Consider the following 72,089-nt stretch of genomic DNA (forward strand, 5'->3'; position numbering starts at 1 on the left):
GGTGGGGTGGTCAACTTCACATGCATGTCCCCCCTCCAGAAGCCAACGTTCGATATAGACTTGAGTCTATAGATATCCTTGCCACTCACGATGGGAAGGTTCAACAGGAAACCTATTTCCTTGGCTTCGGGGTTGACATGTATAGGAATGGCACTGCCTAGACTGTATGCAAGATGTACCTGTAATGGCTGCACCATCTCAGAAGTGGTTGTCCTAAGTACTTCTTCTACTAAGGACAGTGGAACCAAGTAAGTTGGAATCTGTCCCATGGCTAGGCTAGTTATCGTGGCACTAAGCTCCCTAAGCAAATCCTGCATCAGCATTCTGACCTGTTGCACGTAAACATAATCCCACTGTAACACGTCGACAATCCTGCCCACAGTGTGGAGGGTGTTATTTAACACTGCTGCATGAAGGTTTACTGCTAATATTGTGCCCTGTAAGGTTTTCCCTAGGCTTTCCAGCCGCTGCTGCTGTTGATACAGCCTGTCCTGAATTTCTGGCATTTCCTTAAGTAACCCAGACACCTGCCTTCTCAGGGTGGTCAGGGTGACAGTGTTAGCAGCAAACAGACCAGCTGAAAATAGCGAACCCACGGCGGAGGCCGCAGCAATCAGACCCCCCAAGAAACTTTTGGGGCGGCTGAGGCCTGTCATCTCCTTCTGGCTGACTGTTGCCTTCCTCAGCTGGCGGAGCATCTGTATAGTGTCTAGCTGGGCATGCCATACAGCATCCTTAGCCCACTGCCTGCCATGATGGGACACCCTACTGTTCATGTTGATGTGCTTCCGAAACACATCACCTGGGTCCAGCCGCACATACACTCGCTGAGTATATGTTCTGCAATTTGTTAACAACAATCCGGGAGCGTCCTGCAGGACAATGCCGGTAGGAGGACCAGGTTCCACAACTTCAAGGGGCTGTGTCGAGGCGATCCACAGCACTGTCAGGACCAGCCGTGGCAGTTTTAGGATTTCCATTCTGGAACACAGATGAGGCACATGGTACAGTTCCACTATAATTTTGAATTTATTTTCCTAGGAGGACCTACACTACAGTACCTAACTACCTGCAGCTACAAAGGGGCACCCCCCTCTTGATCGGGTTTAGACTTTTAACCCTATTCTGTGTCCTCCGGCGCCATTTGAGGTGGGCGATACAACCGGAGGTGGTTGCGATGCACCCACTTATAGACCAGAGATTGCCTTCCTTTTTCAATCCGAATTCGATAAGCTACCGGTGATACCTTATCGACAATCTCATGGGGTCCTGTCCAACTGGGTAAGAACTTCCGGGCCACCCCTGTGGGTTTGGCAAATTGGAAGTACAGGACCTTGTCTCCTACTTGGAGTTCCTGGTTAACTGCCTTTCGGTCATAGTATGCTTTTTCACCCTCTGCACTCCTTCCCAGATTGTTCTGGGCAAAAGCAAAGGTTGCCTGCAGATGTGCTCGCAGGTCTGACACATACTGATGGGCCGTAGCAGCCCCCGTCGTGCTCAGGTCCTCCACCCCATAAAGACAGTGTAGGGGAAGAATCATCTTCCGACCTGTCATCATCTCAAAAGGTGGGACCCCCGTAGAGCAATGGGGCGTGGCTCGGATGGCCATCAGAACCAGGGGCAGCTTAATGTCCCAGTCCCTACTGCTGGTGGAGACAAACTTTTTGAGCATACTAACCACCGTTCGGTTTGCCCTTTCTGCCTGGCCCGAGGATTGAGGGTGGTAGGAGATATGCAACTGGGCCTTGACCCCAAGCATATTCCACAGGGCTGCCATTACTGTAGCTGTGAAATGGGTTCCCCGATCTGAGTCCACGGTCAGGGGGAGTCCCCATCGACTGAACACATGGTTCACCAACAGCACTGCAGTTGTCTCTGCCGTGTCGTTGGGTGCTGGGAGGCACTCAATCCATTTTGTGAATGCACACGTAACTGTGAGGAAATATTTGTTCCCTCTGGATGACCTCACCAGCGGCCCCACCCAATCCATTTGTAGATTGGACCAGGGGAATGTCATGCCCTTTTTCTGGAGTGGTGCACGGGGCAAGGGCCGTGATGGTTGGAACTGGCTACACGTCAGACACCCCTTTACATACGCGGCGATGTCTTGGCCCATGTGAGGCCAGAATGCCACCTGCTGGATAGTGTCGTACGTGGCCTTGATTCCCCGGTGACCCCCACAGGGCTCGTCATGAGCGTGTTGGATCATGACCCCCCGATGGCAGCGGGGAACTACCCACTTTGGGACACCTTGTGCAACTGGTACACAAACCAACAACCCCTTTATAATTTTTAGGTTGTCTTTCAACTCTGCCAGCTCCTTCAGCTCCGAAGACTGGCTCAGCACCTGCTCCGAAAGAGGTTGACGCACTGGGTCAGCGATATGCTGATACATTTGCCCAATTGCTGGGTCCTGTTTCTGCATTTCCGCAAGATCGGTGTTAAAACCCTGTGACCCAAGCACTACAGATTGAGGGTCAGCTCCGACATCCTGTCCAGCCCTGCTTCGGGTGACCGCCTTGACCTCAGCCACGGTTTCTGGGGGTAGCCATTCCTGCTGGAACTGCCAGGGTTCACCCTCCAAGGCGCCAGATTTGGCCAGCCGGTCGGCCTCATCATTCCCGTCTTTGTCGGGTCCCTTCACCTGGGAGTGTCCCTTCACCTTCCTCCAGTAAACCATCATTCCAGCCTCGGTCGTGAGCTTGTCACTGGCCAGGAACAACTCTTTGTTCTTTACTTCCTTGCCCCGGGCATTTTTCATGCCGTTACCCTTCCAATACACGAAGCTATGTCGGGCGTAGTTCGAGTCACTACAGATGACAAATTGTTTAAGGCCATTTGTCAGGGCCTGCTGGAGGGTGATCAGCACCCCAGCTACTTCCGCATACTGACTAGTCTTTGGTCCTAGCTTATAGCGGGTCGGCCCACAGGGAGTATTGTCTTGCCAGACTACTCCTACTCCTGCTAGCACCTGCTGTTCGTGGCGAAAAGAGCAACCGTCAACATAGGCCATGGGTAAGCCCTGGCCCACGTTTTCATCGTAGTACCGGTGATTGTTCGGTAGCTCAGCAGCGGGAATTGTTTCTGGAGCTTCCATGTCAGTGTCACAGCCGTGACACACTTGGCCCAAAGCCAGGCCCTGTCCCAGGTACATTTTCTTGCTCTGTGCATAACGTACCTCTATCTCATAGCCTTGTAGGGCCATCATCCATGCCACAATCCTGCTATTTGACACCCTGCCCGCTTTCAGTCTCTGGCTATGCAGGAATGTCACAGGTTGGTGGCAGGTTTCGATGATGATCTTTTGTCCCCCTACATAACTACGGAAGTGTTCTACCGACCAGACCGTAGACAACAGGGCCTTCTCGCAGTCCAAGAACTTTAGCTCCACTGGGCTCAGGGCTCGACTGGCATACGCCACCACCCTTCGCTCTTGGTCATATTCCTGACTCAGAGCAGCCCCAAGGCAGTACTCTGAGAACCCTGCTTCAAGGTAGAAGACCTTATTTTTGTCAGGGTAGGCCAAGCACGGCGCACTACCGAGTCTACGCTTCAGCTCCATCACAGCCTGTTCTGGGGAAGGCCCCCACTCAAAGGGCACGTCTTTCTGCAACAGCTTGTGGAGGGGCCTTGCTATTTCAGCGTAATCCTCAATGAACTGCCGGGAATAATTACATACTCCCAGAAAGCTGCGCAGTTCAGACAGGTTAGTGGGCGACTTCATATTCTGGATAGCTTGGACTCTGCTGGACTGTGGCTGTATGCCTTGGGCTCCAACCAATAGTCCCACGTACTCCACTTGGGTCCTACACCACTGTCCCTTAGCCAGAGACAGTTTGGCCCCTGCACGGGAGAGCTGGGTCAACACATGCCTGATCTCGGCCATGTGTTCTTCCCAGGTCTGACTCCGCATCAGAATATCGTCCACATAGACCAGGTTGCCCCTGGCGGCTGCATCACTCATGGCTTTGTGCAGAAATATGTTGAACTCCGCTGGGGAGTTGGAATACCCAAAGGGGCATCGATTCCAGGTGAACTGCCTGTTTCCAAAGGAAAAGGCCAGTTTGTACTGGTCTGTCGGTTCTACCTTAAGGGTCCAGAACCCATTGGCCACATCCACTGTGGTGAAATATTTCGCTGTTGTCACCTTGGCTAACTCCTGATCTAGGTAGATCATTGGCCATCGTGACAAAGGAACCTGTTTATTCAGCTGCCGGTAGTCAATGGTCAGACGCCACTTACCATTGGGTTTCAGCACCGGCCACAGTGGGGAGTTATAAGTGGAGTTACACTCCCTTATGATCTGACGCTCTAGTAGAGCATCCAACGTCTGCTTTATGGACTCGTATGCCGTGAGGGGAATGCGATACTGCCTGACATAGGTTGGGCGGGTGCCAGGGGCCGTAGGAATGCGCACTGTGTGCAAATTCGTCACCCCGCAGTCATAGGCCTCCCGTGCAAACACTTCCTGGAAATCCTGGAAGATCTGACGCAGCTGCTGACGCTGGCTTTCCGTTTCCAGGGCATCTGCCTTACCAACCTGTTCCTGTACCTGCTCTAGGAACCCCGCTTTTGACGGCATGGTGGTATCCCGGGTCGCACTCTCGGCTGAGTGGTCCGTCGGGACCCCTGCGTGTACTGTATACACAAGCATCTCATCCTTATCGCTAAGGTCCACTCTGCACTCTTCCTGGTTGCAGAATCCCTCTATTGGCATAATTGCAATCATCCGCCGGGGGTAGGGGTAGTACACCTGCTCGGTTCCCCCCTCCCTGGCCAAGGGACCAGGGAGCTGCCCCAGTACTGGGATGGCCAGTTCGAAATCATAGAAACCATTGTCAATTACCAGTCCCATGTCAGTGCGAGCAGGGATTTTGACATCTTGTTTTGCTATGTTTTGCACCAACAGGCAGGTGGCTCGGCCATTCCTTTCCAGTCTGGGGGTACCACAGACTGCTAGGTTCAGTCTGATAAACTGAGCTGATGGTTGGAAGAAAACCATCTCAGCATCCATTCTCTGTCCCTTCTTTAGGGCAAGGCGTACCGGAAACCCTGCTGTTGACGCAGGAACGATCAGGTCCGATTCGTTTACTACCTGGCAGGCCTGAGGAATCGTCTGACCTGACCGAATGTTCTCGGGGTCGCCGCTTAGAGAGTGGGCATCTGAGTTCACCCGTGTCCACAGCACACTGTTTACTGTGTCCAGCTGGGCGCCCAGTCGAACCAACAGGTCTGCACCAATACAGACCGAATGGGTCAGCTGAGGTGCTACCTGGAAGTAGTGAGCAAACTTCCTTTTTCCGATGGAGATGGAAGCTGCACAGCTTCCTTTGCTCCAAATGGACCTATGAGGTGGGGGTGCCCACCACAGAACCTGTGATTGCGTCACCAGGGTCACCTGACGGCTTCGCGACAGGTCCTCGAACAGACCTTCACTGATTATGGACTTCTCAGAGCTAAGGCTGAGAATTACATCATCAACCTGCACTTCTGCCACCTGGACCCCTCCCACCACCATGGGGTGGTAGTCCTGGTCCCCCTGAGGTACCAGGGCGCACAGAAAGGACTCCCATTCATTACCGGACAGGGAGATCCATTCTTCTTCAGGGATGAAAAAGGGGTGTGCTTTACCTGGCGGGTCAAGCAGCTGCTCGGAGCACTGCTCCTGTAGTTGGGAGACCGTGGGAGTGCTGGCCTGGGCAGGACTTCCCTGTAGTTTTGGAAAGCAAGAAGAGACATTTATTTCTTGTCCAGAGGAACCAGGAGGATCCTCCAACTCAGCTATGGTGTTCAGTGGGCACTGTGTGATCACAGCATAACCACTGAACCCCCCTTTTTGCTGTACGACAGGCTTAGGGTGCTTGACCTGAGCCCACAATTTTCCACGCTGGCAGTCCACCAGAGGCTCCAGCCTGTCAAGCAGGTCTTGGCCAATGAGTAGTGGCTCTGTTTTAAACCTAGAGATGTAAACAGGATGCACCACGTTCACTGGCCCGAACCTAAGTGCCACCCACACTCGGTGTGTGATCCTGGCATGATCCTGGGTATAGCTGGAAATATCTATCTTACACGGTTCTACCTTAAGTCTGATGCCTTTTCCTTTCGCTACTCGTTTGAGCTCGCTGAGTAGATCGGCTGACATCAAACTAATTTCAGCCCCAGTGTCAATCAGTGCTTCTCTATCTAAGACGTTTTCAAGAGAAACCTTGATATAAATACGCCCTGCTTTGCCTTTCTGGCTGAGATTCCCTAAGAATTGTTGGAAGCCTGCCTTTCTTTGACTTCAGGGGCGGGGTCAGCGCCCAACTCAGAGTCACAGCCTTCTTCCAGGCAGGAACCCTCCCACCCAATCAGATAGACTGAGGGAGGGGTTTGGGATGGATCCCCGCCTCCTCCAGTGAGAAGGGGCGTGGTCCCCCTAAGCTCATTCACGCTTCCGGCATTCGGTGCGGAAGGTTTACCCTGTCCTGATCTCTCAAGCAGGGCTTGTTCAAGCCTGGCCAGGCGGGTTGCAGTCGACTCCCTTCGTCCAGCCTTCTGATAGGCTCTGCTGTGCCCTTGCCTTCCCCGTAGCGCTCACGGCGGCTCTGACGCTTAGTGCGGTCCTGCCTGCCTATTTTGCGCCGGGGCTTAGCGGGCTCAGGAACCTCAGCTCCCTCGAGCTGAGGCGAGTCGTCAACCCTGCTGGCTTTAGTGGCGAACACGGCCGTTTTAGCAGGTTTTCGCTCTGAGGAAGCAGAGACTTCAGCTCCCCAGGCTTTTTGAGCCAACCTTCTAATGTCAGCCATTTTCATCGCTTTTGCATCAGTGTGCATCACAATCATTTTCCTGATTGAGGGATGCAGATTAGCAATGAATAAACCTTTGAAATTCACGTTCTCTTCGCAACCCTCTTCATTCCGCCCTGCAAAATAAGTGCGCCTAAGCCTCTCATAATAGTCGCGAGGGGCTTCAGCTTTTTCATGCTTAATATGGTGCGCAGCGGCCACGGCAGCTATGGGATCGATAAAAGCCGAAAATTCTCCGATCATTGCCTGACACAGCTCCTCAAAGCTATTACAGACCTCCGGTCCTTGTCTAGACATCCACTCGTGGACCGCTCGGCTGGTAGTTTTCCTTACTAACATAGCCTTTTCCTGTTCGGACGCTCCGGGCATAAACTGCAAAGTATGTCTCAGCTCATCGATGTAGGTTTCCACATTATTCCCTGACACTGACGGGTCAAACCTTTCTACATCTTTGGCTAACTGCCTCAGGGAGTGGAGGTTAATTTTTACGGTTTCTCCGCGGGCAGGGGGACGGCCGTGATCAGGAGCAGGGGGTCTATGCCTGAATTGCATCGCCCTTGCGTCTCGCGCGGGACTCGGCGATCTCCCCCATGCCGATCCGACCACGGACCCTGGCCGGGAGAAACCTCCCCCCGGCGCGCTGGGTGAGCGCTCCGGGCTGCTAGATGGGCTGGCATGCAAGTGGAATCTAGCCTGTTTTGCTTCCAGTACGGCAGCATCTAACTCCTTTTGCCTTTCCTGGCTGAGCTCATTTAAACGCTCAATTTCTTTTTCTTTTTCTTTCAAGCTCGCTTCCAGGTCTCTCCTAGCTACCTCAGCCACAGTTTCTCTAGCAGACATTAATTTACCTAAAACTTCCCTGAGTCTGTCTTCACTTTCCTCATTTTTCACTCTCTTTTCTCTGATTATATCCAACAACTCAACTCGCTCCGCCTTATATTTTTCTAGCTTTCCCTGAAGCTTTTGAAACTTTGTCAGCTCAGACAAAGACAGTTCCAGCTGTTTAGCTAGATTTAAGGCGAAACTCGATAGGACCTGAACTGCGTTCACGGACCCTCCTGTGTTAAGCTGGTTCGCTACCTTAGCTACTAAATCTACTTGCAGCTTCTCAATATCATCAAAGTTCAACTTTTCGATACCGCTCCAGTAACCAGGATTGTCGTCGCTAGAAATAGTACTTATAAGCGACTCCACTTCAGACATTTTAGCAGCCATTGTCATTACGTCAGAGAAACTTTGAGAGTATTACTTTTTTTTTCTTTTACCAAAATACAGTATGGAATCTAAACACCCGGGCAGATGGATTTCCAATCAGCACACGTTACACTAAACGCTAGAAAACAGGGGGATTTCTTTACGCAGTTATCAGCACACCCAGTATTCGCGTATAGAAGCCGCGGTACTGTGCTGAACTTGAACTCACAGCAGTATCAGTTATTCTGTGCGATTGATTCTCATTTCATTCTAAACCAGCCCGCCCAGGGACGCCAGTAAATGTAGTGGTTTGATGGGTTTACTGAGACAATTATCAATTGTAGCAGTAACCACGAGGTTGTTCGTTGGGGCTTTTAGAAAATCAATCGTCAGAACAACTAACAACGCACACACACGGGTTCAATACACGAGATACATTTATTAATATGAACTGTGCACCAAACATATACTAGTCTGCCTGGATACGAGTGGCAGACCTTACTGTGAGGGTTATCAATATACAAGGTATATAATCTCGAAGAGATGCAAACACAAAGAGATACACAACAGAGAATATATGTCAATATATATCGTTCGGTTACCAAATCGCTAATCAGTGTTATTACCCACTGTTACTCTAAACTCGGAAGTAAATACATTACTCATGAATTAAATTGATAACAACTTGTGTTGAGGTACAATTAAATTCTCGAGACGCAATGTAGAACATGGGGTTTACTTATCCACTGTGTTTGGATTTGGAATTTCCCGGCACGAACACCAAACCAGCTGACAGGCTCTGTTGCAGCCTCTGTTCCAGCGGTTGTCCAATGGGCGTTGTGTCGGCGTCCTCTGGCTACCGGCCAACCAGTCGAGGTGCAGCTCGGAGTAGGACGGGCGGAGGAATCTGACTGCGGCGCGCAGGGCAGTCGTTGCTCCGAGGGGATCTACCAGCAGTCCGGCTGGCTAGTAGAAAGTCTCTATGCACAGAGTGTGACCGCGAGTCCTCACAAGTCACTCTTTTGCCTGGGAAGAAACTGGTTTGTTCCCGGTCCAGCGCTGCTTCTGAATAAGCTATTCAGGTTGTCGACGAGGGTCCAACTGTAGGCTGCCGTTGATCAAGCAGAGCATTCACGTTGGTAGAATTCTGAGTACGTACGGGATCCTCGGCCTCGCGCTTAGAACAAAGTCCAAGTCCTTTTGCAGACAACAGCAGTTGTCACGTGATTGTCTCTGAGGATGTGCGAAAATGGCCAAGGAGAGCCCAGAACTGAGCTTGCGCTCCCTTTTTGATCAAGACCCAGATGTGTGCTGATTGGTTGAGAGTTTGGCGGGCATTGGAGACCCACGTGGTATTACCAGTCACTGATTGGTTGGTCAAGGTGAGATATAAGTCACTTACTCTTGACACTTAGAAATGCAGTCCAGATGTCCATTCGGCACTCCCTAGACTGATAGGCGCCAGTGGATGACCATTGATCATGATAGCCAGGCTTAGCTAATTGCATCCCCGTCTGGGAGCTTGCTTCTTATCAAAAGAAAAACATCTTAAATCAGCTTGCATGAATTCTTTCTCTGTGGTTGCACCACAGAGATGGAGGGTGAGATGGGGCCTCCTTTAGGAGCATACCAACACTTAATTCTGTCTTATTAACAAGCATTGCCGCTACACCGTGTATAGTCACAAGAACGCACACGCCTGTGTTAAATCTTGTAAAACTTGTTTAGATCCCCAGTGTTGCGAAATTGATGCCGAAATTCAGAATTGCCCGGTCTGTAAGGTATTTTGACGTAGCTCTCAGTGTTTGATGAGACACTTTCAGAATGTGGCGTCGGGTGTTAGTAAGTGTGAGAGCCGGTCCTTTTGTAAGAAATGTGGGATTTATAACCTCGCAAGTCACAAATGTAAAGAGAAACTGTGCTTGCGGTGTAACAAAATAATCGACACCCCTAACACACACTTGTGCTACATACAGCCTTTGGACAAACCCAAAATTTCAAGCAGGTACATCTTTTTCAACTTTGAATGCATGTAAGAAACTGGGACACACATTCCAAATTACGTCCACGCCCTTCATATTAACAATAAATGAAGCTGGGAATTTTATGGTGAAACTTGTTTAAAGGATTTTGTGTGCAAATTTATCGATGGGCGTTTCAAAAACTATACTTTCATATCACACAATGGCAAGGGATATGACAATTACCTAGTAATCTGACAGTTGCTAGATGAAAAGATGGACGTCGAACTAATTAATCAGGGTGGTAAAATAATGTACATGACCGTAAAAGCTCTGAACATCAGATTTATCGATTCGCTTAGCAAATTACCATCAGCCATGGCATTCTCCGGGCCTAAGGGGTATTTTCCACACTTGATGAACACTTCAGAAAATCAAAAATATGTAGGACCGTTGCCACATCCAGAACTTTACGGCGTTAACTACATGCTGCCGAGTGAGAAAGCCGAGTTTTTGGTTTGGTATGAAGAATACAAGGGAACTGTGTTTAACTTACAGACTGAGCTGAAACGCTACTGCCAGCTGGATATAGCAATTCTAAGAGAAGGCTGTGTCAGGTATCGGAACGAGGTCATGAACATGACCAGACAGGCGCGTGTGACTGAGCTGAGGGCTGCTTGCATTGTGTGCATTGACCCCTTTCAGTTTGTGACTATTGCTAGTGTGTACATGGCAATGTTCAGACTTATGTTTTTACAGGAAGAGACGATCGCGTTGCTACCCCATGACAATAACCACAACCTGCAAAAACAATTTTCTACACCCAGCATTCAGTGGCTTACAGATGCAGCCATTCAAAGTGCGCGGCACAAACATGTACCACAGGCATTTGTCTACGTCATCACACGTCATAACGCGTCATACCGCGTCATACCGCGGTACGTGATTGGTTGACCGACAGGGGCACTAGTAGATTGAAAGATTTAAATGTCTTTACCGCAAGTAAAATAATAGTATCTGGAATTTCCGCAAGGGGGAGCTAATAAAGCTCAACCTCTCATGTTTGAGCTGTCGGCATCAAAGTCTTTACCGAAGATATTACTAATAGTATTTATAATGAATGACCTTGGACAAACTGTAAACTCAAAGTATAGCCCTGGTCCACATTTACACAGGTAGGGTCAGCCGCTGGTCATCGTGCTGACCCTCAGACTCTCCCCGGCTACAACTCCCAGCCTGCCCAGTGGTACTATGAGCGCCTAGGGGCGCTTCCTCCTCACCACCAGGCGATGGCGTTACACTGCCCCCACCTGAAGTGTCTGGCGTCCCGCCGATGTCGAACATCCCCCTCAGGCTGTACTCGTACTCGGCTAAAGGCTATGGAACCCTGCATGAGTGGCCGCTGCACCGCGGTGGCGGCTGGCGACCCACAGACACCCCACTATCGGCCGGCTCCGGCCCCGGCTGCTCCTCTGGAGCCTCCCCACACAGCTCCTCCTCCCGGGCCCGGTAGGGGCCCAGGCGATCTCGGTGCAGGACCACCACTCTCCCCCGTGTTCGCAACCGGACACGGTAGCAGACCTCGCCCACCACCCCGAGGACCTCAGCGGGCCCCTCCCACGACGGCGTCAGCTTAGGGCTAAGGCCTTTGTGGCGGTGCGGGCTGTACACCCAAACTGAGTACCCGGGCTGGAAGGCAGGCCCCCGGCAGCGCAGGTCGTACTGCCGCTTCTGCCGGACCCCAGCCTGAGTCAGGTGGGTCCGTGCAAAGCTGTGCACCCGCCGCATCCGCTGCCTTAGGTCCCACTCGTAGTCTGATCCAGCCGGCGGTGTCGACCCGTCTCCGGGCGGCGGGCCAAAGACCAGGTCCACCGGGGTTCGCATTTCCCGGCCCAGCGTGAGCGAGGTCGGGGTGCACCCGGTGGATTCCTGGACCGTGGTCTGATACGCCCAGAGCGCAAGGGGGAGGTGATGGTCCCAGTCCCGTTGGTGCCGGGATACCAGGGTGGCCAGCTGGGTGGCGAGCGTCCGATTAAACCGCTCCACCAACCCGTCACTCTGGGGATGCAGCGGGGTGGTCCGCGTCTTAGTGATCCCCAGGCGCTGGCACACTCTGGCAAAGACCTGGGACTCGAAGTTACACCCCTGGTCACTGTGTAACTGCTCCGGTACCCCCAGCCTGGCAAACATCCCCTCCAGTAGTGCATCGGCCACCATGGGGGCACTCTGGTCACCTCTGGCCACTTCGTAAAATAGTCCATGGCCACCAGGACGTAGCGGTTCCTGGCTTCGGTGCGCAGAAACGGGCCCAAAACGTCCACCTCCACCCGCTCCATAGGAGCCCCCACCTGGTGTTGTTGGAGGGGGGCCCGAGAGCACTCGGGGGGGCCCTTCTGGGCCACACACACCGCACATGTTCAGCAATACCGCTCCACGTCCTGGTGGCAAAGACCCCAATAAAAATGGCCTCGGAGACGCTGCAGGGTTTTTTTACAGCCAAAGTGCCCCACGCCCGGCTGGCCGTGCACCGCTCGGAGCACAGCCCCGCGGAGCGACTGTGGCACTACCAGCTGCCACCATAACTCGCCACTAGAGGGTACCCACCACCCCCGGCGCAGCACCCCGTCCTTTACCTCAAAGGCCTCCCACAGGGAGCAGAGGGCCTTGACGGACTTTGGGTGCGGGGCGAGCTCCTCTCGCGTAGGCCACGCTCCTGCTGCCCTCCAACAGAGCACTGGCCCCACATCAGGATCAGCTGCCTGTCGCTGCGCCAGGTCTGACAGGCCCACCCCCAGCGGCTCCTACAGGGCCGTGGGCGCGGCGCTTGCCTCTGCCACGGTGCGGACAGCCCCCTCGCGCTGCTCCCGCCAGGCGCAGTAGCAGCAGTCCGCGGCCTCACAGGGGCGCCGCGAGAGAGCGTCGGCATTGAGATGGCAAGACCCCGCACGGTGCACGACAGTGAAGTCATACTTCTGCAGGATCTCTATCCATCGTGCCATCTGCCCCTCCGGCTCCTTAAAGTGGAGCAGCCAGGTGAGGGACGCATGGTCGGTCCTCAACCGGAACCGGGTCCCGAACAGGTATGGCCTGAAGTGGTGGACCACCTCCATTCAGCCCTAGTCAAAGCCCGACTATAGTAGACAACTACGCGCTCCCCATCTGGCCCTTCCTGCGCCAACACCGCACCCACCCCCGAGTTACTCGCGTCGGTATCTAGGACATACTGTAACCGCGGGTCGGGGTAGGCCAGCACGGGGGCCCCCACCAGAGCTTCACATAACCGGCCGAACGCTGTCTCACAGCCCGAGTCCCAGTCGAAACGGCGGCCCTTGTCGGTGAGGCGGTGCAGCGGGGCAGCGATGCTGGCAAAGTCCCGGACGAACCTCCGGTAATACGAGGCCAACCCCAGAAAGCTGCGCAGCTCTGCGACGTTGCGGGGAGTCGGCCAGCCCCTCACTGACAGGATGTGCAGTCTCTCTAAATAAAATTATTTTTCAAGCAATGTAATGCAAGATGCTTTCTAACACCAGGCAATGTGTTTTTTGTTTTTAAATCTAACATTGATAGATTAAAAAATCATTCCTAATAGCAATTATTTACCTGCATAAACTTATAGAGGTTGTATTTTCACACAGTGAAGGGGTCTTTTTTAGTTATACATTAGTTGTGCAAGCTCTGGTGAGTGTATCTTTTTTGATGAGTTTCAAAGGACAAACACAGCTGTATGAGCTCCACCAGTCAGGACAGGAGGCTCTACTGTACACAGAGAGGGGCGGGAGGGGGGAACAAGCCGATACCCTGGCTGATACCCTGGCCTGTGTCTCCAGACACAGCTGGATGAGCTCCACCAGTCAGGACAGGCAAATAAGATACACTCTACAGACATTCACAACAGTGACATATCATAAAACATTTGCACATATTGTTAAATTATTACTTGTTTTTCAGGAAGTTAAAAAACACTTGAATTACTTATCCAGTCTCTCGAAATAAAATTATTTTTCAAACAATGTAATGCAAGATGCTTTCTAACGTCAGGCAATGTGTTTTTTTTTATCTAACATTGACAGCCACATCTTAAATCTTGTCAGTCAGCTCTTTTTACTCTATTTGAATTGTGGTGATTCAAATAACTTAAGAGAACAAGTGGTCTCTAAGTCACCGAGCTCACAGAGCTTCAACAACAGATGACAACTTCCTTAGTCCTTCCTTAGTCTTCCTAAAATTGTTAGACGGGGTGAGGGGCACTCGGGAATTTGAGTTATGCGAGTTAGATTATGAATGAATAAAAACATTTGAATAAAAACACGTTTGCGTTTGTTTGGGAGCCATATTATGTATTTTTCATATATAAGATATAATGATGTGATCCTGCTTACAAATTGCACGACTTTAAAAGCTATAAAAACAGGTTTCAATTAGTGTCTTTTTCACATTATCATTCTTTTAATGTTGCTGGGGTCCAGTCGAACACCCTCTTTTTCATAATATTCTGCGATATATCTTTGTTGTTTCGTGACATCAGTACACCACTCTGGAAACCCTGAAGCTTCCTGTTTCCCTTTTAGATGCAGCTTGATGTAGTCGGAAAAAAGATTGTGTGAGGACTTTTTGAAATGCCAAATTTCGTAAATTTTACCCACCCTATACCCCAGATCTAAGGCTGTCTGTAATTCCGGAGTACACCAGACACCAGTCAAAGCGCGATCTTTGTCACTGTGCTCGCAGAGAGTGGTCTGTTTCAGCACACTTACGACACAGTGTGAAAAACATTTTTTGTCAATTTTGGTTGGAAGAACTGGAAAGTACAAAAGTCTGGGTGGGTAAACTTTCACCTTTGCTAAACCGAAATACTGTTTTAAATCTCCAAAGTTGTTATAAATTATTCTGGGGTGACCCAGTGGGTATTTTTTAGTTTTGTTCACAAATGGATACAGACTGGTGAAATCATAGTAATGAATTTTTTCACCGGGCTGCACTGTGTAAAGCGAATCGCATCGCTGCTTTGGCTCTGGTAACTGTGCAACTGCGAGAAATTTCCTCAAGTCTCCATTTTCATCAAGCATGTCTCTGAACTCGTGCTCCCACAAAACACGTACGTTAAAACCTCTCATTTTGAGAAAATTAATTTTCACCATCGTCGCTCTGTACAACCAACCAAAAATAGTGTTTGTCAGTGGATTAAAATCATTTTCACAATAACAAACATACAGCTGTGAAAAAAGCAACCGTTGAATTCAAATGCTGTCTGCACTCCGTCAATTACTACATAACCATCCAGAAAATATGGCCCGACCTTGAGCTCACCAGGTGTGGTTAATGCATGTTGGATTTTAACATGCTCTGTGTGTTCGATGTACATACAGATGCAGCCATTCAAAACAAGCGGGCGATACCACATTATTTTGCGGTGCGCTTCTCGCGGTATAACGCAAGTTACGAGTTATATTCTCGTATAGCACCACATGATACCGCAAGTAAAATAATAGTATCCGGAATTTCTGCAAGGTGGAGCTAATAAAGCTCAACCTCTCATGTTTGAGCTGTTGCCATCAAAGTCTTTACCGAAGATATTACTAATAGTATTTATAATGAATGACCTTGGACAAGCTGTAAACTCAAAGTATTGCTCTGGTCCACATTCATTTTTTCATTGACCATCTTTGTAAAAGTAATACCACAGCATTTCGTTGATCCAATCATGCATTTGTTTCCAATCATGCAAAGTACAGTAATTTTTGAGAATCTCCGATTCACCATGCCTTTCACATGCTCATAAAAGATATTGATTTAGGAACATAAACATATTACTGTATGCAAAACTGTACTGTATACAGTATGTATATGTATATTTAATATCTTTACTGTGCCGGTTTAAGTATTGAATATTTATATGGAATTTTACCACTGAAGGGAAATCTTAGTAGCTGAGCCTAAAAAGAATAGGAGCATAATGCGTGTGAAGGCCATAAACGATATTAATTTTGTAACATAAACATACAGTATTATAGTATATGGCTGGTCTCGGTACTTTAAAGAAAAAATACACACCAGTATTCCATTTCTCCCTTAACATTTTAAGCATCGAAGTCTTTAACTAACATGTGAAATAACGTGTATAAAAAGTGGTAGTTTTAAGCTTTTCTGCGAATACGCTCGATACCGGAGTCAACAAGCATACTTTTAGAATTTGATTAATAGGGAATAAAATATGGAATCGTGTATCTAAAGAAATTAATAACGATATAATTATATTCATATATACCTGTGGTCTAGGTGCCCGACTTGTAAACCACAGGTTGGGTGTTCAAATCCAGTCGGCGCCACGACTTTTCTTTTAACAAACATTTCTTTAAAAAAATAAAATAGCAATATTATGGACAATTAATTGACTTTTTATATTTCTAAATATCACAACATGTTCGAATTTAAGTCATTTTTAATAACAATGAACAGTTGTAAATTGTAAATACGACGTTTACATTGGCGTTATTAATTTTTCATTTGAGTGTATGGAGGGCTGTCAGCTGTCACTGAGAGCAGACCCCCCCTCTTAGGCTGTGCAACCTGATTTTTTAGATTTTTACAGAGACATGGAGGCTGTACAGTATGCGTTACAATATAAACATTTACTGTCAAACTTAAAATCAACAATTGATTTAAAGACGATCTGTCAAAGTGCAATGAAATTCAATATTGTTGTTGTTTGTTAGTGTTGTTTTTATCCCGTAAACCGCTTTGAGAAGCCACCTTTAAAGGCACTATATAAAGGCGCTGAATCTTATGGAATGTGTTTTCTTTCTTCTTTTTTTCAGCATGGAATAAACCTATTACTTGATTCTTATGGACGCCCGGTCCCGCCAGGGATTAAAAAAAAAACATGCAATCACGTATCTAAAGAAATAACTATGTTCATGCACAAACAGTAGTATGTTACATTACTAATTTGGGTGTCTCCTCTTGCCAGAAAGTGCTAAATTGCATTTTGAGTGCAGCTTTTGACTTTTTTTAAATTACAACCCATAAATAAAGCTGATACTGCTTAGACTTTTAATTATTTCAAATTATATTGCAGCAGCACAATGTGCTTTTTCACGAAACCTCCTAGAGTAATGAAATGTCTTGCGTTGTACAGCTTTTCAGCTAAATATATTTATCACTTACGCCTGACATAATGTGTCTGATGCATTAGCAAGTTAAAAAAAATTGCGTCGAAAAGCCGGGCGTAACAATTGTTTCCTTTTTCTCATCACTCACTGTTTGGATACTCGTCTCACCTGCCCTGTTCTTTGTTTTCCTGTTATTTGCTGTGTATGCCTGCTGTGATCCACTCCTGCCCTCACACCTAAAGAAAACTATTTTACATTTCTTTGTGTGGTTCATAGTGCAATTAACCCTTGCTAGTACCTTTGCAGCCTTTTGAAAGCGAGATGATCTCTGGTTCTTTGACAAAACAAGACAGCTTTCAAAAATTGCCCTGAACAGTTTGTGGGGCAAGTACGGTCAAAGACCCAATTTACCACAGACCACCATTGTGAGAAACCCCGATGAATTGTTCAGGTACTTATTTGCGCCTTATCATGAGGTGTCAGCCTGCGAGTTAATCGATGAAAACACAGCCTGTGTTACGTGGAAACACACTAAAGACCACTATACAGGCCATTCAAACACTAACATTTTCATAGCTAGCTTCACAACTGCCTATGCCCGCTTGGAGTTATACCAGCTGCTAAATGCTTTGCAAGACCGCTGTCTGTAGCACAACAAAGACTCCGTTATCTTTGTGAGCCTGGAGGGTGAGTGGAATCCGGAACTGGGTGACTACTTGGGTGAGCTGACCAACGAAATCAGTGCTGGCCAACACATCACCGAGTTTGTATCAACAGGACCCAAGTCGTACGGGTACAAACTGTCTGGAGCGAAAGCCTGTTTAAAGGTGAAAAGTATTACGCTCAATGTGAACAATTGCGAAAAAGTTAACTTTGAGAGTCTGCGGGACTTGGTTTTTGACTATGACGTTAACCCTTATGAAGAGTGCCGGGAATTTAAACACATTTCTATTCAACAGCCGATGATCGTGCGTGTTAAAAAGGATTGGCGCATTGAGACCCGGACCTTAAAGAAAACCCAGAAAGTGGTGTACGACAAGCGGGTGCTGCTAGAAAATTTTACATCATTGCCATACGGATATTAACATGATGGATGTCAGGTTAAAGCACCCTTTTTCATGCATTTTGTCTGACCCTCGAATTGCGGTAAAAGTTATTTTATAAAACAACTCTTGGAGAATGGTGATACTGTTATGACTTGTAAACCCGAAAACGTTGTCTGGTGTTACAGCTGCTGGCAACCTCTATACGCGGAGTTGCTTGTGAAATTTCCATACATTCAGTTTATAGAAGGTCTACCGACGTCGTTTTCCGACGATCAGCTACTGCCACCTGATAGAGTAAATTTGATTACAGTTGATGATTTGATGGAGTCTGCGTGTGATAATAATGAGATAGAAAAAGCTTTTACCAAATACGTACACCACAGAAAACTTAGCATTATGTATATTGTCCAAAATGTGTTTTGTTAAGGCCGAAAAAGTAGAACCATAGCGTTAAATCCAAAGTACATGGTGCTGTTTAAAAACCCTAGAGATAAATTACAGATTACAACCCTATCCCGGCAGATGTTCCCCGGTAAAGCCAAATTTTTTTTGGAAGCGTTCGATGACTCTACGAAAAAACCTTTCGATTACTTATTGGTGGATTTAAATGCCGACACACCAGATGACTATCGCTTGCGAACAGGTCTTTTCCCCCCAGATGTACCCACGGCTTATGTATTTAAAAAATCTAAAAGTCGGTGATCTCGCAACCATAGACTCGGTCGAAAAAACATGTTCGGTCCATCGACATGTCTTCACGCGTTTGGAGAAACACGACTCTCTTACATTTTCTGATAAAAGCCTGCCCCAATCAGCGGAAAGCTATTCTCTGCAGGGCTTCAAATGATCTTGTACAAGCCATAGCTGAAATCGCCTTGAATACCTTGAAAGGGAACATACTGTTATCGGCTAAGCAGTTTGGGACCCTGAAGAGAAAGTGTAAGCTTATAAAGACTTTGAGTTGAAAGGGTCTTTCTCGTAAAAGAAAGAGACTCTTGGCGAACCAGTCCGGCGGTTTTATCGGGACACTGTTGAGTATTGCAGTACCATTGATTATGGGGCTTCTACAACGCCGATAATGGAGCACGCTGAAATAATGTACCTTGTACCTCAGAAACAGCTCGATCGACTTCGAGAGCGGTCTGGCAACGAAAGCGATGTAAGAAAAATAACAACCCGGTTGGATTGGACGATGAAATGAGAGACATTCTTCAGAACTTGCATCTGGCCGAATATGAAAAAGTGAAATTGTACATCCAGGTATTACAACGATATTTGAAATTAGTACGTCAGGAGGCTTCTGAAAAGGGGACTTTAACTGTTGTACTACCCGAAAATGCTCCCACTGATTGATCAACGCTAACTATGGGTATATTTTAGACATCGTGTCTCAGCGGTTCCGGAGAAATGCCGAGATATTGTGAAACACTATAGCACGCAATGAACCGTTAATAGCCTGAAATGAAAAAAGAGAATTTGTGTACAAGGGAGCACTTGTTGAGGGCTCTCACATGATTGATCTTGTCAATGCTCTCACACAGCAGCAACCAGTTGCGGCAGGTAAGAAGCCAAAAGGTTGGGATGTGTTCATGGAGGCTATGGCCGAAATCAATGGACCGGGCACATTGCTAGCCAACGCTGGCAATAGAGAGCTACTTGAAAAACTCAAGTCTGCCCCGCTGGCGTGTGCAGCGTCTGTCAAAACTTTAAAACCCCCTGTAGAGATGTCGACGGCCAACCCGGCCTCTAAGATAACTGCCGAAACGTCTAGGAGACGATCATTAATACCGAGACCCACATGGTTGTCTTTGTAACATTTTTTCTGTCATCTGAGGGTATGTGTGTTTGTGATAAATGACTTGACTTGTATATTAGAAAAGTGTGAGCCTTATAGTTACGGTAAAAATGTTTGTAATAAATGATTTGGATGCAATGTGTATTAAAAAAAAGCTTGAGCAATATAACCTTATATAGCTGAATGTATAATAAAAATATTGTATTGATTTTAATTTATATTTGGTGTTTTTTTATTATTATCTATTATTTTTTATTTTTATTATTTAAAAAAAAAATAATAACCACACAGACAATGAAATGGTTCGAATTCATTTTTATTTTAGACGGATGATTAACATTTATGACATGTTTTAAATTGTCATAAGCACACACATAATTGAACATTTGTATTTTCAAATGGCTTAAAAGGGTACAGGGGTCTCCGTCTTACACGTCGTCGGTTTTTCAGAAACATTTCAACCATGCAATCATTCTGGATTGCATTCGTAGAATAAAGTTCTAAAATGTTTCTAAAAGATAAGCCTTTACATCTATGGTATAGAAAAAAGACCCAATGTAGTCCGCAGGTCACAGCAAAAGAATCTTGCAACTGTCTGATGTTGTAAAATATGGAATTAGCATTTCTGTTTAAGAAATCAATAATGTTCTTGGGAAAGAAAAAGGCTTTGGGTGAAAATCTGTAGGAGTCGAAAAATTGTGCTCCGTCGTCATCGGGTAGGTAAATAGCGAGCCAGTGTTCGCCGGGGAGGTCAGGTTGGTGAGTATTAAGTATTAAACTTAAAGGCCTCCGCTCCAGTCTATCGATTGGCAGTGCATCGCTGAGGAACACACCTAGACCTCTGGTGTAGCGGTCTTGGGTTAGAATGTCATCCAGCTGTTTGGTGTTCATCTTTATGTGTAGGTTGTGTGGCCTCCCGCGTTTTTTAGCTGAAGTCGTAAATGACTTGACGTCTCATATCAAGCTCTATCATGTTGTCGAACAACGCGTACACAACCATGTTAACTGTAGTGGGTAGTGGTTGTGCGAAGTGTATTTCAGCTTTGATAAGTGAATAATGACTTGTGCACTCTTCCTTGGGGCTGAGGTTGAAAGCGAACAAAGTGTAACCGCGCGCATACTCCTCGCGGTCCACCAGAAGAGGTTTGTCTTTCAGATGCTTCCCGGCTGTTTCCACCAGATTAAAATATTCACGGACGCAATGTCCATTCTGGAAGTCTGGTTGAAGCGGTTTAGTGGGGATTTGTTCATCGTCCACGTAGAGAGCCAAAATGTTAACATTGTAGTGTTTAAAATTGAAGGGGTTTTGTGTAAAACTGCCACTGAATGCTGCGTTGTCCACAAGCCCCAAAATTACCACTTTAGGTAACTGCCCGAGAAAGAGGTTTTTTTGGTTACACACACGGCTCCCTGCAGGCAGACTGAAGACTTTCCTCTGTAGGCGGTCTATTGGGTATTTAGCGTTGGCCGTCAGGAGTGCTTCGGCGTATCCCAGTCTGACCCCTGGTGACACTCTGTCTTTTTTCACAAACAAAGATGCCGAGAGTACGCTCAGTTTGTGTTCTCCGACGTTGTTCATTAAGCAGAAAGCATCTCTGTTGCGCGTGAGTTTTATTTTCAGGTCACCGCCATTCAGTAGTAGTTTGTCCTGAAAAACAGGTCTGCATGAATGTGACCCAGGAGCTCCAGTTTTTGGCTTTGCGTCGTGTATGATGCTCTTTTTCGGAACCCCAGATTGGGTCCCTCCAAAATTGTGGACTCGTGTTGCCCGGCTGTGTCTTTGTAAAAGAGCCCGGTTGAATACCGCGTCTTCAGCGTCTCTTCGCTGTAGTTCAGGACAGACTCTATAAAGGCTCTGTAAGGATAACAGTTGTTGCTCTGGCTGATCAACCAGTCTCCCACGGTGATGTCAACCTGGCTGAAGATGGCAGCGATGGGGTAATTCACCAGACTCACACAGGCTGCCGCATCATTGTCCCTGCCGACTGCTTGCGTTATTTTACAGGTCAAATAGAGCAGCGTGTTGTTTAAATCTGAAGTAAGACACAAGATGTAAAAAGGGTTAACTTAAGTCAGTTCTGCCTGAAAATTAGACTTCTAAGCAACAGGGGTTTATGGCAGAAAAGTGGGTTAACTGATAAGGATTCCAGATGCGAGCTAGGAACCCCCTGGGGGCGTAATCTTAAACTGACCATTTGGCCAAGGTCTCTTAACTGGCCAAATACCATGACCCCCCTTTTTACCATAACACCGAATGACGTCCGAAGCAGCAAGGAAGGACTATATAACCTAAAAGTTTGTACCAGCACACTGAACAATACTTCTGTTTTGTTGTTTCTTGTGGGAAACAAGACTTCGGCTTTATTGTTCCTTGCATGCAATAAACTCATCTGTTTAACTTCATCTCGGGATCCAGAACCTTATTCTTTCTGTTACAACAAATCTAAATAATCTTCTCTGTTGCCTGCGATGTAGAATTCCAGAGGTGCTTTTTCTGTTAGGGCTGTGAGGGGTGGAACTTCTATATAAAAGCTTTTCTCGATGCTTGTTTGGGTAGGCGCTAGTTGAAATATGTCCAGCTCCAACTTTGCATATTCTGCAGACCCGCCGTAAACAAAAGCCATATTTAAAATATGTCTCATTTCGTTTCTCGTTGATTGTGTCAGAGCCCTCTTCTTGGTCGACCTGAAGCTTTTATGAGATGACTGTCTTCTCTTAGCCGTTCTTTTATCAGGTTTCGGCGGCCCCAGATGATGAAATGATGATGCCTGTCTTTTTCTCTTGACATCTCTGCAGATGTATGCTAGACCCGAACCTTCCTGCTGATGTGCTGCCGCTTTAGACATGACCGTGCTTGTAACGTTGCTAACCACGTCTTTGGCGATGTTTTTAGCTGCCGATGCCATGTGCGGCTTAGCTATTTTAAACCCTCGTTTCAGAAAAGGCACAGCTTTTCTAAATAGTGCTCTGAAAATACCCCCTATACCCGCGCCGTACTGAACTGGTAGCCCAGAAAATCCTGGTAATCCATAACCAGCCTGTTGTTTATAGTAGTGTGTATACAAAGAAGGATCCCCGTAGCTCTTGATGACCATCATCCTTTTAGATGTTTGTCGCTTTCACAGGTCTGAAATGCAGCTTGACGATGACCTTACCAAATGCAAATGACACGTGCTCGTTTTGATCAGTCTTTATTTCAATAGTGATGGTATTAAAATGGTCGATGCTCACCGGCACATAATGGGGCTTGTCATACAATACTGTGACGAATTCACCATACACGCCTCTGAAGGGCACACAATGCAAAAGCGGTGCGTAGACGTCGCCTATTAACTGGTGTTCTATGATATCTGTGTATATATACATGGTGTTAAATCCGCCAGTCATATCGACGGGGTATGGTGATTTTACACTTCTGACACCCAATTTGAAACTCAATACCCTCGCCAGATGGTTATGCACATGTATAACAAACCGGTTATCACCAGCAATCCTTACCGACCGGCTAATGGGGTTGTATTTAAGACTTACATTAGTTAACTTGGATTTTTCCACAGCCCGTTTCATTTCATGCATGAGCTGCTCGATGTTGCTGTAGTACCCTCTAGGTAAGGTACATGTCCATATAGTCGTGAGCTCTTCGCTGACGAACAGAAAATCTTCGTCTTGATCAAACGTGTTTAGTGTATGCAGATAGTGCAGCTCGACCAGGCCCACTTCCCAGCTCCCGTCCAGGTCAATCGCCTTTGCTAGACACTCTGTGAAGCACGCGCTGGTGTTCTTTGGAAACATCTTTGAGGATGAATTACTGGCCAGCGTAACATAGAAGCCATTGGGGTTCATTTTTCACCACCTCTATATGTCACAGACCTCGGTAGTGTAGCGGCAATGCTTGTTAATAAGACAGAATTAAGTGTTGCTGTGCTTTCCCAAATGAGGCCTCATCTCTCCCTTCATCTCTGTGGTGCAGCCACAGAGAAGCTATTCATGCAGGCTGATTTAAAGATGTTTTCTTTTGATAAGGGACAGCTCCCAAAGGGGGATGCACTTAGCTAAGCCCGGCTATCATGATCAATGGTCATCCATTGGCGCCTATCTGTCTAGGGAGTGCCAGATGGACATCTGGACTGCATTCCTAGGTGTCAGGAGTAAGTGACTCATATCTCACCTTGATCAACCAATCAGGGACTGGTAGGGCCGAGTAACCCACGTGGGACTCTGATGCCCATGGAACTTTCAGCCAATGAACGAGCTGAAGTTCCTCCAGGTAAAAACAGGCAACACAGAGGGCCTGAGAGAATTCTGTGAATTCTGTGAACTTTTTCGAAGGGAATTCAAAGGAGAATTCCAGGGCAGGACGGCCCAGGAGCAGAAGGCTCCCAAGGGCAGGACATTCTCGCGGCGCGCCTCCTGACCATCCTGAGACTCAGCCCGGACAACCACGGAACGGCCAGTGTGTCCGAGTGCCAAAACTTTGCTTTGTCTAAGAGTCTAGAGCGGAGGTTGCCAGAGAGTAACCAGAGGATCCACCCGAGGTTAGCACCAGCAGCAAGCCTTGTGAACAGGTCGGAACTGTGGACAGCTGAATCACTATTCAGAACTAGCGCTTCATCAGGAACAAACCGGTCCTCTTCCTGACTTGCTGGGACCCACAGTAACTTTTCTCCTGAGCACAAACTCTGCTAGTTAAAGCCAACACTAACTAGCCGGTCAGTGAGCTTCTGCAGCGCACCGTCGCAAGCAGCACAGCACAGCCTGGCACGGAGCCAGAGAGCCCGCAGGAGATCTGAATCCCCAGAGATTAGATGATTATTCAACTTCAATGCATTACAACTCGAGAATTCAATTGTTATCCCAACCAGTTGATATCAATTTAATTCCTAAGAGTTATGTACTTGTTTTGAGTATCTAATGTAGAAGTTACAACCAAGTTCATTTACAAAACGGTCTAAATGAATGATATACCGAACATATGTCCTCTTGATATGTGTAACTCTTTGTAACTGACTGAATATATACCTTTTGTATTCTGATAACCCTCTCGATAAGATCTGTTAGGTTTATATGCATATTCTATGTATTAATAAATGTATCCTCGTGTATTAGTACCTGTGTGTGTGCGTTGTTTGAGTTATATCGCATGGTTGGATTCTAAAGCTATCAAAAGAATCAATTTTGTGATTTACGGCTACAATTAATAATTGTCCCCGTAAATGCCCAAACCCTACAGAACTGGTGCCTTCAGAGAGCACACTACAGTAGCCTTTACCCAACTATTGAATTTATCGCTCCAGCTGTGCCACTTTACCAAAAGCTGTTTGTTTTTATCACGCCCCCTGGCTGCTAAAATCTTTTGGATGGGGTAGATGTTCTCAACATTGGGATTTATCTCCTGTAGCTCTTCAGTGTAGAAGGAGCCCTTAATGTCATCGCCTGTGTAGTCCTGCAGTTTGTAATAGGGTCTCAGAGTCGGGGTCCGCTCTTTGACAATGAAAATTTCATCTGTAAAGGTCTGTTCATACCCCTTCTCAAACACTCCCTTTATTTTGGACACCCGCACAAGATCACCAACATTAAATGAAAACTTTGACGGTTTTCTCTTAAAGTGTTAGCCATAGACAGTTCTCCACACCTCAAGGGAGTTGTCGGTCGTAACAGACGCTGGGGTTCGTTTAATAGTCGTGTGGTAACTATGGTTATAAGAGTAAATAAGATCAGATAGGATGTTGATATATCGAAAGGTGTTTTTGTGTGTCAGGTACCGCCACATTTTTGTTTTAATAGTTCTGTTAAACCTCTCTACCACGCTAGCCTTCACATCGCTGGCCGTAACGAAATGTTCAATATTCTCACGTTTGAGAAAATTTTGGAAGGTCCTGTTAAGAAATTCTTTTCCCTCGTCCGTTTGTAACTTTTTAGGAGTACGACCCTCTTGAAGTATATTTCAGAAAGCGCTTGTCACGGCCCCTCCAGACTTGGTTTTCAGTGGCTCGGCCCACGCGTATTTAGACAACATGTCTATGCATGTTAAGATGTAGCAGAAACCATCGTGGAACTCATTGTACTCTCTCATGTCCACCAAGTCAGCCTGCCACTGCCAGTCCATTTCGGGTACCAGCGTCCTGTTTCTCTTAAAGCGCACACATGCCGGCTTGTGCAACGTATAAGCCGACTGTCCGGACAACCACTCTGACACCTGACCGTGGTTGATGCCGCTCACACCCCGGGATCTCGTGGCCCTCACCAGACTCCCCACGCTGCCGTAACTCCCCGATTCCCTAGGGTTATAACAGAGCATGCTCAACCCCGTGGCAGACATGATCACCTTCCAACCTTAATACACGCTTTCATACACTTATTTATAAATCGAGGGATGCGGTGGCGGGGCTTTTGGACCCTGAGGCTCAGGACCGCTCGGTGGGGGAAGGTGGGACATCCGACCCTTAACGACACACCATTGGCTCGGGATGGGCCGGACATCCGACCATAACAACGCACCATTGGATGACAAGGGGGCGGGACATCCGCCCACTGCGAACACCCATTGGCTGAAAAAGGGACTCCCTTTTTCAGCCTGTCAAAGTGGAACCTGTCAAAAAGTTTGAGGAAAGGTGTCACTTTATACTAATCCCCCTCCACTGCTACTGTGGCCATCTCCTCGGCCCCGGGCCTGTCCAGCGTCCTACCTCCAGCCCAGTCAGCAGCCGTCTTGCGTCCTCACACCCGGTGTTCAATTTATCCCAGGGCCCATTCCTCCCATCTCTGCTGCTGCTGCGGCCATCTCCCTGGCCCTGGGTCTGTCTGGCGTCCTACCTCCGGCCCAGCCAGCAACCATCCCGTCTCGTGTCCCCATACCCGGCGTTCAATTTAGCCCCGGGTCCCCCCCTCTGCTGCTACTGCGGCCATCTCCTCGGTGCCGTGTCTGACCACCGTCCTATTTCCGGCCCAGTCAGCAGTTGTCCCACGTCTCACATTCTATTCATGTTCTGTCCTACCCAACCCTGATGTTTCGTGTCCTTGTCTTGTTGTCCTGATCCCCCAGTGTTCCATTTTATAAAAACAAAACACATCCCAGGCTGCCACACAACTGCATTTCTCCCAGGATCAGACAGGACCACTCACGGAGTCGGGTCTTCATCTTGGAAGCGTGCATTTTCAAAATCCGCGTCTCATTTCTCCTATCCCCGGCCTCCAATTTGGCCCCGGACCTATTCACTTCGTTTCTGCTGCTACTGCGGCCATCACCTTGGCCCCTGGTCTGTCTGGTGTCCTACCTCTGGCCCAATCTGTATCTGTCACGAGTCTAGTCTGTTCACCCCCGCCACTACCGGCACCGACGTCCATACAGGTAAGTCCCAAGTCTTGCATCTCAGTCCCGACTTCACGTTTTTTCCCTTGCCCGCCCACCACTGGTACCACCCCACCAACAGGTAAGTTCTTCATCCCATGCCCCCATTTCATCCCTGTCCCCTACCCCACCCCCATATGTCCAATCCGTTCCTCCTTCATTTGCTTCCCCATCCCTGGCACTCAGTTCGGGCTCCAAGTTCAATATCTCCTGCCAGTCGCCCTACGTTTCGCATTTCTGTCTCATTTCGCATTTACTCCTCTTCCCCTATTCAGCCTCAGTCTCATCCCCTCTGTCCTCTGTTGCCTCTGTTGCTACCAAAGCCAGCCCCCTCGATGTCCGCACAGGTAAGTCCCTCACCTCATTCCCCCATCTCATGCGCGTTTTATCCCCGGCATCCGATCCGACCCCAGGCCCATTTCTCTTCCTCTCATCCTCTCTGTCTGTCGCCACCACTTCTCGGCCCTGGGTCCGCCCAGCCTCCTACCTCCAATTCAGCACCCGGATCATTTCTTTTACTCCCCACCGCTACTTCTCCGATCCATTACCGCTCTCACTTCACGTAAATTCCACGAGCTACAGTACCACAGCTGGAGTCTGGAGCTATCCAAATAATGCCTAGCTGCCGGAGGGGGGGCATCCATTGGGCCGGGACCCCCACAGGTTTATTTACTCCCAACGGGAGTTTCTGTTTTCCTCTCCACAGCGCCCACATGGATCTGTCATAAGGCCATCAAATACTCGCCATCCAGCTCCAGAGTCCAGCAGCCAGCTCCTTATACTCAATTTATCGTCTGATAGGGAGGTGTCACTTGCCATAAGGTTTACAAGCCTCTACCCTTCCTTCGAGCTGTCCACTCCATCTGTCCAGGAAACCCTCATCAAAGTCAATGGCTATAAAAGGCCAAGTTGCTACTGTCTACCTCCATTTCTCCTCCCTATCGCCAGCGAATCAAGCGCAGGAGTCTCCAATTTCCACTGCTGCTTTTGGGGTACACAATCACAAACACGGGCCTGTACCCATCCAGATAACACCGGCACCACTAACCCATTCCAATAATAGCAGCGATTTTCCTTTCCCACCCACAAAGGGCCTACACGGCTCCTCATCACTTGGACCCCACGTCCGTTCGAATTCCCTTCCGTCAATGCCTCAACACATACCCATAATAAGCGACTCACCTAGGCCAGAAGGGACTTCCCAACAGTAAACCTATACAGAACGCAGACAGGCACTCCGACTGCCCTACCGCTGCATGATCCACGCGACACAGATCACGCCTTCTTTCCTTCTTCAAGCTCTTCCTAATTCTGCATTGGTGGCTTGGGGTTCCGCTTGGTTCTTTTGGGAGTCCTGGCCTCCTCATCCTATGGCCAAGAGGTCGGCCCTCACCCAAGCAGGTTAAGCCATATATTCACTCACAATAATTCGTTATGCTTCGATTTTGGGGCGTTGTCATTCCTCGTGAACACTATTAATCTAATTCTAAAAAGTATGTTTTTGTTTATTGCGATAATGAGCGTATTCGCAGAAAATATTAAAATGTTATAATTTTTTACAAAGTATATAAACTTAATATTGTCAGAAGGAGCACGTAAAAACATTTCCAAAATAACCACAGTATGTAAGTGAATGCAATACTTTGATGCTTACAATATTTAGGAAGAAAGTGGAATACTGGTGTATATTTTTTCTTTAAACTACCAATACCAGCCATATACAGTTTACATAATATGTTTATGTTCCTAAATTAATATCGTTTATGATCTTCATATGCCTTATGCTCCTCTTCTTTTTATGCTCAGCTACTAAAATTTCCCTTTAGTTGTAAAATTCCATATAAATATTCAATACTAAGCGGATTAAAACATGCACAGTAAAATGATTAAATAATTAAATCTTTTCACTAACAACCAATGCACCACGAGTGGCTGTCAGTCATTTTGGCCAGCCAATTACATACCATGGTACAACTCAGCTGAATCTGTATACCAAGTAGAATCCTTTCATTTGTGAAGTGTTTTTAAAGTAGAATATTCAATAATTCTTAATACAAAAAAAGCTGCATACACACTGTACAAATTAATCTAGGAATAGTATCCTATGTGAACTAGAAACACATCGTACATGATGTGTGACACATACATTTATTGTGTATTTCCAGTTTAAAAAGATTAATACTTTTATGCTCTGTATGGGAAGGGTGGCAGAGGTTGTCTGTTCTAGTAGTGAGTGGTGTCTGGTAGGACTCCTGCAGGGACAGAGAAGGGACCTGGTAGGGGTTAGTATATACAAGACTGTGTTATGATTGATGTGGTTGTTACAGTAGTTCAACTCTAAGAGTAGTAGGAGTTACCTGTTAGCTGCATGTGTTTGTGATGAAGGCTGGCCACATGCATTAGAACTCTGTTGTGAGTTTTGAGTGAAAAGATCATGTACAGGAAGGCCCACAATGAGCTCATCAGTGGGGAGGGGCCTGTGTTTGTTGAAGTATGTTTAAAGATTGTTATCTTTTGAGACAAGACATCCTGAGATGGATATAGTCAAATATAAGTAAAAAGAAACATAGTCAACAAGATATAATACAAACTTTTAGCAAAATGTTTCGTTAATTCTCTCACTACGTATTCTTAGAAAAGGTTAAAATGTTATAACTTTTTATGAAGTACAGTATATAAACTTTATAATGTTAGAACAAGAATGTTAAAACCATAATCCACTGTAAGTTACCAAGTTAAAAACTTTGATGCATAAAATACTGTAACGCATACGGCCGTCAGTGGTGTGTAAGAGCCGGCTTACCAGAGCGGTGACGTCACCGCCCTTCCCTGTTATAGCAGGACTACAGCCACTGGGCTGTAGAGAGATCTCTCTTTAGCTCAACAAGCTGGGTCCCTGTTGAGTGACGCCGGAGGCCAGGGTTCGCGTCCCCCACAGTGCGGAGCCGACCTGTGTAGGCAGAAGGCAAGGGCGCCCACCTGAACCCCGTTGCGTTACAATACTTATGAAGAAAGTAGAATACTGTTGTGTACTTTTGTCCAACTGAGCAATCTTGCTTTTATAAAATATACCTATTTTTAAATAAGTTTCATGTTTAACATGCTGTTATACACAGTTTAAAATTATTAAAAGTCTAAACAGTATACAGCTTAAATTCTTTAATTGGAAAAAGATTGTCCCTCAGCTTTGTCCGGGATTCAAAACGAGGTGTTTTCTGGTGACAGCCAAATGCTTTACAAGCCATGTTAAGCTTTTACTGCTCCACCTGCCGGTTTTACAAAGTATTGCACGCTATTTAAAAAAACCTGCAGTACCTTGTTGACTGTGCACTGCGAATTACTGCAGCATCCCTCACTCATTTTGAATGACTGGATCTGTACCTTTAAGGACTCATGTACTTCAATTTGTAATAATTAATAAGTAGTAATTTCAATTACTTACAGCTCAGGTTTTTTTCCACTCCCACTCCCCCTTATTTGTGACAATATTAATTGAAAATAACATTTATACTAGTATCATTATACATTATCCACATAACTGTACAGGAGTTTTAAGATTTTGTTATAATTCAAAATTTTCCTTGTTATTTTTATGTCATAAATTGAACACTGTATCAATGCATTTCATTCATAAGATAGAGATGTGTCAGTAGTTTAGTATCTACCATAGTTCTAGTCCTAATGTAAATGAAAGTTAAACATTTACTAATTTGATATCACTATATATATCTATATATATTTGATATCACGAGTTAGCTGCCATATCACCCTGCAACTCACAACTGGCAACCACTGAAGCTAATCAGGTGTGAGCCTGGTGAGTACTTGGAATGGGAGATCTCCCGGGAAAAACGAAGGTTTCTGCTGGAAGAGGTTTAAGTTACCCCCAGCAGGGGGTGCTCACCATGCAGTCTATGTGGGTCCTAATGCCCCAGTATAGTGAAGGAGGCACTATGCTGTAAAAAAGGTTCTGTCCTTCGGATGAGACGTAAAACTGAGGTCCTGACTCTTTATGTTGTTTTCACATTATAAAGAATTACTTCTACAGGAGTGGAAAAAAATCCCATTTAAATATGCTTTAATTTGACTTTGCAACACAGTAGAATGAGAAATAATCAATGGGGGGTGAAAACTTTCTGAAGGCACTGTCTACAGTGCCTTGCAACAGTATTCACCCCCCTTGGATCTTTTCATATTTTATTGTGTTACAGTATGGAACCATGATGTATTTTACTGATAATTTTTTGCCACTCATTAACACAAAGTACTCTATAATGTCAAAGTGAAAATAAAATCCAGAATTTTACTAAATTAATTACACAAGCCTTAAAACTAAATCATATGTATTAAAAATATAATCCAGAATAACAAAGTGTTATTAAAAAGACCACTGAAACTGAACTATAATAACAAATCTGATCATTACTTGACAATATGAATTTATTAATAGTTAACAATAATTTCAAGCTATTTTGTTCAGAGTCATCTGTTACCTCCCCTTTTCATAACCTCTCTGTTTTCTTATTAAAACTCCTATTTATGAGACACCATCTTTCAGATGTCAATAACTTTGTGAACAAATGACACAGAGCCTGTAAAAACTCTGTATTTTCTGTTTTAACTCAGGTAAGAATAAACTACATATGAAATTATTTTGAGAGGAAGAAAGAAGTTCTGTGCTCAATCTATTATTCACCACAGCATGAATTATGCTACATTTTTTATGCATCAGTCGAAGCGTTCTGAAGTGTCTCCAAAACGTAAAAAAAAGTAACATAATACTATACGGCACTATGGGAACTGATTCTTTCTTTTTCATAGAAAATCGAAAATAAAAAAACAATGACATGTTCCTGCCTAACTTAGAGATTTAATTACTTTAAGAGCTATAAAAATTGGGTTTAGAAAGTTAAAAACCACCTTTTATGAGTGAAAAGGGGTGATTTTTCTTTCTCGTGATCGGCTTAGAATCTTTGTATATACTGTACATTTTTCAATTTTTAATTAAACATTGTAAACATTCAAATTTTGTAAATGCAATATGCTGTTCATACAGAAAAAATCACATTCCCATGGTGTGGATCAGATCAGCAGGTCGCTGAGAAAACAGCCCACCGACCACTGAGGTCCGTCAGAGAAGAGGCTGCACCAAGAGAGAGAGAAGGCATGGAGATCAGCAATACAGAAAGGCCGTTCTGCAGCTTGGAGTGCATACGGCACCAAGCGCATCTGCCTTTAACGTTAGTTTTTAAAATTAATCAAGCAACGTAAAAAATGTCTTTGTACATTTTAATTTTTATATATTTTAGAAATGTTTCATTTATACAAATACGACAAACTATTCTCGATTGTATTTCTAAATGTTATGTCAGTTATGTTAGTTCAATGTTTTATATACATCTAAATAAGAAAGTCAGCATAAACTTGGTAATCAATAATTAATATTAAAACAATTGTACTGTAGTAAATTGTTGCATTTCTTCCACAAGACTTTACAATTACAAGACTTTGTTTAAATTTACATAAAATCTGACTATCAGAAAATAAGTAAAATATGAAATTATAAAATAAGAAAAATTAGGTAAAATTAATTTAAAATATTTTACTAACTAAAAAATTAATAACAATGTAACCATTTATAAAAATATATATAAATGTATTACCTAAAGAATAGGTTGGCACAGTGGTTAGCATGTTTTTTGTTTCTTTTTCATAAATACAACAGCAGCACCAGATGTCTTGGTGGGTTTCAAAATTAAATTATGCATGCAAATTACTACCCCTGTGATGGACTGGTGTTATGTCCAGGATGTATTCTGCCTTGAACCTAATGCTTGGTGGTTAATGCTCCTGTATCCTGAACTGGATAAAGAGATTAGAAAAAGGATGGAACTAAAGATACTGTGTAACTATACATAGTGTTAGAAACCCACTAGGAGATGGCAGCAGTTACTCACTGAGGATAAAGTGGTGGCTTAAGGAAACAGTTTTTCCACCTCTCTGGTACATCAATATCCATCAGTAGCTAGTTTGTTATTTAAATAAATTGCCTCTAAATAAAAACATCTTAAGTTGATGGGTCAGCATCAGCTATTGTATGTTTGCCTATTCCTTCTATTTTATTAAAAATGTTATTACTGATCACTAAATTATTGCACTTGACATGGCTTAATTCACCCTTTCCTGAACTTCTATTGCAAGCAGAGCTAGTGCTGTCTCTAGTGCGATCTTCTGCAGCTGGATTTTCACTGTTTAAACTAATAAGAAATTAGATTGCTCAAACGTCTAATTACTTATTCTTATTAAACACAAAGCAAATGCTCGTTTTGGAGACCTTGATTGAAATTGATTTGAGTTGTCAAAAAGCATTTATTTTCTATTTGTATTTCTGTTCCAGAAAAACTTCCAACCTTGCTCTGTTTATCAAACTTTTAACTTTTATATTTAGAGTCAGATGTCTACTTAATATAAATCTTACACTAATTACTAGCAGTACATACTGATATTTTGCTTCCCCTTACCACAAAATACAGTATAATATAAATGTATTTTAGCTAGGATTCTTTTCTGTCTGTCTCTCCCTACTCTCTCTCACCTGCTGCGATTTGGACACAGAATGGTTAAAAATGACGACAAGTTAGGTAACTAATGGTAAGGGGTGGGGGGTTGTATTCTCACCTCTATTACTAAAATGCCAAATAGGAATAGCTTAAGTGAAGTAAAGAGCTGAGTAACTGACCGTTTGAGGTAGCCTATCATGTAAATTTTGCTTTGTTGCTGATAGGTAAAGCTTTCAAAACACAGCCTCAAAGTCATGTGACTGATTTTTCGCCCTGTTTCATAGGTTAAACTCAAGGATGACAATCACCATCATGTTAACTGTGATGTGTAGTTTTTAGTTCAGTTAGAATTTTAACTGTATGTACTGTTTTTGTACTTGGCCTTTTGTCAACATATTTACTAAAATTATCCAGCTGAGTAATCTCACTGTGTTAAATATTGCCCCAGTTCTCACTGAATCTTCACACTCCCAGTATAATAAAAAAGATATGTTTTCAGTTGTGAAATTTCTGTTGTAACTATTAATACAATTACGAATATAATTGTGATTCTCTCACAATAAGATACTATATTCACATTTCTGATAATTGTACATATTACAGTATATCAAATATTAATAATAATAACGTAATAACATGAATGAACCTCCAGACCATCTCCAGGATGCTTGGAAAGAGCAAGGAGGGTGTTGTTTTGCGCCAGCCATTTAGCGCATCATCACCTTGTAGTAGGGAGAAGGGAAACTGGGTGTGGACTTTTATTTCGTTCTGCATCACTCTCTCCAAACCCCACCCCCCTGACAGATAAAGGTGATAAAAATTAATTCAAAAGGGTGCAGTGTGTTAATACAAACTCTGCAAACAGAGCCCCTTGTAAAAGCAAGGTGACTTTCTGCTCAATTACATGATAGCTACAGTAAAGACAGATTTTAAATTCTTCAAGCAAAATTAGCTGTAAAAATCAGCAAGCAGTGCACAACTATTGAAAAGGTAGTTCAGGTGGGTAGCTGCGTCAGCTTGCATAGGCTGCAAAGGAACAAGTAATAGGTTTATTCCATGCTGAAAAAAAGGGGAGAGAAAACACAACGTTTCGGCCGTGGAGCCTTCTTCAGGTGTGTCAGGACCCACCTGGACAGCAGGGTGAGCGCCTCCTGCTGGCCTGACTAACACCTCTTCCAGCAGCAACTGTTTATAAAAAAAATATAAATGTATTACCTAAAGAATAGGTTGGCACAGTATCACACCTGAAGAAAGCTCCACGGCCGAAACGTTGTGTTTTCCTCTTCTTTTTTTCAGCATGGAATAAACCTATTACTTGTTTCTATTGAAAAGGTAGCCCAATGATGTTTTCAGCTGTTTTTACAATTCGTTGCAGGGTCTTGCGGTCTGAAGCATTGCAATTCTCAAACCAAACAGTGATACAGCTGGTCAAGGTGCTCTCAATGGTGCTTATGTAGAAAGTGGTAAGAATGGGCGGGGGAAGGTTTGCCCTCCTCAGTTGCCGCAGGAAATAGAGACTCTGCTCTGCTTTCTTGGCTAGGGAGGAGGTATTGAGGGACCAAGTGAGGTCATCTGTAATGTGTACACCAAGAAACTTGGTGCTTCTAACTGTCTCCACAGGGCCATTGATGTACAGTGGGGATGATCAGCGTGGGCCCTCCTGAAGTCAATGATTATCTATTTTGTTTTGTTGCCTGGCACAAGGAGATATTAAAAATATCTGTGAGGACGTCAGTTAGCTGTACTGCACATTCCTTGAGCACACGACCAGGTATATTATTGGGTCCAGCAGTCTTACGTGGATTATCTTTGGCTAGTGTCCTCCTTACATCAGCTGCACACAAGCAAAGCATCTGATCATCGGGAGGAAGTGTGGTTTTCCTCACAGGCACAATGTTCATTGCTTCAAACCATGCATAGAAGTTGTTCAGCACATCTGGGAGGGAGGCATCACTGTCACTGACAAATGGGGTAGTCCTGTAATCAGTAATGGTCTGGATGCCCTGCCACATGCGTTGCATGTCTCTGGTGTCCAGGAAGTGGCCATGGATTTTTTGTGCATAGGTGCACTTTGCCTCCCTGATGGGATGGGACAGTTTGGCCCTTGCAGTAATGAGGTCTGCCTTGTTGCCTGATCTGAATGCAGCTTCACAGGTTCTTAGCAGTGCGTGGACCTCTGCAACAACCATGGCTTCTGGTTGGCCTGTGTGATGGTTTGGAGATAGTGACATCATCTATACACTTACTGATGTAGCCAGTCACAGATGCTGCATACTCCTGTAAGTTGATGAGATGCTCATAGGTAGCAGCCTTCCTGAACATATTCCAGTCTGTGGCCACAGAAGCAATGGAGATGGCCATTGGCATGCTGCATGTGCCAGCATTGCTAGACACTGTGGAGTAAGCCGCTCCACTATGTCCCGACTGCAGAGAAGGTTTCAGGAGACTGGCAAGACAGATGATCATCCAAGATCCGGTCGCCCTCGAGTGACCACACCAGAACAGGACCGACACATCAGACTGGTCCATCTGAGAGATTATTTCAGATCTGCCACTCATACTGCTGCTGAAACTGCCGGCAGACACAATGCCCGCGTCAGTGAAAGGAAAGTGAGGCTCCATGTTGTTGGCCTTAGAGCAAGGTGACCTGTCAGAGACCCTATGCTCACACCTCCTAGATGTCTCACCCAACTGGCTTGGGCCAGACAGAGGCTGCGATGGACTCGTCAGCGGTGGCATGAGGTCTTTTTCACGGAGGAGTCACTCTTCAGCCTGTTCCATGCAGACGGGAGGGCCAGAGTGTGGAGGAGGAGTTGTTGTGTTTCTTTTTTCCATCAGTATAGTTCATTTCCAATAAAATATGTATCCTTTTTAGTTCACTATTAATAAAGCATTTATAAACCCTTGATATCAGAGCTTTATTGTAAAGTGCTAACCTTAATTTGTCAGGAAATGGGCACGTTGTCCAAAATTTATAGAATCTTTGATGCATTACACTGCAATGTACCTTTCCTTGTGGAAAGTGGACTTCTATTTTTTTATTAGACACCTTAGACACCTCCTTAGATTTCTGGACTTCAATTTGTTTTAATACATTTAAGTGTTTTATTAACTCATAAATCCACGTTATTCAGTACAACATTTTATACTGTATACAGTACATTTCACTGAAATGAAGCTTTTTGTTATGTTATGACACTGAAATGTGTCAACACTGCAGTAAATTAGTACTTGACTATAACTTCATGCTTTCTGGAAATGCTGTCCTGTTTTTGATTTCTAGTCTTAAATTACATCTAACCTAACATCCCTAGCCAGTGCATTCTGATTGACCCTGCAATATGCCTCATTAGGGAGCTTGGTAGGCTCAAAGCTTCTAAATGTGCATCCAAGTTTTTACTCCTGTCATGTACCGTAGATAGAAAAAGGTTATATTATTAAACTGGAATGGAAAAAATAAGATTTCACAATAGACATCAAGAAGGCTTGAAAATCTTTTACTTTTGAAATCTATACATAGGTATAATTATAATAATTGCTTACACTTATACAGATGCAGCCATTCAAAGTGTGCGTTACAGACACGTACCGCAGGTGGCGTCGCGCATTCTGACGCAAGATGACGCTCGGTACCGCGGTACGTGATTGGTTGACCGACAGGGGCACTCATGGTCCGTTGGTCTGTCGTAGAAAGACTTACAGTAAACGTCTTTGCTGTGCCCGTTGTAGATATTGAATTTTACCACTGAAGGGAAATCTTAGTAGCTGAACATAAAAAGAATAGGAGCATACTGTAACACGTGTGAAGGCCATAAACGATATTAATTTTGGAACATAAACATACAGTATATGGCTGGTCTTGGTACTTCAAAGAAAAAAATACACACCAGTATTCCATTTCTCCCTAAACATTTTAAGCATCGAAGTCTTTAACTAACACGATACCGGAGTCAACAAGCATACTTTTAGAATTTGATTAAAAGGGAATATAATATGGAATCGCGTATCTAACGAAATTAATAACGATATAATTATATTCATGTACCGCAACACAAGAATAGTACACGCTGTACATTGTCTGTCGATAATGTTTCTGTAGTGCTTTTTCAGCCCTCAGCATACGACTGCGCTGGTGGCGCTGTGGGTTAGTTTCCTGACTCCCATGTCACACGGTCTGTGATTGAATCCCATGGAACTATGACTTTATTTTTTTACAAACATTTCTTTGAAAAAATGAAACGTTTCCCTTGGTCAGAGATTAAATAAAACCTCACTCGCACCAAACAAATTTATATTTCTAAATATCACAACATGATCGGATTTAAGTCTTTTTAATAACAATGAATAGTCACCTATGCGTTACAAAATAAACATTTATATTGATTTGAATCGCATTTTGATTTAAATCGTAAACGCGTGTTTAAATATATGTGTTTAAAGGCGATATACTGTATAAAAGCGCTGATTCTTATGGAATGTGTTACGCCGGGGATTCAAAAAATTTATTTTTTTTAATCGCATATCTAAGGAAAATTGCAGTATAACTTTGTTCATGCACATCATTATACAGTATCTCATTTTGTATTTCTATAAAAAAAAATCGTTTGCCCAGCCACTATTGTTGTTATTGTTTTTATCCTGTAAAGCGCTTTGAGGAGCACAGCTTTTTCACCACTTAGATTACTTTTTGACACCATCCTTACACAAAGCAGAAACTGATTGTATTTTCCGATGACATACTGTACAAGTGCAAAGATTACAGATTTTAATAGTCTTTTTTCTGAACCAGGGGAAATCTGATCATGTTTCTCCATAACAATAATAAAAAACTTTATTTTACATATCACCTTTAAAAGTGGCATCTCAAAACAATACAGTAGATGTAAACCACAGATTACAAAGTAAATACCCAGACAAACGCGTTTTTAGTAAAATGCTTTCATTCATTCAACAGAGAGAGCGTAAAACCTGGGTGTAACAGCTGTTCCTTTTTCTGATCACTCGCTCTCTGAGATACATGAGAATCCAGGCCTTTTTATCAACGCTTTCTTTTCCGTATACCAGATATTATGGAACCACTTCAGAAGGGTGTCAGCCAGTCAGATTCCAGGAATCGGTACTTTAAAGGAAAAATACACACCGGTATTCCATTTCTCCCTAAACATTTTAAGCATCGAAGTATTTAACTAACATGTGAAATAGCGTGTGAAAAAGTGGTAGTTTTAAGCTTTTCTGCTAATATAATATGGAATCGCGTATCTAAAGAATTTAATAACGATATGATTATATTCGTGTATATTTTTATAATTACACCCGGCGCGGCACCGAGGGAGCGTCTGCATTTATAACTTAGTTTTTAAAATTAGTCAAGCAATATGAAGCATCTCCTTTTACTTTTAAGTCCCTTAAATACATTGAGCACAGCTTTCTCACCACTTAAGATTACTTTTTAATACCATCCTTACACAAAGCAGAAACTTTCCGATGACATACAGTACAAGTGGAAAGATTACAGATTTTAATCGTCTTTAATTTTGTTACGTTATACGTTTTAGGAACGTTTCATCTAAACAAACACCACAAAACTATTCTTGATTGTATTTCTGAATATTATGTTACACCTACAGTAGTTCACTGCTTTAAATACATCGAATTAAGAAAGTAAGGTGTAGCAGTTTAGATTTTTTTTTCTGAACCAGGGAAAATCTGATCATGTTTCTCTATAACAATAATAAAAAACTTTATTTTACATATCACCTTTAAAAGTGGCATCTCAAAGCAATACAGTAGATCGAAAAACAGTTAAAAGGGACCAAAGTAAATACCAGACAAACGCAAACGCGTTTTTAATAAAATGCTTTTATTCATTCAGCATTCAGATTTTCCCTGGTTCAGAAAAAAGACGATTAAAATCTGTAATCTTTCCATTTGTATGTCATCGGACATTAACGAGTACAACCCCCCTCTCTGCGGGAGTGCTGGCTGTGACGAATTAAACCGGTTTCACAGGTTTTTTCAAAGTAGGAAGTACAGTACTTACTAGTTAAAAAGCTAGGCTCTTCAAAGAAATCGCTTTAACATGCTAATGCGTTGGTGTAACAGTCCGGGCGTGGCAAGCTTCCAATGTCAACTCGACTCGATTGGAAGACAATGAACGTATTTTAGCCCTAAATGAATTAATAGCAAACATGGTTTACATAAAAGACATTTTTCCAAGAAAGTTTATAATAATACAATCTATAGTTGAAATCTGAGCCTAAATATAAAGGACAAGCATTTTCAGAGAGCAATCACGCTGTGTTTATGTAGAAAAAGCGATTAGGTTTATGAGAAATCTAATTACCTATTCGCTTAAAACGCTATATAAAATAAAGTTTATTTAAAGATGAATGATAAGTGTCGCAGTTTAAATAATTTTCGTAGTAGGGCTTGGACAGATTCCAAGTGCATTTTTGCAATTTATGTTGCATTGTCCAATGTGCTGCTGTAATACAGTTTAGAATACAGTACGTCTAAACAGCTTTATTTATGGGTTGCAATTTAGAAAAAGTCAAAAACCGCACTCAAAATGCAATTTAGAGCTTTCTGGCAAGAGGAGACACCCAAATTAATAATGTAACATGCCACTGTTTGTGCATGAACAAAGTTATACTGCAATTTTCCTTAGATACACGATTAAAAAAATAATTTTTTTGAATCCCCGGCGGAACACATTCCATAAGAATCAGCGCTTTTATACAGTATATCGCCTTTAAACACATATATTTAAACATGCGTTTACGATTTAAATCAAAACGCGATATAAATATTTATTTTGTAACGCATAGGTGACTATTCATTGTTATTAAAAAGTCTTAAATTCGATCATGTTGTGATATTTAGAAATATAAATTTGTTTGGTGCGAGTTAGGTTTTATTTAATCTCTGACCAAGGGAAACGTTTCATTTTTTCAAAGAAATGTTTGTTAAAAAATAAAGTCATAGTTCCATGGGGTTCGATCACAGACCGTGTGACATGGGAGTCAGGAGACTAACACATAGCGCCACATGCAGAATGCTGAAAAAGCACTACAGAAACATTATCGACAATGTACAGATTTGATAAAGCTATAAAATAATGTAATTAGGCAAAGAACAAGTTTACAGCACAGTACAATAATAAATGCTGACCATGACTTTAGAAGCATAAATTACCTTACACTCAATTTAAACACAAGCTGTCTTTAGCCCTCTAAGCTGGTTCATACAGAAATGTAGAGAACCAGGCTCAGAACACACAGCTTCATTAGTGAATACATATGCAGGACAACTAGAGAAGACGTTTTACAGAGGATGGATTTTTAGAAACATCCCATCAGTGACATCACTGAAGTCAACTCCTACTGTAGGTAACTGTCGTGTGGATAGTTTCACAAGAATCAGACAAAGGTTTAAGCATCGCTTGTTCTAGATAAAACTGCAAAAAAAAAACAACAACCCATAATGTACTTCTTTGCGGCTCTGTTTGCCCAAATCATATATTCACAACGTGAAATTAGAAAATAATATTACGTAACCAAACTCCGCAATATGGAAACAGAACCTGTGTAATTGTTGACAGATGATGTTCTCGTAACATTTTTACAAGACAAACTACAACATTTAAAAAATGACTTGTATGTACTTGATATCTCTAATCAATCCACGGCGATATAGTTAAAGCAGTCCCCGCACAAAACTAAACTAAAACGCCCTGGGCATACTGTTTCGCGCTTCTTATCAGTTGCTCAAAAGTAATTTGACCGTATGAAATGCATAATATAAACCTAGAAACATATACAGTACGTGAGCAGTATTTACGTAGTATCGGTGTCAAGACATACCTCTCAAATACTGTAAATCAAGTTAAAAATATCTCAAGACCGATTCTGATCATAATGAAACCATGTTTCGTGTATGTTTTCTTTAAAGTACCGAGACCAGCCATATATTGTATGTTTATGTTCCAAAATTAATATCGTTTATGGTGTAGCGGCAATGCTTGTTAATAAGACAGAATTAAGCGTTGGTATGCTGTCCTAAAGGAGGCCCCATCTCACCCTCCATCTCTGTGGTGCAGCCACAGAGAAAGTATTCATGCAGGCTGATTTAAGATGTTTTCTTGTGATAAGGAACAAGCTCCCAAAGGGGGATGCACTTAGCTAAGTCTGGCTATCATGATCAATGGTCATCCATTGGCGCCTATCTGTCTAGGGAGTGCCAGATGGACATCTGGACTGCATTCCTAAGTGTCAGGAGTAAGTGACTCATATCTCACCTTGATCAACCAATCAGGGACTGGTAGGGCCGAGTAACCCATGTGGGACTCTGATGCCCATGGAACTTTCAGCCAATCAACGAGCTGAAGTTCCTCCAGGTAAAAACAGGCAACACAGAGAGCCTGTGAGATTCAGGGGGATTCAGTAAGATTCAGTGGAGGATTTTTGAAGAATTCAGTGGACTTTTCTAAAGGCAATTCAAAGGAGAATTCCAGGGCAGGACGGCCCAGGAGCAGAAGGCTCCCAAGGGCAGGACATTCTCGCAGCGCGCCTCCTGACCATCCTGAGACTCAGCCCGGACAACCACGGAACGGCCAGTGTGTCCGAGTGCCAGAACTTTCCTTTGTTCTAAGAGTCGAGAGCGGAGGTTGCCAGAGAGTAACCAGAGGATCCACCTGAGGTTAGCATCAGCAGCAAGCCTCGTGAACAGGTTGGAACTGTGGACAGCTGAATCACTATTCAGAACTAGCTCTTCATCAGAATTGAACCGGTCCTCTTCCTGACTTGCTGGGACTCACAGTCATCTTTTCTCCTGTGCAAACTTTGCTAGTTAAAGCCAACACTAACTAGCCGGTCAGTGAACATCAGCAGCGCACCGTCGCAAGCTGCACATCACAGCCTGGCACCGAGCCAGAGAGCGTGGATTGGACAGCAACAGCCTGCAACTGTTTCTTTGTGCCCGCAGGAGATCTGAATCCCCAAAGATTGGATGAGTATTCAACTTCAATGCATTACAGCTCGAGAATTCAATTGTTATCCCAACCAGTTGATATCAATTTAATTCCTAAGAGTTATGTACTTGTTTTGAGTATCTAATGTAGAAGTTATAACCAAGTTCATTTATGAAACGGTCTAAATGAATGATATACTGAACGTATGTCCTCTTGATATGTGTAACACTTCGTAACTGATTGAATATATATCTTTTGTATTCTGATAACCCTCTCGATAAGATCTGTTAGGTTTATATGCATATTTTATGTATTAATAAATGTATCCTCGTGTATTAGTACCTGTGTGTGTGCGTTGTTTGAGTTATGTCGCATGGTTGGATTCTAAAAGAATTAACTTTGTGATTTACTGCTACAATTAATAATTGTCACAGTAAATGCCCAAACCCTACAGAACTGGTGCCTTCAGAGAGCCACTACATTTACATTTTGGCTATGGCAACGTTACAATGGCCTTCACACGCGTTGCAGTATGCTCCTATTCTTTTTATGCTCAGGCACTAAGATTTCCCTTCAGTGGTAAAATTCCATATAAATATTCAATACTTAAACGGGCACAGTTAAGACAATAAATATACATATACATACTGTATACAGTACAGTTTGCATACGGTAATATGTTTATGTTCCTGAATCAATCTCTTTTATGAGCATGTGTAAGGCATGGTGAATCGATTCTCAAAAATTACTGTACTTTGCATGATTGGAAAAAAATGCGTGATTGCGAAATGCTGTGGTGTTACTTTTACAAAGATGGTCAATGAAAAAAAGAATGTGGACCAGGGCAATACTTTGAGTTTACAGCTTGTCTAAGGTCATTCATTATTAATACTATTAGTAATATCTTCGTTAAAGACTTTGATGGCTACAGCTCAAACATGAGAGGTTGAGCTTTATTAGCTCCACCTTGCGGAAATTCCGGATACTATTATTTTGCTAGCGGTATTTACCGGTAACTTGCGGTATTTACCGGTAACTCGCGGTAGACTGCGTACAGCGTACCGGAGAATAATGTGGTATCGCCCGCGCATTTTGAATGGCTGCATCTGTATAGCGCTTTTCTGGACACTCCACTCAAAGCGCTTTACAGGTAATGGGGACTCCCCTCTACCACCACCAATGTGCAGCATCCACCTGGATGATGCGACAGCAGCCATAGTGCGCCAGAACGCTCACCACACATCAGCTATCAGTGGGGAGGAGAGCAGAGTAATGTAGCCAATTCATAGAGGGGGATATGTTGTTGGTTATTGATTGCAAATAACCAGAACAGACACAGACAAAATAAAATCACATTAAGAGCACAGAAAATGAGAAGAAGAAGAGGAGGAAGAAAGAGAAGAAGCAGAGAAGAGAGAGGAGTCTAGAGGAGTTGGGACTTGTAGCTTGCACCAGGCAAGAGCCCCTACTTCATGATCATCCAACAAATCCTGACTGGAGTTAAGTATTTGAACCTTACTAGAGAGAGTATGCTATTCTGTGGTTTTAGTGAACTTTGGTTTCCTGGTAAAAGATACCTTAGTTAGAGAAGTCTTTCCTGCTTAGGATGCATTTTTATGGATAGTGATATAGGCTCCCATTTATTTTTTTGGCATCCGGGGTGCAGAGAGAGAGATTTAACTGCAGGTTGCACTGTATTTAGTTAGAAATCAGCTTATTTTTTATGTGGCCTCTGTAGGCATTAAAAGTAATGCTTAGAAGCAGTCTGGGTATTTCTGGGTGACCAGAATGCTAGGCCTCGGAAACACTTTGTTTGTAAATACATAGAATAACTTGTGTGTTGTATGTTTTGTTTGTATGTAGTGTAGTTTGCCTTGTCAGCATTAATAAATATTTGTTTAACCAAGTGTGCCTGACTTGTTACTCTTTTCAACAAAGCTATGCCAGAGAATAAAGAATACAAGTGCTTTTAACTATACAAGTCACTCGGGTATATTCTAGTGAATATTGTTGGGGGTTATGAATAATTATTTAACTTATTGACTAAACCACTTGGTCTCCTGATTTCCACCATTTTTGTAACCCACCATTTGTAACAGTATTAGGTAGTTACCTCTAATTATTCGTTTTTAATCACTAGCTATTTTTGAAGCAATTAGTTTAATTAATGTGCTAATTGCTTTTTTATTTCTCTGAGTGCTTACTTAAAACTCTTCACTCAAAATTTGTCACTAATTCCCCTTGGTGGTAACTATTTCTGTGCTAACAAATAAAGGCCATGGATAAAGAAAAGGGCATGGATAAGAAAGAATTTCAATCATTATGTTATATTAATTTTCAATCAAATAGTTTGGAAGATGGTTTCCAAAAGCCTTTAAAACAATTTAGGTAATATCAGAATTTTCAAAATTCTTTCACAATCAGGAACAAAAGAAAAACAAGTTATCTAAAAAAAAAAACAAACAGGAATGATTTCCCTGAAGATGTAAGGTTCAAAACTCTTTTTATCAGTATCTATAAAAAAAGCAGCTTTCCATTTGTTTTTTGTGTCCTATAAACAAGCCAATAAAACAAAATATAGTGATGTCATCAACGACAGAAGACAAATGTTTATGTCTACATTTAAATGAAAGCCTCTTTAACATAAGTGAACTATGTTGTTTTTTTTCCATATATATATACAAATACAATAATCATATATGAGGCTGCAGGTGGCATGGTGATGCAGTGATTAGCATTGGTGCCTCACAGGTCTTAGGTTCAATTCCCGGGGTACTATCTGCAGAGTTTTCAGGTTCTCCGTGTATTCACATGGGTTTCCTCTGAGTGCTCTGATTTCCTTTCAAAGTCCAAATACAGGCTTGCAGACTGGTACATTAATTAGCTTCTGTAAAACCTGACCCTGGTGTGTGTGTGCATGGTTGTGTCTGTGTGTGTCTTCTGTGATGGATTGGCATCATGTCCAGGGTGTATCCTGCCTTGTGTCCATTGCTTTCCTGGTTAGGCTCTGACTCTACTGTAGTAGTTCAGGTGGGTAGCTGCGTCAGCAAGCGTACGCTGCAAAGGAACAAGTAATAGGTTTATTCCATGCTGAAAAAAAGAAGAAAGAGAACACAACGTTTTGGCCGTGGAGCCTTCTTCAGGTGTGACAATTTTACAGATGGTGACCCCCCCATGAAACATTGACAGCAATGAATTCTCCAGGACAGGAGACATGGTTTAGCTGAATCCACCAATATTTGGGAAGTGGCACAGTGTGTTTTTCAAGCAAGAGCTGGGCCTAGACCAACTGTGCTTGAATCAGGGTTGAGGAACAGATATACCTGTCACAAAACATACAAGGAAGTATATTCTGAGCAGACTAGTTCAGATACTAGAAAAGTGGTTTAAATTACATGTAGAACATCAATGAGGTATATAACAACAGTATAGATGACCACATATTTTAAGGCTACATGTCTTTGTAGTGATAAGGCCTCTTATTACACTTAAGTGTTAATTAAGATTTCTAATAATATTTGTGTTCGTTTGACGCGTCTCTGTAAGTGAAGAGGAATGTGGTAATTGGAGACTCTGATAACAGACAAGTGTATAAGTGTATTATTCACTGCTGAACCATCTAATGATATAGCATATATGGGCTCCATCAAGTTTGTACTCCATTTATTCCCAAGATCAAAGGTTCAAGGTCACTGTCCATCAACGAAAGGACTGAATCTGATTCTGATAGTATCTCATCCAATAACCATATATTTTGTGATGTTGTAACACATTTTTCATTGGTTATCTCATTTGCTCCTCATCTCTCTCCAACAAAACTGACAATCTTTTTCTAACCACTTTTCCAACCAAGTGACAGCAAGCTTTCCAAGACGCCAGGATGAGAGAGTAAATTAGCAAAGTACAAAAGTGTAGCGGCAATGCTTGTTAATAAGACAGAATTAAGCGTTGGTATGCTGTCCTAAAGGAGGCCCCATCTCACCCTCCATCTCTGTGGTGCAGCCACATTCATGCAGGCTGATTTAGGATGTTTTCTTTTGATAAGGAACAAGCTCCCAGACGGGGATGCGCTTAGCTAAGCCTGGCTATCATGATCAATGGTCATCCATTGGCGCCTATCAGTCTAGGGAGTGCCGAATGGACATCTGGACTGCATTCCTAAGTGTCAGGAGTAAGTGACTTATATCTCATCTTGACCAACCAATCAGGGACTGGCAGGGCGTGGTAATATCACGTGGGTCTCCAATGCCTGCCAAACTCTCAACCAATCAGCACGCATCTGGGTCTTGGTCAAAAAGGGAGCGCAAGCTCAGATCGGGGCTCTCCTTGGCCATTTTCGCGCATCCTCAGAGACAATCACGTGACAACTGCTGTTGTCTGCAAAAGGACTTGGACTTTGTTCTAAGCGCGAGGCCGAGGATCCCGTACGTACTCAGAATTCTACCAACGTGAATGCTCCGCTTGATCAACGGCAGCCTACAGTTGGACCCTCGTCGACAACCTGAATAGCTTATTCAGAAGCAGCGCTGGACCGGGAACGAACCAGTTTCTTCCCAGGCAAAAGAGTGACTTGTGAGGACTCGCGGTCACACTCTGTGCATAGAGACTTTCTACTAGCCAGCCGGACTGCTGGTAGATCCCCTCAGAGCAACGACTGCCCTGCGCGCCGCAGTCAGATTTCTCCGCCCGTCCTACTCCGAGCTGTACCTCAACTGGTTGGCCGGTAGCCAGAGGACGCCGACACAACGCCCATTGGACAACCGCTGCAACAGAGGCTGCAACAGAGCCTGTCAGCTGGTTTGGTGTTTGTGCCGGGAGATTCCAAATCCATACACAGTGGATAAGTAAACCCCATGTTCTACATTGCGTCTCGAGAATTCAATTGTAGCTCAACACAAGTTGTTATCAATTTAATTCATGAGTAATGTATTTACTTCCGAGTTTAGAGTAACAGTGGGTAATAACACTGATTAGCGATTTGGTAACGGAACGATATATATTGACATATATTCTCTGTTGTGTATCTCTTTGTGTTTGCATCTCTTCGAGATTATATACCTTGTATATTGATAACCCTCACAGTAAGGTCTTCCGCTCGTATCCAGGCAGACTAGTATATCTTTGGTGCACAATTTATATTAATAAATGTATCTCGTGTATTGAACCCGTGTGTGCGTTGTTAGTTGTTCTGACGATTGATTTTCTAAAAGCTACAACGAACAACCTCGTGATTACTGTTACAATTAATAATTGTCTCAGTAAACCCATCAAACCACTACAAAAGTCTGCCCAAATATTCTTTCTGCAACAGAAGAAATCTGTGTTTCCGACCCCACTGTCATTTCACCTGATCAACAAAATAAGAGAGTTGAACTCTGTTATGTCAACATTCTGAATATCTGATAAGATTCGGTACCAAGTTCTAGCCAGGATGAATAGAGTGGTTCCAATTGTCTACCTTGCAGCCGGATGCAAAAAGTCACTGCAGACTGTTTTTGTTTTTAAAGATCAAAGTTAAGCAAGACACTAAATTCTGGTAGAGCTGCACCCAGCAACTCTAGGCAAAGTTCTATCCCCTCTCTGCACAAGGACAATCCATTCTCAGAGCAAGCAGATGTCAAATTGGACCATGGACCAATCCAGTCGGCTCCATCAACTCAACAGGAAAATTGAACTCATCATTGACATTTGGCCAAAGGATTTTTGAGTGTAAAAAGTCTTCACATTCACATTAAATGTTTGAGAGTTTAACTATTAATCCAAACACACTGTTTAGTTCACAATAGTAAATGCATATTGTTATAGCTGTAGGTGACTATGGATGTGATTCAGAAGACAAAGGATAATACAATGGATAATACTTAGCTAGTGCCAACATTTCTAGCTTCAAAGCAAAGGGTCCAGATTAGTGATCAAAGCAATCATTAAGTTTACCTTGGCTTAATTTAGTTAAATTCTGGGTAAGTACAGTAATTATCAATTAACAGTCCATAAAAACACCATTTAAGATCAGATTATATCAGATCATGAGAGGAAGAGACAAGAGACAGGAGAAAATAGAACTTAAAACGGGTGAGAGGTATTTGTTCGAGATCAGCCGAAAAAGCCCAATTAGAGTATATGAACCTTGCTAAAAGAACTTACTATTCTGTATTTTTTATGGAACTTTTTTTTAATGGAGTTTCCTGGGTGAAGAATCCCTCGGTTAAAAATAGCCTCTCCTGCTTAGGGGGATCATTTTTAGAATAGGGAGATAGTTTCCCATTTATTATGACATCTGGGTTTACAGTGAAAGATTTAACTGCAGGTTGTATACTTATCTCTTTTTCTGGCTTTTGTAGGCATTAAGAGTTGAATACTAGGTTGGAGTGTGGGATTTTACAGGCTGGTTTGGATGGTTAGGCCTCTGTGATGCTTTGTCTATAAACTTCAACTTGTAAACACATAAACTTGTAACTTGTATGTTTATGTTGTGTGTAGTGTGTCACTGACGTTGTTAACAAATATTTGTTTAACCAGGTGCACCTGAATTTTTACTTTTAGCACCAGAGCTGTGCCAGAGAAAAAAATAATTAATTTGCCTCTAACTATACCAACCACTCTGGTATATTCTTAGAAAATTCCTTATAAATTAGGGGTTATGATTATTTAATTTACTCATTGATTTATATACTCCTACAGTTTATGATTTTTTCCATTTTTCGTAACCCCTAATTCTAACAATATCTCCTTGTATCTGAGAATATGAATGTGAAATAATTACTGTATATGAGACTGACAAAAAATATGAGGTAAACACATTATAGTCTATGTATTTAATGAGTTATAAACTCTTATCCTTTTCATCCCTGTGTGAAAAAACCAAAATATTGAAATTATTAAATTGTAAATACGTTTTTAAATCTATCATTTCTGGAAATTGCCCAAATTTCACAGTTTCAAACTAAGACAAGATGAATCTTTACACCTTAGTTAGGTAACTGAATACATTTTAGTTAGAAGGGAAAAAATGAACTGACACACCCCTTTTTTGCACAGACATCTCATTAAAATGATAACAGTACAATGAGTTTTACAATTTGCAGTGTTATTTTCCTTACTGTACCATGCAAAAAGATGAAAATGCAACATGTCCTCCCAGGTTTATCTTAAATCAATCAATTTATTTGCTTTAGTACCCTTCACAAAAGTTTGCCACAGAGTGTTTTGCATGTATATGGTTCATTGTATCATAACAGTAGACAAAAACAAAAAAAAAATCTCACTGGGACAAAATAAATCTGTTTGTCCCTGGCCCAATTGTTTACTCCCATCTCCCAAGCAATGAATTTGTGTTTTAATAATATAAAGGTTATATTAAAACAACATTTTGAGGAATCAGGAATTATTCCTGTCCTACTGATTCCCTATTTTTATGCACATCCACTTTGTGCATAAAATCTTTTTTTAATTCAATGAAGAATATCGGAGTAGTAACAAAGTTACCAAAAAGATTTTTTTTTCAAAATGTCTTGCAAGGTGTCCAATAAATGCTATGGTACAGATGCAGCCATTCAAAGTGCACAACACAGACACGTACCGCAGGTAATTGGCTACGTCCTCGCACATCGTGACGCGCAATACTGCGGTACGTGATTGGTTGACCGACAGGGGCACTCTTGGTGCGTTGGTCGGTCGTAGAAAGATTTAAATGTCTTTACTGTACCCGTTTTAGTATTGAATATTTATATGGAATTTTACCACTGAAGGGAAATCTTAGTAGCTGAGCAAAAAAAGGATAGGAGCATAACGCGTGTGAAGGCCATAGACCAGTGGTTCTCAAACTTTTTGGACCAAGTACCACCCCTAATCCAACCAAAGCATCCAAGTACCACCTACAAGTCATGATCTCATAGGAACCCCAGAAATTCTCAGTGACCAACATGAGCGCGCATGCACACACACTCACACATACATATAATAAATATTATAATAATAAACTTTATTTCATATAGCGCCTTTAAAGGTGGCTTCTCAAAGTGTTTTACAGAAAAAAAAAACAGTAACAACAACTAATAAAAAAGCACCATTTCAGTGAGAGGGGTGAGACTGTTTAGTCGAGCAAAGCAGATGTTAATTAATTTTTCGAGCCTTGACACAATTCACAACAGAGTCTAACAGATATTAAATCGTCAGGCATTTTCTTGACGGCAAAGGTCTTGCGGTGGATGTTGTAATGCGTACATTAATTTCTGGATCAACCTCTCTAATTCGTGCAACTACACCGTTATGTCGGCTTGTCATTGCTCTAGCACCGTCTGTACAAACTCAGACCCATTTTATCCAGTCGAGGCCATTCTCTTCGATAAATTCATTCAGAAGCTGAAATATGTGCTCTTCTGTAGTTCCTGTTGGTAGCGGTTTACAGAACAGAAAGTCTTCATGGGACATGCCCTCAAACTCGTATCTAACGTAAACGAGCAAATTGGCCAAATCGACTACAGACTCATCTAATTGCAGTGAAAAACATCTGCTCATCTTAACGCACTCTATCAGTGTACTTTTGATATTATCCTTCATTTCAATAATTCTATGAATGACTGTGTCTTTCAGGGGGAGGGGGGCAGCAGGTCGAGCTGTTTAGCAGCTTTTTCTCTACACATAATACGTGTCAGCTCTTTTGCCAAGGTAAATAAGGTTCTTCAAAAATAGTGTAGCTTACCTGCTTTAGCAATACGCAAGCTTGCATTTTTCTGCGTTTCCGTTTTTATTTCCGTATTTATTTAAAGTTTTTATTTCATGCGCATGGGAGCGAAACACACAGACACTCGGTGTATTTTTCTCAAATTAGAACAGTTCTTAAATATTTTTCTGTTATCACGCTTTCCTGTGCTCACAAGATTACCTGCATTCGTAGCACGTATTTCTATGCATTCCTGTGTTTAGAACGTTGGCATAGTTCCAAAATCACGCACATTCTCCTTTCTCCCTATTTGCTGGAGATACAGTAGCTTTTTTTTAAATACAATTGGTCACTTGCATCCGTAGCACACATTCCTATAGTGGTATAGAATTACAGAGTATCTCTTGTGTCCACTGAAGTATTAGCGCGCACTGTATCGTAGTACGTAGGCTGCATATTTGACACGTATTAAAATACAAAATATGAAAACCCGTCCCGATTTTTCAGCGCACACGACACAGTTCCAGGGTCATTTGGCGTACCACTTGGCGGCACTCCACGTACCACTGCCGGTACGCGTACCACAGTTTGAGAACCACTGCCATAGACGATATTAATTTTGGAACATAAACATACAGTATATGGCTGGTCTCGGTACTTTAAAGAAAACATACACCCCAGTATTCCATTTCTCCCTAAACATTTTAAACATCGAAGTCTTTAACTAACATGTGAAATAGCATGTATAAAAAGTGGTAGTTTTAAGCTTTTCTGCTAATATAATATGGAATCGCGTATCTAAAGAAATTAATAACGATATAATTATATTCATATACTACAACACAGTAATACACGCTGTACAATGTCTGTTGATTCTGCATGTTGGCTGTTGTATGCCCCATGATAATGGTAAAAAACAAAGAGGAAAGGCTCAAACAAGTTCTCCAATGGATTGAACAGGGGGAGGCATTTCATGATGTACTTTTCACCGATGAAACAACAGTGGCTCTAGAACAGTTTTCAACAATGTCATTTTGTAAAAAGGGGAGATATGTGGATAAGCCAAAGCCCAATTATCCACTGAAGGTTCACGTCTGGGGGGGTATATCTAGAAGAAGCCCGGGACCACTTCTTATTTTTGAAGGAATTATGGATCGTGAATTCTTCGAGGAAGTCGTGGTGAAACAGCATGCCGCCCCATATATCAGGGAGCATTTTGGATCAAGGCACTGTCTCTTTCAAGACAACGATCCGAAACACACAGCAGCAAGGGCGAGGCTTGTAGCAGAAGGAGTGAACTGGGTGAAAACTCCAGCCGAATCCCCAGATCTAAATCCAATAGAGATGGTTTGGCATTCGCTGAAAGACTATGTTCTGCTAAACCCAACACAAAGCAAGAACTGATCGATGCGATCTATAAATTCTGGGAAGAACTGACAGAACAAAATTGCAACAATTTTATTAACAGGCTGTTTCGTGTTCTTCCTAGGATTGTTGACCGGGGCGGGGGACATTCTGGAATGTGAGTCTGATAAAGAATGAATAAAAGCATTTTATTAAAAACGCGTTTGCGTTTGTCTGGGTATTTACTTTGTAATCTGTGGTCCTTTTAACTGTTTTTACATCTATTGTATTGCTTTGAGATGTCACTTTTAAAGGTGATATATAAAATAAAGTTTTTTATTATTGTTATAGAGAAACATGATCAGATTTTCCCTGGTTCAGAAAAAAAAGATCTAAAGTATACTAGTTTGTCACTCTTCTCATTCCCTCTTTGCTAAATGGCTTTTCATACTAATCTGATCAATCTAACTGCCTATTTTCTGTGCTTTCTCTATCCTTTAAAATAAACTATTATTCCACTCTGCAGAGTATTACATGGCCAGTATCACAGGCCACAGGCCAGTTCACAGGTTTGCATGCATAATTTAATTTTGAAAGCCACAGACATCAGGTACTACTGTTGTATTTATGAAAAAGAAACAAAACAAAAAGCATACTAACAACTGTGCCATCCTACTCCTTAGTTAATACATTTTATTATTTATAAACAGTTAACATTGTTAGCAAAATATTTTGAATTATATTTACCCTGTTTTTTCTTTAGTTTTGTATTTAACTTATTATATGATAGTCATATTTAATGTATATTTGAACAATGAAAATATATTTTTACAAGATGCGGGGGAAAGTGCAACAACTTATTACAGTGCTAAATTCAATATTATTGATTACTAATAGTTTATGCTAACACCTACAGTAACTTTCTTACTTTCTTTCTTAGATGTATTTAAAACAGTGAACTAAGTGTAACATAACATTCAGAAATACAATCGAGAATAGTTTTGTGGTGTTTGTATAGATGAAACGTTTCTAAAATGTATAACGTAACAAAATTAAAGACAATTAAAATCTGTAGTCTTTCCACTTGTAATGTGATTAGAAAGTACAACAAGTTTCTGCTTTGTCTAAGGATGGTATCAAAAAGCCGTCTAAGTGGTGAGAAAGCTGTACTTAATGATAATTAAGGGACTTAAAGTAAAAAGAGATGCTTCATATTACTTGATTAGCTTTAAAAACTAAGTTATAAATGCAGATGAGATTGGTGCCATTAAGCACTCCAGGCAGCACAACGTTTGTTCTGTACTGCTGAGCTCCATGCCTCCTCCCTCTCTCGGTGCCGCGCCGGGTCTAAATATCTAAACATAAGTACAGTATCTACAGTACATAGCAGGTAGTATCACTGTATTCCACTTTCTTTGTAAACACGGAAAAACAGATTCACAACGTTGTCTTTGTTGATCTCTTGAGGATCCTTGTGATATGTGGAGCTCTCGTTGAATGATAAAAGTGTCGCAGCTTAAATAATTTTCGTTGTTAGAAATTATGAAACGCTCTGTTAAAAGCAAGGGAGTTCATTATTTTATTTGCTTTGGCAACACTGATTGTACCCATTGGTCATGCTAATGAAGCACCTTGAATTGAATTGAGAGAGAGAGAGAGAGGGGGGAGGGCGAGCGAGCGAACGAGCGAGAGAGAGAGAAACCAGGGGTGCAGAACCAGAGAACTATTTACATATTAAAACTATTTCCCAAATTTAATATGTGCTTTTGTATATTTATTGTCAATTAATTGTCCATAATATTGCTATTCTATTTTTTCAAAGAAATGTTTGTTAAAAAAAAAAGTCACGGCACCGGCTGGATTTGAACAGCCAACCCGTGGGAATCATACAACAGCCAACATACAGAATCAACAGATATTGTACAGTGTGTATTACTGTGTTGCAGTATATGAATATAATTATATCGTTATTAATTTCTTTAGATACGCGATTCCATATTATATTAGCAGAAAAGCTTAAAACTACCACTTTTTATACATGCTATTTCACATGTTAGTTAAAGACTTCGATGCTTAAAATGTTTAGGGAGAAATGGAATACTGGTGTGTATTTTTTCTTTAAAGTACTGATTCCTGGAATCTGACTGGCTGACACCCTTCTGAAGTGGTACCATAATCTCTGGTATACGGAAAAGAAAGCGTAGATAAAAAAGCTTGGATTCTCATGTATCTGATACAGGTATCTTTTAATACAGTCTTTGCGGTGCTCTTGAGGATCCTTGTGATATTTTGAGCTCTGGTTGAATGATAAGTGTCGCAGTTTAAATAATTTTCGTTGTTAGAAATCATGAAACGCTCTGTTAAAAGCAAGGGAGTTTTTATGTCCGTTACAGTAAAAGAAAATGCCTGACAAAGTAGGACTTGGACAGATTCCAAGTGCTTGTACATATGTGCTAAAGAAATGAGCAAAAAAAGGTCATTTATTCCTTTATCTTATAAATGGGCTAACTAATGCCCTGTCCTCATTAGATCAACGAAATGCTGTGGTGTTTGTCAAAGAAAAAAATAAAAGTATTTTCATTTAAAATGACAGTTAGAAAGAATGTGGACCAGCGTAATACTTTGAGTTTACAGCTTGTCCAAAGTCATTCATTATTAATACTATTAGTAATATCTTCGGGAAAGGCTTTGATGCATAAAATATTTCTGCATAATTAAAATATTTATGATAAAGGTTGGTTGTGTACTTTTGTCCAACTAAGCAATCTTGCTTTCATAAAATATACCAACTTTTTAATGACTGATGATTAACATACTGTAATACACAGTTTAAATTTAAAAGCTCAAATGCTGTACATGAGAGGTTAAGCTTTATTGGCTCCTCCTGGCGGTTTTACAAGGTGATTCTGGATACTTACCGGCATGACGTCAAATGACGCGTTACACCACGTGATACTGCGTTTTCATGCGACACGGCCACCGAGGTGTACCGTGAAATACCCCACGCGTTTTGAATGGCTGCATCTGTATACATTCAAATTAATTAGTTGATGGTTTGTAATTTAAGATGCATTAAAAAATTGTCCCAAAATAGATTCCAATTAATTAGTTCTTCTTCTTATGATATTTTCCCCATGAAAATTACAGTATTTTATATGAAGCAACACATGTGTATGAATATATAGTTGACCCCTTTAGAGGACTCATCTGTTGCCAAATCCACTATAGAAAATATTATAAGTTCCATTCCCCAGGTAACTCCATATACACAAAAATGCCGAATGTAATCTGAATTACATTTTAATGCCGAATGTAATTAAAAGAAAGATTCTCCCATGATATTAAAACAATTTTAATTCCTTTACATTGATAAGTACATCCTTATTTTATATACAGTATCTTTAAGAATATTTATGCCTGTGCTAAACAAAAATTGGAAACAAAAATGTACCTGACTCTATACTGCTATTATGACAAACAAGTGAGTGATGATGCCTCTTATATACCATGCTTTTCTATTACCTTACATATAGTATTAGTTTTATAATAGTATGTATTGTATATATATATATGTTAGTGTCATAATGAAGAGGGCTTATTTGTGAGACCTGCAAATAAAATGTGTTGCAGTCAGATGGTATTCACTAAGTATTCCTCAATATCTCTTTATAACGAAGCAATCCCTGGTTTTAACCACAATATGACAGATCATAATTGAAAATGTCAGTAGCACACCATAAAATTAGAGATAGCCAGGACCCCATCCAATTGTGCTCATTAAAAATATAACAATTTATCCCAATAATTGATGTGAGGGGGACTGCTATCATTACACTAAAAAAATAATTTGAGGGAGCATATTGATTTTGATAGTAGCAATTCTAGTAGGGGTGTTGGAAAATCTGACCCTCTTTATTTGTTTTCCCCTTTTTATTTGCTTTATTTGCCCCTTACTCCTTTTAGTATTTGGAGATAATTACTTTTGAGAATAGACTTAATAGATAGAAGGGGAAGCTGTATATGTATATGTCAAAATATGGAAACTGCTTCTTGATTGAAACAATGGAAATTAACAGGGCTTTGTTTGTGCCTGTATTAAGAATGATCAATTCAGACTTTCTCCAGTCAATTTTATATCATGAGAAGTCACTAAATTCATTGAGAACTGTTTCCGTTAGGGTTTTCTAGGCATAGCATTCTGAATATGTTCAGCATACAATAGGATCCCATCTGCGCTTCAGGAAATAGCATGAGTTTAATAAATAATAATAATAAACTTGATTTTATATAGCACCTTTAAAGGTGGTTCCTCAAAGCGCTTGACATAATTACAACAAAAATAAATAAAAAGAATACACAAAACACAATTACAGAACACAGAGGAGACTGTGGATGGTGGTATTAAGTATAGTAGGAGCAGAGGGGTAAAGAATGGAACCAGTTAAGTAAAGGATCTTCTAAAGAAGAAGGTTTTGAGTCTGGATTTGAAGGAGTTTAGAGAAGGTGACACTCTGATATCCTTGGGGAGAAAGTTCCAGAGATTGGGGGCATAACAGGAGAAGGCCCCGTCATCCATAGAATGGAGACAGGCTTGGGGGACAGTTAGGAGACCAGAATTAGAAAAGCAAAGGTTGCGAGGTGGAGAGTAGGATGATAATTGTTCAGACAGGTACTGAGGGGCCAAGCCATTCAGAGCCTTTTAGGCGAGTCCACATGGAATTTGAGAGGAAGCCAGTGCAAGGACTCCAGGATAGGAGTTATGTGATCACTTACACTGACCTGGTCAGGATTCTGGCTGATCCTAAGCTTTATACTATATATGACACTAACATATGACAGTTTCTTCAATGTAGATTTAGATTCCCCAGTGAGTAGAGCATTACAGTAGTCAATTCGGGAGAACACAAATGTGTTGATCACTTTTTCAGCCACAGTTAGTGATAACATAGGGAGTAGTCTAGCGATATGTCTGAGGTAAAAAAAAAATGTTTTGACAATATGCTGCACATGTGGGTTGAATGTTATGCCAGAATCGAATATTACCCCAAGGTTTTTCAATTTAGACTGAAGCTCAACTACAGAACTTTCTACAGATAGGGTTAAAGGATTGGTTTTACAAAGTTGATTGGAGGTGTCAATAACCATGATTTCAGTCTTGTCACAGTTAAGATGAAGGACATTTTGAGTCATCCAAGTTTTTGTCAGAGATGCAATTAGATAGAATAGAGACAGCCAAAACAGTGTCTCATTTAGTATTGGTGTATATTTGAGTATCATCAACATACTGTAGAAATGATAGCTGAGGATATGTGATCTTAAAATCACATGAGGAACACCAGACTTAACAAGACCAATTTCAGACCAATACCCATTAAGAGAGACAAAGTGACAGTGATCAGTGAGGTAAGACTTGAACCATTTGAGAGCAGTGTCAGAAACTCTAAACACAGTCTCAAGATGAGAAAGTAAGATGTCATGGTCAATGGTGTCAGAAGCAGCACTGAGATCAAGAAGGATGAGTATAGACAGAGAACCAGAATCAGAAGCTATTAGAAGATCGTTGGTAAGTTTGATCAGGGCAGTTTCTGTGCTGTGAAGTTGACGGAAGCCAGATTGGACGTGTTCGAAAAGGTTATTTTCCATGAGGTGGTTATGTAACTGAAATGTGACAGAACATTCTAGAACTTTTGCAAGAAAGGGTAAGTTGGAGATGGGGCAAAAATTGTTTAGATTGTCCACAGCCATGTTAGGCTTTTTTGCCATGGGGGTGATGGCAGCAGTTTTGAGGACCGTTGGTACAACGCCAGTGCTCAAGGATTCATTAATAATATTGAGGACAATGGGACAGAGAGAAGAGAAACAGGAGATAAAGTGGTAGGAATGGGTTCTAAATTAGATGTGGTGGGTTTCATATGTGTAACTAGTTTATTGAGGGATGTTGAATCAAGAAGAGAAAAGTTGGAGAGAAGGGAACCAGAAAAGTTGGATAAGGAGGGAGGAGTTATGGAAATCATATGCATAGTTGAGAGAATGTAATGTCGGATGTTATTGTTCTTGGAGCTAAATAAATCTAAGAATGTGTTGCAAAGTTGTGATGAGGCAGGTAATGTGGTGGGGCGGTTTGGCTTTAGCAAACTGTTGATAGTGGAGAAAAGATGTCTGGGGTTTTTATGGTAATTTTCAATGATGTGAGAGAAGTAGGTGGATCTAGCAGACACTATTGTAACCTTATATTCAGAGACAATCTTTCCAAGCCTGATCATGTACATTTAGGCCAGAAAGAAGCCATCTACACAAACATTTGTGGGAGACTGCCTTCATAGATCACGGATGGTTGGTGTACCAGGGGGCAGGGTGAGAAAAGGAAATGGTTTGAGTTTTTAGAAAAGCAAAGGTGTCAAGGGTAGATAAAAGAGTACTATTAAGTAATTGTATTTTGTCCTCTACAGTGTCAGAGAAAGAGAAACAAGATAAGGAGAATAGAGCAGAACTGGCAAACCTTGGCTGATCAATTGATCGCCAAATGCAGAAATTTACAGAGCATGAGGGGGAAGTGTTAGAAACAGTTAATTCCAGATTGAAGAGAATAACTAAGTGGTCAGAGAGGCCTAGTTCAAATGAAGAGCAGTGGTAGACAAAAGAGTTATTTGCAATGATTAAATCTAGGGTGTGTCCTTTGTTATGTGTAGGGCTACAAACAAACTGAGTAAGATCAAAGCATCCCAACAGAGATAGGACATTTTTAGCCAGACTGGAAGACCTTGACTCAATGTGTATATTACAGTAACCAATAATAAGGATCCTTTTAAACTTAAGGCATAAAAATGAGAGTAAATGAGCAAACTCACCTAAAAAGGCTTTCCTGGCTTTAAGTGTTCTATAAGCTGTGGTAATGATAGTAGATTGGGGGATATACAGATGCAGCCATTAAAAGTGCGTGTTACAGACACGTACCGGAGGTAATTGGCTACGGCATTGCGCATTGTGACGCAAGATGACGCGCGGTACCGTGGTACGTGATTGGTTGACCGACAGGGGCACTCGTGGTCCATTGGTCTGTCGTAGAAAGACTTACAGTAAACGTCTTTGCTGTGCCCGTTGTAGATATTGAATTTTACCACTGAAGGGAAATCTTAGTAGCTGAGCATAAAAAGAATAGGAGCATACTGTAACACGTGTGAAGGCCATAAACGATATTAATTTTGGAACATAAACATACAGTATATGGCTGGTCTCGGTACTTTAAAGAAAAATACACACCAGTATTTCATTTCTCCCTAAACATTTTAAGCATCGAAGTCTTTAACTAAAGAGATACCGGAGTCAACAAGCATACTTTTAGAATTTGATTAAAAGGGAATATAATATGGAATCGCGTATCTAACGAAATTAATAACGATATAATTATATTCATGTACCGCAACACAACAATAGTACACGCTGTACATTGTCTGTCGATAATGTTTCTGTAGTGCTTTTTCAGCACTTTGCGTGTGACTGGGTTAGGTTCCTGACTCCCATGTCACACGGTCTGTGATCGAATCCCACTGGAACTATGACTTTATTTTTTAACAAACATTTCTTTGAAAAAATGAAACGTTTCCCTTGGTCAGAGATTAAATAAAACCTCACTCGCACCAAACAACTTTATATTTCTAAATATCACAACATGATCGAATTTAAGTCTTTTTAATAACAATGAATAGTCACCTATGCGTTACAAAATAAACATTTATATTGATTTGAATCGTGTTTTGATTTAAATCGTAAACGCGTGTTTAAATATATGTGTTTAAAGGCGATATATAAAAGCGCTGATTCTTAAGGAATGTGTTCCGCTGAGGATTCAAAAAAAATATTTTTTTAATCGCATATCTAAGGAAAATAGCAGTATAACTTTGTTCATGCACATCATTATACAGTATCTCATTTTGTATTTCTATAAAAAAAATCATTTGCCCAGCCACTATTGTTGTTATTGTTTTTATCCTGTAAAGCGCTTTGAGGAGCACAGCTTTCTCACCACTTAGATTACTTTTTGACACCATCCTTACACAAAGCAGAAACTGATTGTATTTTCCGATGACATACTGTTCAAGTGCAAAGATTACAGATTTTAATCCTCTTTTTTCTGAACCAGGGAAAATCTGATCATGTTTCTCTATAACAATAATAACAAATTTAATTTTACATATCACCTTTAAAAGTGGCATCTCAAAAAAATACAGTAGATGTAAACCTCAGATTACAAGGTAAATACCCTTAATCGTTTATTAAATTTAATCGTCTTTTTTCTGAACTGGTTTCACAGCGAAAGACACCTCCCCCCCCTCAAAAACCCAGTAAGTACAGTGCTAGTTAAGAAAGGCTAGGCTCCTCAATGAAATCGCTTTAACATGCTAATATGTTGGTGTAACAGTCCGGGCGTGGCAAGCTTCTAATTTCAACCCGACCACGGCGAAAGGAACCCTTCTTTCATTTGAAGACAATGAACATATTTTAGCCCTGAATGAATTAATAGCAAACATGGTTTACATAAAAGGCTAAATTTTTCCAAGAAAGTTTAGCCTTTGTCACTAATGAAACCACTAAATAAAGACATAAATATAAAAATCTTAAGATTTTTAAAATACATGACTTTGCTAAAATTTATTTGAAAATAAAAACGATTACAAACGCCAGGGGAGGGATGTTGGTTTTGCATAAGGGGCGGGGCTATGGAAATGAGGTCTGTTTGGGAATGTGGAGTTACATGTTCTGGCTGTTTGTGAATTATCATTGTTGAGTATGGAGTGTTGAGGTATTGATTTTGTGTAATGCTTTATGTTGAAAATTGAGGTGGATTTTGTTTATGATAAAGAGGATAAACTGGGATGGGAGGAGGGTTTGGGTTTGCATAAGGGGCGGGATTATGATAATTGGAGGAATTTGCGAGAGTATAATGGTTTGATATATTTGATTTTGTATTGTGGTTGTTATCTATGTTTTTGGTTGGTATTATGTTTATATGGTTGTTTTTGTTGGTTGGTTGTTATTATGGTTATTAATAATACGATCTATAGTTGAAATCTGAGCCTAAATAAAAAGAAAAAGCAAGTGATTAGGTTTATGAGCAATCTAATTACTTATTCGTTTAAAACGCTATATTGAATAAAGTTTATTATTAATTTGCTGGACAGAGCAGTGAACATTATTATGCATAAGACAAAGATAATGATCCTGATCAGTTTAGAAATCTGTGTACGCTGTAAGGTTTTTACTTCTTAAACTTTTAAAATACACGTTTCGAATAGAAAGAAATTCTCTTCCTGGTACAGTCGCACGAAGAGAGAGGCGAAACAGCCCTACACAGCCCTGTCGCAGTACACGAATATAATCTTATCGTTATTAAATTCTTTAGATATGCGATTCCATATTATATTAGCAGAAAAGCTTAAAACTACCACTTTTTCACAAGCTATTTCACATGTTAGTTAAATACTTCGATGCTTAAAATGTTTAGGGAGAAATGGAATACCGGTGTGTATTTTTCCTTTAAAGTACCGATTCCTGGAATCTGACTGGCTGACACCCTTCTGAAGTGGTTCCATAAGATCTGGTATACGGAAAAGAAAGCGTTGATAAAAAAGCCTGGATTCCCATGTATCTCAGAGAGCGAGTGATTAGAAAAAGGAACAGCTGTTACACCCAGGTTTTACGCTCTCTCTCTGTTGAATGAATGAAAGCATTTTATTAAAAACGCGTTTGCGTTTGTCTGGGTATTTACCTTGTAATCTGTGGTTTACATCTACTGTATTGTTTTGAGATGCCACTTTTAAAGGTGATATGTAAAATAAAGTTTTTTATTATTGTTATAGAGAAACATGATCAGATTTTCCCTGGTTCAGAAAAAAGACGATTAAAATCTGTAATCTTTCCACTTGTATGTCATCGGACATTAACGAGTACAACCCCCCTCTCTGCCGGAGTTCTGGCTGTGATGAATTAAACTGGTTTCACAGGTATTTTCAAAGTAGGAAGTACAGTGTTAACTAGTAGCTAGGCTCCTCAATGAAGTCGCTTTAACATGCTAATGCGTTGGTGTAACAGTCCGGGCGTGGCAAGCTTCCAATGTCAACTCGACTCGATTGGAAGACAATGAACGTATTTTAGCCCTAAATGAATTAATAGCAAACATGGTTTACATAAAAGACATTTTTCCAAGAAAGTTTATAATAATACGATCTATAGTTGAAATCTGAGCCTAAATATAAAGGAAAAGCATTTTCAGAGAGCAATCACGCTGTGTTTATGTAGAAAAAGCGATTAGGTTTATAAGAAATCTAATTACTTATTTGCTTAAAACGCTATATAAAATAAAGTTTATTTAAAGATGAATGATAAGTGTCGCAGTTTAAATAATTTTCGTAGTAGGGCTTGGACAGATTCCAAGGGCATTTTTGCAATTTACGTTGCATTGTCCAATGTGCTGTTGTAATACAGTAAGTCTAAACAGCTTTATTTGTGGGTTGCAATTTAGAAAAAGTCAAAAACCGCACTCAAAATGCAATTTAGAGCTTTCTGGCAAGAGGAGACACCCAAATTATAATGTAACATGCCACTGTTTGTGCATGAACAAAGTTATACTGCAATTTTCCTTAGATACGCGATTAAAAAAAATAAATTTTTTGAATCCCCGGCTGAACACATTCCATAAGAATCAGCGCTTTTATGCAGTATATCGCCTTTAAACACATATTTAAACACGCGTTTACGATTTAAATCAAAACGCGATTCAAATCAATATAAATGTTTATTTTGTAACGCATAGGTGACTATTCATTGTTATTAAAAAGACTTAAATCCGATCATGTTGTGATATTTAGAAATATAAATTTGTTTGGTGCGAGTGAGGTTTTATTTAATCTCTGACCAAGGGAAACGTTTCATTTTTTCAAAGAAATGTTTGTTAAAAAATAAAGTCATAGTTCCATGGGATTCAATCACAGACCATGTGACATGGGAGTCAGGAAACTAACACACAGCGCCACCAGCACGGTCACATGCTGAGGGCTGAAAAAGCACTACAGAAACATTATCGACAGACACTGTACAGATTTGATAAAGCTATAAAATAATCTAATTAGGCACAGAACACGTTTACAGCACAGTACAATAATAAATGCTGACCATGACTTTAGAAGCATAAATTACCTTACACTCAATTTAAACACAAGCCGTCTTTAGCCCTCTAAGGTGGTTCATACAGAAATGTAGAGAACCAGGCTCAGAACACACAGCTTCATTAGCGAATACATATGCAGGACAACTAGAGAAGACGTTTTACAGAGGATGGATTTTTAGAAACATCCCATCAGTGACATCACTGAAGTCAACTCCTACTGTAGGTAACTGTCGTGTGGATAGTTTCACAAGAATCAGACAAAGGTTTAAGCATCGCTTGTTCTAGATAAAACTGCAAAAAAAAAAACAACAACCCATAATGTACTTCTTTGCGGCTCTGTTTGCCCAAATCATATATTCACAACGTGAAATTAGAAAATAATATTACGTAACCAAAATCCGCAATATGGAAACAGAACCTGTGTAATTGTTGACAGATGATGTACTCGTAACATTTTTACAAGACGAACTACAACATTTAAAAAATGACTTTTGTATGTACTTGATATCTCTAATCAATCCACTGCACTGCATTAAAACAAAACGAAAAATAGAACGCCTGGGCATACCGTTTCGCGCTTCTTATCAGTTGCTCAAAAGTAATTTGACCGTATGAAATGCATAATATAAACCTAGAAACATATACGTGAGCAGTATTTACGTAGTATCGGTGTCAAGACATACCTCTCAAATACTGTAAATCAAGTTAAAAATATCTCAAGACCGATTCTGGTCATAATGAAACCATGTTTTGTGTATGTTTTCTTTAAAGTACCGAGAACAGCCATATACTGTATGTTTATGTTCCAAAATTAATATCGTTTATGGCCTTCACACGCGTTGCAGTATGCTCCTATTCTTTTTATGCTCAGGCACTAAGATTTCCCTTCAGTGGTAATATTCCATATAAATATTCAATACTTAAACGGGCACAGTTAAGACATTAAATATACATATACATACTGTATACAGTACAGTTTGCATACAGTAATATGTTTATGTTCCTAAATCAATCTCTTTTATGAGCATGTGAAAGGCATGGTGAATCGATTCTCAAAAATTACTGTACTTTGCATGATTGGAAAAAAATGCGTGATTGCGAAATGCTGTAGTGTTACTTTTACGAAGACGGTCCATGAAAAAAAAGAATGTGGACCATGGCAATACTTTGAGTTTACAGCTTGTCCAAGGTTATTTATTATTAATACTATTAGTAATATCTTCGTTAAAGAATTTGATGGCTACAGCTCAAACATGAGAGGTTGAGCTTTATTAGCTCCACCTTGCGGAAATTCCGGATACTATTATTTTGCTAGCGGTATTTACCGGTAACTCGCGGTAGACTGCGTACAGCGTACCGGAAAATAATGCGGTATCGCCCGCGCATTTTGAATGGCTGCATCTGTAGACATTGAAAACAAGGCACTCAGAAGAAGAGGGAGGAGGTATAGTAATAGGACTAAAATTGTAAAAAAAGGCTGAAAATAACAATGATGCCCTCACCTCTGCCTGATAAATGCAGGAGGTCAAACAAACCATACCCAGGAGGGACAAGTTGGTTAAACAGCAGTCCCTTTAAGTTTTAAATTTAATAAGAGGTACTAAAAAAAAAAACTCAGAAAAGTCAGGAGAAGACATACAATATAATAAACTCTTGAGAATGATTTTTATCATGCCTCAAAACATGTATAGACTTTTCTAGAGGGATTATGGAGACAACAGATACAGTATTGTAAACTTTCACATTCTGCATAAAATGGTTTAATGTTTGGGATACTATCTGTTGTAAACGCCAAATTATCTGTAGGTCATCAAAAACAACATTCATGTTTCCTGCTGTTATAAAGTAGCATGACGTAGTCAGATAAAGACTAATTTGTTATCAGATCTGGATCATAGCAGATAATGTACACTAATAAAAGCAATTTTCTTGCCCTGCAATATAGTCCCTGTTATACGTCATCCCAAAATATCACTACATTAACTTGTCATTATATTGGAGATGTGATGTGAGAAGTGAAGAAAAAGTTATTTGGTCAGGAAGCTCAAGTTATCCTAAACTATTACCTGTGTAGGTCATGTGACTACCCACATTTCTTTACACATGCAATTTAAAACCTTAGTACTTCCCTATGATGGTTTCAAGCATTATGCACCTGCTTATCTACGATTTCTTACTTCTCCCTGTTGTCCCCTCCACCCTTCCTGCTTTTCCTCTTCTGTCCAACTGTTTGTTAACCTTCCTTATTCTTACACTTCTTGAGTCCATTTTTTTTATCCTTGCATCTTATTGGTGTAATGGATTACTCACAGTAACCCAGTTTACTAAATCCTAAACCACCTTGAATTACCAGCTGCTTAGTTGTCTATTTAGATTTACCTTACATTATTATTGTCCTTTTAGATCTACATTGCATGCCAGCAGCCATATCACCCTGCAACTCACAACTGGCAACCACTGAAGCTAAGCAGGTGTGAGCCTGGTCAGTACCTGAATGGGAGACCTCCTGGGAAAAACTAAGGTTGCTGCTGGAAGAGGTGTTAGTGAGGCCAGCAGGGGGTGCTCACCCTGCAGTCCAGATGGGTCCTAATGCCCCAGTATAGTGAGGAGGACACTATACTTTAAATAAGCGCCATCCTTTGGATGATATGTAAAACTGAGGTCCTGACTCTCTGTGGTCATTAAAAATCCCAGGGTGTTTCTTGAAAAGAGTAGGGGTGTAACCCTGGCATCCTGGCCAAATTTCCCATGCCTCCTAATAATCCCCCTCTATGAATTGGCTACATTACTTTGCTCTCCTCCCACTCAGCCAGCAGGCGGAGCGACGCACCGGTTGGAGTATTTCTCGGTTGCAGTTAATGGCAACCTCGGCTCAAAGATTTGGTTCAAACCACCAAATGGTGACTGGTGACCGACAAGCGGACCCTGCTGATGCGGGATTGATGCTAGGAAAGAGAGAGGTCTACATTGCATTCTGCAGGGTGTCCATGTCTCTAATGCTGTCGGTGTGGTTTGCTTTTTGATCCTGTTCACTAAATGCATTTGGTGTTCACACTACTGTTTTAGACTGGACTAGACTAGTGAACAATTGCATGTAGCCTAAAATTCTTGGTTTGCAGTACATACCCAATTATTACTGTAAATTTTATAAAGTATATGCATTATAGATGGACAAACACATATGTATTGTATGTTGCCTTGGAAAATATAATTGTGGCTTTCCTAAAACAGATGAAAAATGTCAAGAGATGTGCATATTAAAATAAATTTCCTCAGTAGTTTAAAGATATTAGCAGTTTCCAAATCAGCATTGATGTTGTCACGAGTGACCCGCTGAGGAAACGGGAGGATGAACCCTATGCGGTACCTTAGAAAGAGATAGGCGAGTAGGTTTCCAATCCAGAATAGGGCAAGGCTGAAGTCGTAGTCAAAAGGCAGTTTTGAGATCCAAAGGTGTAGGTCAACAAGAAGGCTTCCTAATCCAAAGGGTCAAGACAGTAGACGTAGTCGAAGGTGAGTTCCGAGGTTCATAACAAAGAGTGAGTAGGAAACAGAATCAAAGGCAAGGTAGGTGCACAAAAGAACAACCAATACCAGGCAAAGAGCAGAGCATTCAGAAGGGTTTAAGTACTATGCGAGGAAGAAAGTGCGTTTATTGATGAAGTGTAGTGGTTGGCTGATTTGCAGGAGTGGTGTTGTTTGGCAGAGGTGCTCAGAGCTGGAGTGTAATTAGTGCGGGTGTGTTCCTGTGTGAGAATGTGGTGGGTAGAGGGCGTGACAGATTTATGTTCTAGTTTAAACAGTAGCTGTGGAGGAACCAACAGCAATGAAGTTATTTCAACAATGTTTTCTACAGTAAAGAATACTCACAAATATGAGCTTGCAGCAGAATAGCATTTTAAAAGAATTTTCTTTTTGGAAACAGCAGTTGCAGAAACAGCAACAGAAATGCATTTTATAATCAGTTGCAGAAACAGCAGGTAAAGTGTGATTTAAACAGTATCTTCAGTAGGTTTTAGATTACTGCTTTTTCAGAACTGTATCTCTGGCAGCTTAGATAGTAGCAGTTGAGGTAGCAGCAGCAATATTACCAAGTTGCCAAAAACTGAATTAGCTGCAAAGTAGCATTAAAAATGAATATTATGTAAATGTTCTGAAGGACCCAGTTAAAAGGGTGTGTTTGTATAATAAAGTTATCCCCAAATCATCTAAAATATTATATTTTCTTTATTTTTATTGCTTTTAAAAACTATAAAAAAGAAGACATATACTTTATGAAGCATGAAAAATAAATATATTAAAATTACCAGTGCACCTCTTATATATTTAGTTTCACTTAACCACCATGCGGCCTTTAAATTATAATCTGAGCACAATCAGATGATAATACAAAAGACCATGAAGCTAAAAAAAGAACTTGGTTAGCTGATATTCTGATATGGTTATGTTACAGCTTTAGGTGACTGAGAAGTGTCTTTTAGATTTTAGATTAAGTTTGTGAAACTTGGCAGAGTAAACACTTCTAACTTCAAAGCAGAGATTATGTTTGCTGAGGTCTGGGGGGGTCCCTTGAGCAGAAACAATTGTAAAGTTTATTTTAGTATGCCTAGGCCAGTTGTGGATTAATGATTGAAAAGGAGAAGTACAGACACACACAATATAAGATCACATGTGAAAAGAGGAGGAGTTAGGACTTGAAGCTTGCACCAGGCGAGAGCCCTTACTTCATTATCATCCAAATCAAACCTGACTGGAGCTAAGTATTTGAACCTTGTTAGAAAACTATTCTGTGTTTCTAGGGACTTGGGTTTCCTGGGTTAAATATACCTCAGTAAAAAACGTCTTTCCTGCTTAGGGTGCATTTTTATTGATAGGGATATAGGCTCCCATTTATTTTGTGGCATCCAGGGTGCAGAGAGAGAGATTTAACTGCAGGTTGCTTTATATTTAGCTTGAATGCAGCTTATCTCTTATTTGGCCTCTTTAGGCATTAAGAGTTTAATGCTTAGTAGCAGTCTGGGGTTTTCTGGGTGAAGTAAAAGTAAAGATGGGGGTTAAATTAAGTCCTTTCTGCTTGTAGATTAGACTTCTAAGCAACAGGAGTTTATGGCAGGAAAAGGTGGAACTGATAATGATTCCAGATGTGAGCTAGGAGAGCTAGAAAACGCCCTGGGGACTTAATCCCTGACCATTTGGCCAGAAAACTGTAAACTGGCCAAACACGTGACCTCCCCCCTTTACCATAATAACGAGTGACATCAGAAGCAGAAAGGAAAGGATATATAAACCTAAAGTTTGTACCAGCACTTTGAACAATATTTCGGTTTTGTTGTTTCTTGCGGGAAAGAAGACTTCGGCTTTATTGTTCCTTGCATGCAACAAACTCACCTGTTTAACTTCATCTCGGGATCCAGAACCTTATTCTTTCTGTTACAACACGGGTAACCAGAATGTTAGGCCTCTGAAACACCTTGTTTGTAAATACTCAACATAAAGTAACTTGTGTGTTGTATGTTGTGTTGTGTGTAGTGTAGTTTGTGTTTTGTCATTGTAATAAATATCTGTTTAACCAAGTATGTCTGGATTGTTAGCCCTCTCAGCAAAACTGTGCCAGAGAACAAAGAATTCACGTGCCTCTAATTATACCAGCCGCTCGGGTATATTGTTAGAAATCAAAAGTTGGGGGTTATGAATAATTATTGTGCTTATTTACTAAACCACACTGTCAAATCCTTATTTTCACCATTTTCGTAACCCCCCATTTGTAACACTTACATTTTTTGAAATTAATATTGCAAGAAGCCTAAGAACACAGACATGACTTTTTAATAAGTTATTATAAGCATCAAACATCTCAGAAGCAATTTGATGTATGTGTGACCTTTCATTTTCAGTTGGCATTTTCATCCATGGCTTGGGCCTCTCATATACACTTCAGAAGTCTTAACGAAAGATTTTAAATTTGCAGTAATTAAAAATTCCATTGATCTTTCCTTCCATATAAATTTGAAGTCCAAGATTTGGGTCCTTTAGAAAAGATTTATGTCAGAGCATGTTCCACATATTTTTTATCAAAAACAAATTAAAAATCAGTGATTAATTTTTTATAAAATTTTTATAAAATGTTCCTTTGACTCAACACTTAATCAATGAAATGCCATGGTAAGTGACATTACATTAAAAATGTCTTTGTTACTTATGGGGACTCAAGAGAATTTTAGATTTTTAACATGTAATTGCCTATGTAAAAGATAAAAATTACAGGTGTTACTGTTTGGAAAGACTTCATAATCTAAAGATACTGACAAATACTGTACGTTTTAGAATTATTAGATTTTTTTATCATTCAGAAAATAAACTAATTTATTTTTCTGAAATAGAAGACATGATTGATATTTAAGAGTAGTATTAGTCAATGCATGTATCTCTCAGTGGTGAAGAATGATGCAAAGTTTATTTAAAAACATTTTCTCACATTTGAAAGAAAGTATGCACTTAGGTCATACATAATGTCAATTATGGGCAAATGCTATGGTCAGGTCTCTATCCTTTGTAACCTTGTCACAGATTTTTTTTATTTTTTGGAGTTCTTCATGGGGTGCACAAACTACAGATGCAGCCATTCAAAATGAGTGAGGTACACCACGGTACCATGCAGTGGCCGTGTCGCATCATAACGCGGTATGACGTAGTATCGGACATATCGGAAAGTATCCAGAATCACCTTGTAAAACTGCCAGGAGGAGCCAATAAAGCTTAACTTCTCATGTACAGCATTTGAGCTTTTAAATTTAAACTGTGTATTGCAGCATGTTAATCATATGAAAGCAAGATTCCTCAGTTGGGCAAAAGTACACAACCTACCTTTATCGTAAATATTTTAATAATGCAGAAAATGTTTATGCATCAAAGCTTTTACCGAAGATATTACTAATAGCATTAATAATGAATGACCTTGGACAAGCTGTAAACTCAAAGTATTACGCTGGTCCACATTATTTGTAACTGTCATTTTAAATGAAAAGACTATTTTTTCATCTACAAAAAGTAACACCACAGCATTTTGTTAATCTAACTAACAAGGACGGGACATTAGCTAGCCAATATGATAAAGGAATAACTTACTTTTTTGTTTATTTCTTTAGCACATTTATTTGAACATTTCCATCGATTGTACAAGCACTGAAAAACTGTCCAATCCCTAGTTCATCTGGCATTTTCTTTAAGTATAACAGACATAAAAACTCTCTTGCTTTTAACAGAGCGTTGCATAATTTCTAACAACGAAAATTATTTAAACTGCGACACTTTAATCATTCAATGAGAGCTCAAAATATCACAAGGATCCTCAAGAGATCAACAAAGACAACAGAAAAAGATATGTGTATCAGATAGTGTACATAAGAATCCAAACTTTTTTATCTACGCTAAGAAGTAGTCTTTAAAATTTCTTCATCACACAGTGAAGTCAAAATTCTGGGATGTGCCTATATTAGAAAATATAGGACTTCTCCGAATGTATGTCTGGCAATCAGACTTCAGGACCAGAATTATCCGTTTTATAATGGGGAATATAGTGTAAAATCCTGGGTTCGGTAAAATGTTTCAGGCATTCATGTGAAGGGCAACAGAGCTTTCACTGGCCGATTATCATTATTATCATTATTAGATAGATAATACTTTATTAATCCCATAGGGAAATTGATTATTAATAATGATATTAATTTAAGGGTCTAAATATCTAAAAATATGTATCTATATAGCAGGTAGTGTCACTGTATTCCACTTTCTTTGTAAACACGGAAAAACAGATTCACAACGCGATGCTGTGTCACTGTGTAAAAAAAACAGTTTGAACACCCTATATTGTAATAAGCTGCTGAGCTAAGAATAGGAATGTTCCTGCTGTCAGAGGGGGTGGAAAGTGCTCGCGGTCATTTAATTAGCATTACAATTAGCACTGATTCCCTTGCAAAGATATTGACATAAGAATATTCGTGCGTGGTCAAAAAAATGGCATTAAGCACTTAAAATTAATATGGTCAATAATAGTAAACTGTAACATGCTATAACAAGATCGGCTAAACTGGGAAGAAAATGCTTTCAGAGAAAATGTTTCAGGTATGAAGAACATAGATCCTTAATGCAAT

The sequence above is a fragment of the Atractosteus spatula genome, chromosome 1 (assembly GCF_055471065.1).
Source record: "Atractosteus spatula isolate fAtrSpa1 chromosome 1, fAtrSpa1.hap1, whole genome shotgun sequence".
In the NCBI taxonomy this organism is placed as follows: domain Eukaryota; kingdom Metazoa; phylum Chordata; class Actinopteri; order Semionotiformes; family Lepisosteidae; genus Atractosteus; species Atractosteus spatula.